The sequence below is a fragment of the Hyla sarda genome, unplaced genomic scaffold, assembly GCF_029499605.1.
Source record: "Hyla sarda isolate aHylSar1 unplaced genomic scaffold, aHylSar1.hap1 scaffold_1786, whole genome shotgun sequence".
NCBI classification, from domain to species: domain Eukaryota; kingdom Metazoa; phylum Chordata; class Amphibia; order Anura; family Hylidae; genus Hyla; species Hyla sarda.
In genome coordinates, this window is record NW_026608431.1 from 6,491 (window position 1) to 69,437 (window position 62,947).

The window sequence follows — 62,947 nt, forward strand, 5'->3', positions numbered from 1 at the left end:
GCCGACCCCTCCCTCATCTGCCGACCCCTCCCTCATCTGCCGACCCCTCCCTCATCTGCCGACCCCTCCCTCATCTGCCGACCCCTCCCTCATCTGCCGACTCCTCCCTCATCTGCCGACCCCTCCCTCATCTGCCGACCCCTCCCTCATCTGCCGACCCCTCCCTCATCTGCCGACCCCTCCCTCATCTGCTGACTCCTCCCTCTGTAGATGAACACCTGGGAGCCGGACTATGAGGAGCTGAAGTTCCTGAAGAGGACCCTCTCTCTGAGTGATGAACACGGCCGCTCCGTCTCTCCCACTAAACCAGATCACTCATCTGGTGTCTCCGGGTCTGTGGAATCGGCGCTGGTTTATCGGAAGTCAATCCGACGAGCAATGCATGAGATCCAGCAGGTGAGGTCTGAGGTCAAGTGGGGGCGCCACTGAGAAAGCTGCTTATTAAACTGGGGGATTGGGGTCTTGGCCGTATTTACACCTGTCTCATGTAGTTATCTCCTGGTAGGGGGGTCAGGACCAGGCGGGCAGGGTGGGGGCGATGAGGACCTGGTGTGTGGGAGAAGGGGGGTGTCGTTGAGGACCTGTTGGGGGGGGGGGGGGGGTTTGTTGTCGTTGAGGACCTGGTGTGGGGGGGGGGGGTGTTGTCGTTGAGGACCTGGTGTGGGGGGGGGGGTGTGTTGTCGTTGAGGACCTGGTGTGGGGGGGGGGGGGGTGTTGTCGTTGAGGACCTCTGGTGTGGGGGGGGGGGGTGTTGTCGTTGAGGACCTCTGGTGTGGGGGGGGGGGGGTGTTGTCGTTGAGGACCTCTGGTGTGGGGGGGGGGGGGGTGTTGTCGTTGAGGACCTCTGGTGTGGGGGGGGGGGGGGTGTTGTCGTTGAGGACCTCTGGTGTGGGGGGGGGGGGGTGTTGTCGTTGAGGACCTCTGGTGTGGGGGGGGGGGGGTGTTGTCGTTGAGGACCTGGTGTGGGGGGGGGGGGGGTGTTGTCGTTGAGGACCTGGTGTGGGGGGGGGGGGGTGTTGTCGTTGAGGACCTGGTGTGGGGGGGGGGGTGTTGTCGTTGAGGACCTGGTGTGGGGGGGGGGGGGGTGTTGTCGTTGAGGACCTGGTGTGGGGGGGGGGGGGGTGTTGTCGTTGAGGACCTGGTGTGGGGGGGGGGGGGGTGTCGTTGAGGACCTGGTGGGGGGGGGGGTGTTGTCGTTGAGGACCTGGTGGGGGGGGGGGGTGTTGTCGTTGAGGACCTGGTGTGGGGGGGGGGGTGTTGTCGTTGAGGACCTGGTGTGGGGGGGGGGGGGGGTGTTGTCGTTGAGGACCTGGTGGGGGGGGGGGAGAGCGGGAGGGGACCTGGTGTGGGGTGGCAGTGAGGACCTGGTGGTGCAGTGGGAGGATTCGATTTCTCGGATGTCATTGTCCGGTGTCCTCCTTCAGGCCTCACCTGTCCATATGGCCGATGGTTGTAAAGCTGAAGAGCGCCGAGCGTCATCCGTGAGGTAACATCCGGACCTTCCCAGCGAGCGGAGGAACAAACAGAACAGTCTACTGCCTGAGGTCGGGTGGTGACCGCGTGTGCCATACCTCCCCCATCTATGAAGAGTCCTGCCATACCTCCCCCATCTATGAAGAGTCCTGCCATACCTCCCCCATCTATGAAGAGTCCTGCCATACCTCCCCCATCTATGAAGAGTCCTGCCATACCTCCCCCATCTATGAAGAGTCCTGCCATACCTCCCCCATCTATGAAGAGTCCTGCCATACCTCCCCCATCTATGAAGAGTCCTGCCATACCTCCCCCATCTATGAAGAGTCCTGCCATACCTCCCCCATCTATGAAGAGTCCTGCCATACCTCCCCCATCTATGAAGAGTCCTGCCATACCTCCCCCATCTATGAAGAGTCCTGCCATACCTCCCCCATCTATGAAGAGTCCTGCCATACCTCCCCCATCTATGAAGAGTCCTGCCATACCTCCCCCATCTTTGAAGAGTCCTGCCATACCTCCCCCATCTATGAAGAGCCCTGCCATACCTCCCCCATCTATGAAGAGTCCTGCCATACCTCCCCCATCTATGAAGAGTCCTGCCATACCTCCCCCATCTATGAAGAGTCCTGCCATACCTCCCCCATCTATGAAGAGTCCTGCCATACCTCCCCCATCTATGAAGAGTCCTGCCATACCTCCCCCATCTATGAAGAGTCCTGCCATACCTCCCCCATCTATGAAGAGTCCTGCCATACCTCCCCCATCTATGAGGAGCCCTGCCATACCTCCCCCATCTATGAAGATTCCTGCCATACCTCCCCCATCTATGAAGGGTCCTGCCATACCTCCCCCATCTATGAAGAGTCCTGCCATACCTCCCCCATCTATGAAGAGTCCTGCCATACCTCCCCCATCTATGAAGGGTCCTGCCATACCTCCCCCATCTATGAAGAGTCCTGCCATACCTCCCCCATCTATGAAGAGCCCTGCCATACCTCCCCCATCTATGAAGAGTCCTGCCATACCTCCCCCATCTATGAAGAGTTCTGCCATACCTCCCCCATCTATGAAGAGTCCTGCCATACCTCCCCCATCTATGAGGAGCCCTGCCATACCTCCCCCATCTATGAGGAGTCCTGCCATACCTCCCCCATCTATGAAGGGTCCTGCCATACCTCCCCCATCTATGAAGATTCCTGCCATACCTCCCCCATCTATGAAGATTCCTGCCATACCTCCCCCATCTATGAAGAGTCCTGCCATACCTCCCCCATCTATGAAGAGTCCTGCCATACCTCCCCCATCTATGAAGAGTCCTGCCATACCTCCCCCATCTATGAAGATTCCTGCCATACCTCCCCCATCTATGAAGGGTCCTGCCATACCTCCCCCATCTATGAAGAGCCCTGCCATACCTCCCCCATCTATGAAGAGTCCTGCCATAACCCCAGACCCCATGACTGACTGACTGGCTCCCCCTATGTGACTTCTTCTGATCTTTTTGGGTCCCATCTTTTCTATTTTTGTTGAAGCTGTGATAAAGGTGTTAATGTCAAAATAAAACGAAATTCTCATTGGTGGTCAGCGACTACTGAGGAGATCACTAAGAACGAGCTCAGATGTTCCCCTCGTGACCAACCTCTGTGTGAGTGGTCAGAGGTTCATGGTGGGGTCATGTATGGAACAACGCTGGTGGCCAGTGTCCACAGTGTTGTGTGTCCATGGGGGAAGGTACAGGGGTCCGGAGAGGACAGGAGGAAGCTGGGCATGGCTCTTTTCCCCTGTGGCCACCCTTGGTGGTGATGGTCCTCTGGGGATCCCTTGGTGGTGATGGTCCTCTGGGGATCCCTTGGTGGTGATGGTCCTCTGGGGATCCCTTGGTGGTGATGGTCCTCTGGGGATCCCTTGGTGGTGATGGTCCTCTGGGGATCCCTTGGTGGTGATGGTCCTCTGGGGATCCCTTGGCAGGCACCCGTGGATCTTTTAGGTCAGGATTCTTTACTGTCCCTACCATATACCTGTGTGCTGTGTCCGTGGACCTTCTAGGTTAGGATTCTTTACTGTCCTCACTATATACCTGTGTGCTGTGTCCGTGGACCTTCTAGATGAGGATTCTTTACTGTCCACACCATATACCTATGTGCTGTGTACTTGGACCTTCTAGGTCAGGATTCTTTACTGTCCCTACCATTTACCTATGTGCTCTGTACGTGGACCTTCTAGGTAAGGATTCTTTACTGTCCTCACTATATACCTGTGTGCTGTGTCCGTGGACCTTCTAGGTTAGGATTCTTTACTGTCCTTACTATATACCTGTGTGCTGTGTCCGTGGTCCTTCTAGGTTAGGATTCTTTACTGTCCCTACCATATACCTGTGTGCTGTGTCAGTGGTCCTTCTAGGTGAGGATTCTTTACTGTCCTCACTATATACCTGTGTGCTGTGTCCGTGGACCTTTTAGGTAAGGATTCTTTACTGTCCCTACCATATACCTATGTGCTGTGTCCGTGGTCCTTCTAGGTGAGGATTCTTTACTGTCATCACTATATACCTGTGTGCTGTGTCCGTGGACCTTCTAGGTAAGCATTTTTTACTGTCCCTACCATATACCTATGTGCTGTGTACGTGGACCTTCTAGGTAAGGATTCTTTACTGTCCCTACCATATACCTATGTGCTCTGTACGTGGACCTTCTAGGTAAGGATTCTTTACTGTCCTCACTATATACCTGTGTGCTGTGTCCGTGGTCCTTCTAGGTGAGGATTCTTTACTGTCCTCACTATATACCTATGTGCTGTGTACGTGGACCTTCTAGGTAAGCATTCTTTACTGTCCCTACCATATACCTATGTGCTGTGTCCGTGGACCTTCTAGGTGAGGATTCTTTACTGTCCCTACCATATACCTATGTGCTTTGTCCGTGGACCTTCTAGGTGAGGATTCTTTACTGTCCTCACTATATACCTATGTGCTGTGTACGTGGACCTTCTAGGTAAGGATTCTTTACTGTCCCTACCATATACCTATGTGCTCTGTACGTGGACCTTCTAGGTAAGGATTCTTTACTGTCCTCACTATATACCTGTGTGCTGTGTCCGTGGACCTTCTAGGTGAGGATTCTTTACTGTCCTCACTATATACCTGTGTGCTGTGTCCGTGGACCTTCTAGTGAGGATTCTTTAATGTCCACACCATATACCTGTGTTCTGTGTCCGTGGACCTTCTAGGTGAGGATTCTTTACTGTCCTCACCATATACCTGTGTGCTGTGTCCGTGGACCTTCTAGGTGAGGATTCTTTACTGTCCTCACTATATACCTATGTGCTGTGTACGTGGACCTTCTAGGTAAGGATTCTTTACTGTCCTCACTATATACCTATGTGCTGTGTCTGTGGACCTTCTAGGTGAGGATTCTTTACTGTCCCCACCATATACCTATGTGCTGTGTCCATGGACCTTCTAGGTGAGGATTCTTTACTGTCCCCACCATATACCTATGTGCTGTGTCCGTGGACCTTCTAGGTAAGGATTCTTTACTGTCCCCACCATATACCTATGTGCTGTGTCCGTGGTCCTTCTAGGTGAGGATTCTTTACTGTCCTCACTATATACCTATGTGCTGTGTCCGTGGTCCTTCTAGGTGAGGATTCTTTACTGTCCCCACCATATACCTATGTGCTGTGTCCGTGGACCTTCTAGGTGAGGATTCTTTACTGTCCCCACCATATACCTATGTGCTGTGTCCGTGGACCTTCTAGGTAAGGATTCTTTACTGTCCCTACCATATACCTATGTGCTGTGTCCGTGGACCTTCTAGGTAAGGATTCTTTACTGTCCCTACCATATACCTATGTTCTGTGTCCGTGGACCTTCTAGGTCAGGATTCTTTACTGTCCTCACCATATACCTGTGTGCTGTGTCCGTGGTCCTTCTAGGTGAGGATTCTTTACTGTCCTCACCATATACCTGTGTGCTGTGTCCGTGGACCTTCTAGGTTAGGATTCTTTACTGTCCTCACTATATACCTGTGTGCTGTGTCCGTGGACCTTCTAGGTGAGGATTCTTTACTGTCCTCACTATATACCTGTGTGCTGTGTACGTGGACCTTCTAGGTGAGGATTCTTTACTGTCCCTACCATATACCTATGTGCTCTGTACGTGGAACTTCTAGGTGAGGATTCTTTACTGTCCCTACCATATACCTATGTGCTGTGTACGTGGACCTTCTAGGTGAGGATTCTTTACTGTCCCCACCATATACCTATGTGCTGTGTCCGTGGACCTTCTAGGCTAGGATTCTTTACTGTCCTTACTATATACCTGTGTGCTGTGTACGTGGACCTTTTAGGTCAGGATTCTTTACTGTCCCTACCATATACCTGTGTGCTGTGTCCGTGGACCTTCTAGTGAGGATTCTTTACTGTCCACACCATATACCTATGTGCTGTGTCCATGGACCTTCTAGGTGAGGATTCTTTACTGTCCCTACCATATACCTGTGTTCTGTGTCCGTGGACCTTCTAGATGAGGATTCTTTACTGTCCTCACTATATACCTGTGTGCTGTGTCCGTGGACCTTCTAGGTTAGGATTCTTTACTGTCCTCACTATATACCTGTGTGCTGTGTTCGTGGACCTTCTAGGTTAGGATTCTTTACTGTCCTCACTATATACCTATGTGCTGTGTCCGTGGACCTTCTAGGTGAGGATTCTTTACTGTCCTCACCATATACCTATGTGCTGTCTACGTGGACCTTCTAGGTCAGGATTCTTTACTGTCCTCACCATATACCTGTGTGCTGTGTACGTGGACCTTTTAGGTCAGGATTCTTTACTGTCCCCACCATATACTTATATGCTGTGTCCGTGGACCTTCTAGGTGAGGATTCTTTACTGTCCCCACCATATACCTATGTGCTCTGTACGTGGACCTTCTAGGTAAGGATTCTTTACTGTCCCCACCATATACCTGTGTGCTGTGTCCGTGGTCCTTCTAGGTGAGGATTCTTTACTGTCCTCACTATATACCTATGTGCTGTGTCCGTGGTCCTTCTAGGTGAGGATTCTTTACTGTCCTCACTATATACCTGTGTGCTGTGTCTGTGGACCTTCTAGGTTAGGATTCTTTACTGTCCTCACTATATACCTGTGTGCTGTGTCCGTGGTCCTTCTAGGTTAGGATTCTTTACTGTCCCTACCATATACCTGTGTGCTGTGTCAGTGGTCCTTCTAGGTGAGGATTCTTTACTGTCCTCACTATATACCTGTGTGCTGTGTCCGTGGACCTTTTAGGTAAGGATTCTTTACTGTCCCTACCATATACCTATGTGCTGTGTCCGTGGACCTTCTAGGTGAGGATTCTTTACTGTCCCCACCATATACCTATGTGCTGTGTCCGTGGACCTTCTAGGCTAGGATTCTTTACTGTCCTTACTATATACCTGTGTGCTGTGTACGTGGACCTTTTAGGTCAGGATTCTTTACTGTCCCTACCATATACCTGTGTGCTGTGTCCGTGGACCTTCTAGTGAGGATTCTTTACTGTCCACACCATATACCTGTGTTCTGTGTCCGTGGACCTTCTAGATGAGGATTCTTTACTGTCCTCACTATATAACTGTGTGCTGTGTCCGTGGACCTTCTAGGTTAGGATTCTTTACTGTCCTCACTATATACCTGTGTGCTGTGTTCGTGGACCTTCTAGGTTAGGATTCTTTACTGTCCTCACTATATACCTATGTGCTGTGTCCGTGGACCTTCTAGGTGAGGATTCTTTACTGTCCCTACCATATACCTGTGTTCTGTGTCCGTGGACCTTCTAGATGAGGATTCTTTACTGTCCTCACTATATACCTGTGTGCTGTGTCCGTGGACCTTCTAGGTTAGGATTCTTTACTGTCCTCACTATATACCTGTGTGCTGTGTTCGTGGACCTTCTAGGTTAGGATTCTTTACTGTCCTCACTATATACCTATGTGCTGTGTCCGTGGACCTTCTAGGTGAGGATTCTTTACTGTCCTCACCATATAACTATGTGCTGTCTACGTGGACCTTCTAGGTCAGGATTCTTTACTGTCCTCACCATATACCTGTGTGCTGTGTACGTGGACCTTTTAGGTCAGGATTCTTTACTGTCCCCACCATATACTTATATGCTGTGTCCGTGGACCTTCTAGGTGAGGATTCTTTACTGTCCCCACCATATACCTATGTGCTCTGTACGTGGACCTTCTAGGTAAGGATTCTTTACTGTCCCCACCATATACCTGTGTGCTGTGTCCGTGGTCCTTCTAGGTGAGGATTCTTTACTGTCCTCACTATATACCTATGTGCTGTGTCCGTGGTCCTTCTAGGTGAGGATTCTTTACTGTCCCTACCATATGCCTATGTGCTGTGTCCGTAGACCTTCTAGGTCAGGATTCTTTACTGTCCCTACCATATACCTATGTGCTTTGTCCGTGGACCTTCTAGGTGAGGATTCTTTACTGTCCTCACTATATACCTATGTGCTGTGTACGTGGACCTTCTTGGTAAGGATTCTTTACTGTCCCTACCGTATACCTATGTGCTCTGTACGTGGACCTTCTAGGTAAGGATTCTTTACTGTCCTCACTATATACCTATGTGCTGTGTCCGTGGACCTTCTAGGTGAGGATTCTTTACTGTCCCTACCATATACCTATGTGCTGTGTCCGTGGACCTTCTAGGTGAGGATTCTTTACTGTCCCTACCATATACCTATGTTCTGTGTCCGTGGTCCTTCTAGGTGAGGATTCTTTACTGTCCTCACCATATACCTGTGTGCTGTGTACGTGGACCTTCTAGGTGAGGATTCTTTACTGTCCTCACTATATACCTGTGTGCTGTGTCCGTGGACCTTGTAGGTGAGGATTATTTACTGTCCTCACTATATACCTATGTGCTGTGTACGTGGACCTTCTAGGTCAGGATTCTTTACTGTCCCTACCATATGCCTATGTGCTGTGTCCGTGGACCTTCTAGGTGAGGATTCTTTACTGTCCCTACCATATGCATATGTGCTGTGTACGTGGTCCTTCTAGGTGAGGATTCTTTACTGTCCCTACCATATACCTGTGTGCTGTGTCCGTGGACCTTCTAGGTCAGGATTCTTTACTGTCCCTACCATATGCCTATGTGCTGTGTCCGTGGACCTTCTAGGTGAGGATTCTTTACTGTCCCTACCATATGCATATGTGCTGTGTACGTGGTCCTTCTAGGTGAGGATTCTTTATTGTCCCTACCATATACCTGTGAGCTGTGTCCGTGGACCTTCTGGGTGAGGATTCTTTACTGTCCTCACCATATACCTGTGTGCTGTGTTCGTGGACCTTCTAGGTTAGGATTCTTTACTGTCCTCACTATATACCTGTGTGCTGTGTCCGTGGACCTTCTAGGTGAGGATTCTTTACTGTCCTCACTATATACCTGTGTGCTGTGTCCGTGGACCTTCTAGGTTAGGATTCTTTACTGTCCTCACTATATACCTGTGTGCTGTGTTCGTGGACCTTCTAGGTTAGGATTCTTTACTGTCCTCACTATATACCTGTGTGCTGTGTCCGTGGACCTTCTAGGTGAGGATTCTTTACTGTCCTTACTATATACCTATGTCTGTGTACGTAGACCTTCTAGGTCAGGATTCTTTACTGTCCCTACCATATGCCTATGTGCTGTGTACGTGGTCCTTCTAGGTGAGGATTCTTTACTGTCCCTACCATATACCTGTGTGCTGTGTACGTGGACCTTCTAGGTGAGGATTCTTTACTGTCCCTACCATATGTCTATGTGCTGTGTCCGTGGACCTTCTAGGTGAGGATTCTTTACTGTCCCCACCATATACCTATGTGCTGTGTCCGTGGACCTTCTAGGCTAGGATTCTTTACTGTCCTCACTATATACCTGTGTGCTGTGTCCGTGGACCTTCTAGGTGAGGATTCTTTACTGTCCACACCATATACCTGTGTGCTGTGTCCGTGGACCTTCTAGGTGAGGATTCTTTACTGTCCTCACTATATACCTGTGTGCTGTGTCCGTGGACCTTCTAGGTTAGGATTCTTTACTGTCCTCACTATATACCTGTGTGCTGTGTTCGTGGACCTTCTAGGTTAGGATTCTTTACTGTCCTCACTATATACCTGTGTGCTGTGTCCGTGGACCTTCTAGGTCAGGACTCTTTACTGTCCCTACCATATACCTGTGTGCTGTGTCCGTGGACCTTCTAGGTGAGGATTCTTTACTGTCCTCACTATATACCTGTGTGCTGTGTCCGTGGACCTTCTAGGTGAGGATTCTTTACTGTCCACACCATATACCTGTGTGCTGTGTCCGTGGACCTTCTAGGTGAGGATTCTTTACTGTCCTCACCATATACCTGTGTGCTGTGTCCGTGGTCCTTCTAGGTGAGGATTCTTTAATGTCCTCACTATATACCTGTGTGCTGTGTCCGTGGACCTTCTAGGTTAGGATTCTTTACTGTCCTCACTATATACCTGAGTGCTGTGTTCGTGGACCTTCTAGGTTAGGATTCTTTACTGTCCTCACTATATACCTGTGTGCTGTGTTCGTGGACCTTCTAGGTGAGGATTCTTTAATGTCCTCACTATATACCTGTGTGCTGTGTCCGTGGACCTTCTAGGTTAGGATTCTTTACTGTCCTCACTATATACCTATGTGCTGTTTACGTGGACCTTCTAGGTGAGGATTCTTTATTGTCCCCACCATATACCTATGTTCTGTGTCCGTGGACCTTCTAGGTTAGGATTCTTTACTGTCCCCACCATATACCTGTGTTCTCTGTACGTGGACCTTCTAGGTTAGGATTCTTTACTGTCCTCACTATATACCTATGTGCTGTGTCTGTGGCCTTCTAGGTGAGGATTCTTTACTGTCCTCACCATATACCTATGTGCTGTCTACGTGGACCTTCTAGGTCAGGATTCTTTACTGTCCTCACCATATACCTATGTGCTGTGTACGTGGACCTTTTAGGTCAGGATTCTTTACTGTCCCCACCATATACCTATGTGCTGTGTCCGTGGACCTTCTAGGTGAGGATTCTTTACTGTCCCCACAATATACCTATGTGCTGTGTACGTGGACCTTCTAGGTCAGGATTCTTTACTGTCCCTACCATATACCTATGTGCTGTTTCCGTGGTCCTTCTAGGTGAGGATTATTTACTGTCCTCACTATATACCTGTGTGCTGTGTCCGTGGACATTTTAGGTAAGGATTCTTTACTGTCCTCACTATATACCTGTGTGCTGTGTACGTGGACCTTCTAGGTAAGGATTCTTTTTTGTCCCTACCATATACCTATGTGCTCTGTACGTGGACCTTCTAGGTAAGGATTCTTTACTGTCCTCACTATATACCTATGTGCTGTGTCCGTGGACCTTCTAGGTGAGGATTCTTTACTGTCCTCACTATATACCTATGTGCTGTGTACGTAGACCTTCTAGGTCAGGATTCTTTACTGTCCCTACCATATGCCTATGTGCTGTGTACGTGGTCCTTCTAGGTGAGGATTATTTACTGTCCTCACTATATACCTGTGTGCTGTGTCCGTGGACATTTTAGGTAAGGATTCTTTACTGTACCCACCATATACCTATGTGCTGTTTCCGTGGTCCTTCTAGGTGGGGATTCTTTACTGTCCTCACTATATACCTGTGTGCTGTGTCCGTGGACCTTCTAGGTAAGCATTCTTTACTGTCCCTACCATATACCTATGTGCTGTGTAAGTGGACCTTCTAGGTAAGGATTCTTTACTGTCCCTACCATATACCTATTTGCTCTGTACGTGGACCTTCTAGGTAAGGATTCTTTACTGTCCTCACTATATACCTATGTGCTGTGTCCGTGGACCTTCTAGGTGAGGATTCTTTACTGTCCTCACTATATACCTATGTGCTGTGTACGTGGACCTTCTAGGTGAGGATTCTTTACTGTCCTCACTATATACCTGTGTGCTGTGTACATGGACCTTCTAGGTAAGGATTCTTTACTGTCCCTTCCATATACCTATGTGCTCTGTACGTGGACCTTCTAGGTAAGGATTCTTTACTGTCCTCACTATATACCTATGTGCTGTGTCCGTGGACCTTCTAGGTGAGGATTCTTTACTGTCCTCACTATATACCTATGTGCTGTGTACGTGGACCTTCTAGGTCAGGATTCTTTACTGTCCCTACCATATGCCTATGTGCTGTGTCCGTGGACCTTCTAGGTGAGAATTCTTTACTGTCCCTACCATATGCCTATGTGCTGTGTACGTGGTCCTTCTAGGTGAGGATTCTTTACTGTCCCTACCATATACCTGTGTGCTGTGTACGTGGACCTTCTAGGTGAAGATTCTTTACTGTCCCTACCATATACCTGTGTGCTGTGTACGTGGACCTTCTAGGTGAAGATTCTTTACTGTCCCCACCATATACCTATGTGCTGTGTCCGTGGACCTTCTAGGTTAGGATTCTTTACTGTCCTCACTATATACCTGTGTGCTGTGTACGTGGACCTTTTAGGTCAGGACTCTTTACTGTCCCTACCATATACCTGTGTGCTGTGTCCGTGGACCTTCTAGGTGAGGATTCTTTACTGTCCTCACTATATACCTGTGTGCTGTGTCCGTGGACCTTCTAGGTGAGGATTCTTTACTGTCCTCACTATATACCTGTGTGCTGTGTTCGTGGACCTTCTAGGTTAGGATTCTTTACTGTCCTCACTATATACCTGTGTGCTGTGTCCGTGGACCTTCTAGGTTAGGATTCTTTACTGTCCTCACTATATACCTGTGTGCTGTGTACGTGGACCTTCTAGGTGAGGATTCATTACTGTCCCCACCATATACCTGTGTGCTGTGTACGTGGACCTTCTAGGTCAGGATTCTTTACTGTCCCTACCATATACCTATGTGCTGTGTACGTGGACCTTCTAGGTAAGGATTCTTTACTATCCTCACTATATACCTATGTGCTGTGTCTGTGGCCTTCTAGGTGAGGATTCTTTACTGTCCTCACCATATACCTATGTGCTGTCTACGTGGACCTTCTAGGTCAGGATTCTTTACTGTCCTCACCATATACCTATGTGCTGTGTACGTGGACCTTTTAGGTCAGGATTCTTTACTGTCCCCACCATATACCTATGTGCTGTGTCCGTGGACCTTCTAGGTGAGGATTGTTTACTGTCCCCACCATATACCTATGTGCTGTGTACGTGGACCTTCTAGGTTAGGATTCTTTACTGTCCTCACTATATACCTGTGTGCTGTGTTCGTGGACCTTCTAGGTGAGGATTCTTTAATGTCTGCACTATATACCTGTGTGCTGTGTCCGTGGACCTTCTAGGTTAGGATTCTTTACTGTCCTCACTATATACCTATGTGCTGTGTACGTGGACCTTCTAGGTGAGGATTCTTTACTGTCCCCACCATATACCTATGTTCTGTGTCCGTGGACCTTCTAGGTTAGGATTCTTTACTGTCCCCACCATATACCTGTGTTCTCTGTACGTGGACCTTCTAGGTAAGGATTCTTTACTGTCCTCACTATATACCTATGTGCTGTGTCTGTGGCCTTCTAGGTGAGGATTCTTTACTGTCCTCACCATATACCTATGTGCTGTCTATGTGGACCTTCTAGGTCAGGATTCTTTACTGTCCTCACCATATACCTATGTGCTGTGTACGTGGACCTTCTAGGTCAGGATTCTTTACTGTCCCTACCATATACCTATGTGCTGTTTCCGTGGTCCTTCTAGGTGAGGATTATTTACTGTCCTCACTATATACCTGTGTGCTGTGTCCGTGGACATTTTAGGTAAGGATTCTTTACTGTACCCACCATATACCTATGTGCTGTTTCCGTGGTCCTTCTAGGTGAGGATTCTTTACTGTCCTCACTATATACCTGTGTGCTGTGTCCGTGGACCTTCTAGGTAAGCATTCTTTACTGTCCCTACCATATACCTATGTGCTGTGTAAGTGGACCTTCTAGGTAAGGATTCTTTACTGTCCCTACCATATACCTATTTGCTCTGTACGTGGACCTTCTAGGTAAGGATTCTTTACTGTCCTCACTATATACCTATGTGCTGTGTCCGTGGACCTTCTAGGTGAGGATTCTTTACTGTCCTCACTATATACCTATGTGCTGTGTACGTGGACCTTCTAGGTGAGGATTCTTTACTGTCCTCACTATATACCTGTGTGCTGTGTACGTGGACCTTCTAGGTAAGGATTCTTTACTGTCCCTTCCATATACCTATGTGCTCTGTACGTGGACCTTCTAGGTAAGGATTCTTTACTGTCCTCACTATATACCTATGTGCTGTGTCCGTGGACCTTCTAGGTGAGGATTCTTTACTGTCCTCACTATATACCTATGTGCTGTGTACGTGGACCTTCTAGGTCATTATTCTTTACTGTCCCTACCATATGCCTATGTGCTGTGTCCGTGGACCTTCTAGGTGAGAATTCTTTACTGTCCCTACCATATGCCTATGTGCTGTGTACGTGGTCCTTCTAGGTGAGGATTCTTTACTGTCCCTACCATATACCTGTGTGCTGTGTACGTGGACCTTCTAGGTAAGGATTCTTTACTATCCTCACTATATACCTATGTGCTGTGTCTGTGGCCTTCTAGGTGAGGATTCTTTACTGTCCTCACCATATACCTATGTGCTGTCTACGTGGACCTTCTAGGTCAGGATTCTTTACTGTCCTCACCATATACCTATGTGCTGTGTACGTGGACCTTTTAGGTCAGGATTCTTTACTGTCCCCACCATATACCTATGTGCTGTGTCCGTGGACCTTCTAGGTGAGGATTGTTTACTGTCCCCACCATATACCTATGTGCTGTGTACGTGGACCTTCTAGGTTAGGATTCTTTACTGTCCTCACTATATACCTGTGTGCTGTGTTCGTGGACCTTCTAGGTGAGGATTCTTTAATGTCTGCACTATATACCTGTGTGCTGTGTCCGTGGACCTTCTAGGTTAGGATTCTTTACTGTCCTCACTATATACCTATGTGCTGTGTACGTGGACCTTCTAGGTGAGGATTCTTTACTGTCCCCACCATATACCTATGTTCTGTGTCCGTGGACCTTCTAGGTTAGGATTCTTTACTGTCCCCACCATATACCTGTGTTCTCTGTACGTGGACCTTCTAGGTAAGGATTCTTTACTGTCCTCACTATATACCTATGTGCTGTGTCTGTGGCCTTCTAGGTGAGGATTCTTTACTGTCCTCACCATATACCTATGTGCTGTCTATGTGGACCTTCTAGGTCAGGATTCTTTACTGTCCTCACCATATACCTATGTGCTGTGTACGTGGACCTTCTAGGTCAGGATTCTTTACTGTCCCTACCATATACCTATGTGCTGTTTCCGTGGTCCTTCTAGGTGAGGATTATTTACTGTCCTCACTATATACCTGTGTGCTGTGTCCGTGGACATTTTAGGTAAGGATTCTTTACTGTACCCACCATATACCTATGTGCTGTTTCCGTGGTCCTTCTAGGTGAGGATTCTTTACTGTCCTCACTATATACCTGTGTGCTGTGTCCGTGGACCTTCTAGGTAAGCATTCTTTACTGTCCCTACCATATACCTATGTGCTGTGTAAGTGGACCTTCTAGGTAAGGATTCTTTACTGTCCCTACCATATACCTATGTGCTGTGTAAGTGGACCTTCTAGGTAAGGATTCTTTACTGTCCCTACCATATACCTATTTGCTCTGTACGTGGACCTTCTAGGTAAGGATTCTTTACTGTCCTCACTATATACCTATGTGCTGTGTCCGTGGACCTTCTAGGTGAGGATTCTTTACTGTCCTCACTATATACCTATGTGCTGTGTACGTGGACCTTCTAGGTGAGGATTCTTTACTGTCCTCACTATATACCTGTGTGCTGTGTACGTGGACCTTCTAGGTAAGGATTCTTTACTGTCCCTTCCATATACCTATGTGCTCTGTACGTGGACCTTCTAGGTAAGGATTCTTTACTGTCCTCACTATATACCTATGTGCTGTGTCCGTGGACCTTCTAGGTGAGGATTCTTTACTGTCCTCACTATATACCTATGTGCTGTGTACGTGGACCTTCTAGGTCATTATTCTTTACTGTCCCTACCATATGCCTATGTGCTGTGTCCGTGGACCTTCTAGGTGAGAATTCTTTACTGTCCCTACCATATGCCTATGTGCTGTGTACGTGGTCCTTCTAGGTGAGGATTCTTTACTGTCCCTACCATATACCTGTGTGCTGTGTACGTGGACCTTCTAGGTGAAGATTCTTTACTGTCCCCACCATATACCTATGTACTGTGTCCGTGGACCTTCTAGGTTAGGATTCTTTACTGTCCTCACTATATACCTGTGTGCTGTGTACGTGGACCTTTTAGGTCAGGACTCTTTACCGTCCCTACCATATACCTGTGTGCTGTGTCCGTGGACCTTCTAGGTTAGGATTCTTTACTGTCCTCACTATATATCTGTGTGCTGTGTCCGTGGACCTTCTAGATGAGGATTCTTTACTGTCCTCACTATATACCTGTGTGCTGTGTCCGTGGACCTTCTAGGTGAGGATTCTTTACTGTCCTCACTATATACCTGTGTGCTGTGTTTGTGGACCTTCTAGGTTAGGATTCTTTACTGTCCTCACTATATACCTGTGTGCTGTGTCCGTGGACCTTCTAGGTTAGGATTCTTTACTGTCCTCACTATATACCTATGTGCTGTGTACGTGGACCTTCTAGGTGAGGATTCTTTACTGTCCCCACCATATACCTGTGTGCTGTGTACGTGGACCTTCTAGGTCAGGATTCTTTACTGTCCCTACCATATACCTATGTGCTCTGTACGTGGACCTTCTAGGTAAGGATTCTTTACTGTCCTCACTATATACCTGTGTGCTGTGTCCGTGGTCCTTCTAGGTGAGGATTCTTTACTGTCCCTACCATTTACCTGTGTGCTGTGTACGTGGACCTTCTAGGTAAGGATTCTTTACTGTCCTCACCATATACCTGTGTGCTGTGTACGTGGACCTTCTATGTAAGGATTCTTTACTGTCCTCACTATATACCTGTGTGCTGTGTCCGTGGACCTTCTAGGTTAGGATTCTTTACTGTCCTCACTATATACCTGTGTGCTGTGTCCGTGGTCCTTCTAGGTTAGGATTCTTTACTGTCCCTACCATATACCTGTGTGCTGTGTCAGTGGTCCTTCTAGGTGAGGATTCTTTACTGTCCCTACCATATACCTGTGTGCTGTGTACGTGGACCTTCTAGGTGAGGATTCTTTACTGTCCTCACTATATACCTGTGTGCTGTGTACGTGGACCTTCTAGGTAAGGATTCTTTACTGTCCCTACCATATACCTATGTGCTCTGTACGTGGACCTTCTAGGTAAGGATTCTTTACTGTCCTCACTATATACCTATGTGCTGTGTCCGTGGACCTTCTAGGTGAGGATTCTTTACTGTCCTCACTATATACCTATGTGCTGTGTACGTGGACCTTCTAGGTCAGGATTCTTTACTGTCCTCACTATATACCTATGTGCTGTGTACGTGGTCCTTCTAGGTGAGGATTCTTTACTGTCCCTACCATATACCTGTGTGCTGTGTACGTGGACCTTCTAGGTGAGGATTCTTTACTGTCCCCACCATATACCTATGTTCTGTGTCCGTGGACCTTCTAGGTTAGAATTCTTTACTGTCCCCACCATATACCTGTGTGCTATGTACGTGGACCTTCTAGGTCAGGATTCTTTACTGTCCCTACCATATACCTATGTGCTCTGTACGTGGACCTTCTAGGTAAGGATTCTTTACTGTCCTCACTATATACCTATGTGCTGTGTACGTGGTCCTTCTAGGTGAGGATTCTTTACTGTCCCTACCATATACCTGTGTGCTGTGTCCGTGGACCTTCTAGGTGAGGATTCTTTACTGTCCCCACCATATACCTATGTGCTGTCTACGTGGACCTTCTAGGTCAGGATTCTTTACTGTCCACACCATATACCTATGTGCTGTGTCCGTGGTCCTTCTAGGTGAGGATTCTTTACTGTCCTCACTATATACCTGTGTGCTGTGTCCGTGGACCTTCTAAGTGAGGATTCTTTACTGTCCCTACCATATACCTGTGTGCTGTGTCAGTGGTCCTTCTATGTGAGGATTCTTTACTGTCCCTACCATATACCTGTGTGCTGTGTACGTGGACCTTCTAGGTGAGGATTCTTTACTGTCCTCACTATATACCTGTGTGCTGTGTCCGTGCACCTTTTAGGTAAGGATTCTTTACTGTACCCTCCATATACCTGTGTGCTGTGTCCGTGAACCTTCTAGGTGAGGATTCTTTACTGTCCTCACTATATACCTGTGTGCTGTGTACGTGGACCTTCTAGGTAAGGATTCTTTACTGTCCCTACCATATACCTATGTGCTCTGTACGTGGACCTTCTAGGTAAGGATTCTTTACTGTCCTCACTATATACCTATGTGCTGTGTCCGTGGACCTTCTAGGTGAGGATTCTTTACTGTCCTCACTATATACCTATGTGCTGTGTACATGGACCTTCTAGGTCAGGATTCTTTACTGTCCCTACCATATGCCTATGTGCTGTGTCCGTGGACCTTCTAGGTGAGGATTCTTTACTGTCCCTACCATATGCCTATGTGCTGTGTACGTGGTCCTTCTAGGTGAGGATTCTTTACTGTCCCCACCATATACCTATGTGCTGTGTCCGTGGACCTTCTAGGCTAGGATTCTTTACTGTCCTCACTATATACCTGTGTGCTGTGTACGTGGACCTTCTAGGCTAGGATTCTTTACTGTCCTCACTATATACCTGTGTGCTGTGTACGTGGACCTTTTAGGTCAGGACTCTTTACTGTCCCTACCATATACCTGTGTGCTGTGTCCTTGGACCTTCTAGGTGAGGATTCTTTACTGTCCTCACTATATACCTATGTGCTGTGTCCGTGGACCTTCTAGGTGAGGATTCTTTACTGTCCACACCATATACCTGTGTGCTGTGTCCTTGGACCTTCTAGGTGAGGATTCTTTACTGTCCTCACTATATACCTGTTAGCTGTGTCCGTGGACCTTCTAGGTGAGGATTCTTTACTGTCCACACCATATACCTGTGTGCTGTGTCCATGGACCTTCTAGGTGAGGATTCTTTACTGTCCTCACTATATACCTGTGTGCTGTGTCCGTGGACCTTCTAGGTGAGGATTCTTTACTGTCCTCACTATATACCTGTGTGCTGTGTCCGTGGACCTTCTAGGTTAGGATTCTTTACTGTCCTCACTATATACCTATGTGCTGTGTACGTGGACCTTCTAGGTGAGGATTCTTTACTGTCCCCACCATATACCTGTGTGCTGTGTCCGTGGACCTTCTAGGTGAGGATTCTTTACTGTCCCCACCATATACCTGTGTGCTGTGTACGTGGACCTTCTAGGTCAGGATTCTTTACTGTCCCTACCATATACTTATGTGCTCTGTCCGTGGACCTTCTAGGTAAGGATTCTTTACTGTCCCCACTATATACCTATGTGCTGTGTCTGTGGCCTTCTAGGTAAGGATTCTTTACTGTCCCTACCATATACCTATGTGCTGTTTCCGTGGTCCTTCTAGGTGAGGATTCTTTACTGTCCTCACTATATACCTGTGTGCTGTGTCCGTGGACCTTTTAGGTGAGGATTCTTTACTGTACCCACCATATACCTATGTGCTGTTTCCGTGGTCCTTCTAGGTGAGGATTCTTTACTGTCCTCACTATATACCTGTTTGCTGTGTCCGTGGACCTTCTAGGTAAGCATTCTTTACTGTCCCTACCATATACCTATGTGCTGTGTAAGTGGACCTTCTAGGTAAGGATTCTTTACTGTCCCTACCATATACCTATGTGCTCTGTACGTGGACCTTCTAGGTAAGGATTCTTTACTGTCTTCACTATATACCTGTGTGCTGTGTCCGTGGACCTTCTAGGTTAGGATTCTTTACTGTCCTCACTATATACCTGTGTGCTGTGTCAGTGGTCCTTCTAGGTGAGGATTCTTTACTGTCCCTACCATATACCTGTGTGCTGTGTACGTGGACCTTCTAGGTGAGGATTCTTTACTGTCCTCACTATATACCTGTGTGCTGTGTCCGTGGACCTTCTAGGTAAGCATTCTTTACTGTCCCTACCATATACCTATGTGCTTTGTACGTGGACCTTCTAGGTAAGGATTCTTTACTGTCCCTACCATATACCTATGTGCTCTGTACGTGGACCTTCTAGGTAAGGATTCTTTACTGTCCCTACCATATACCTGTGTGCTGTGTCAGTGGTCCTTCTAGGTGAGGATTCTTTACTGTCCTCACTATATACCTGTGTGCTGTGTACGTGGACCTTCTAGGTAAGGATTCTTTACTGTCCCTACCATATACCTATGTGCTCTGTACGTGGACCTTCTAGGTAAGGATTCTTTAATGTCCTCACTATATACCTATGTGCTGTGTCCGTGGACCTTCTAGGTAAGGATTCTTTACTATCCTCACTATATACCTATGTGCTGTGTACGTGGACCTTCTAGGTCAGGATTCTTTACTGTCCCTACCATATGCATATGTGCTGTGTCCGTGGACCTTCTAGGTGAGGATTCTTTACTGTCCCTACCATATATCTGTGTGCTGTGTACGTGGACCTTCTAGGTGAGGATTCTTTACTGTCCCTACCATATACCTGTGTGCTGTGTCCGTGGACCTTCTAGGTGAGGATTCTTTACTGTCCTCACTATATACCTGTGTGCTGTGTCCGTGGACCTTCTAGGTGAGGATTCTTTACTGTCCACACCATATACCTGTGTGCTGTGTCCGTGGACCTTCTAGGTGAGGATTCTTTACTGTCCTCACTATATACCTGTGTGCTTTGTCCGTGGTCCTTCTAGGTGAGGATTCTTTACTGTCCTCACTATATACCTGTGTGCTGTGTCCGTGGACCTTCTAGGTGAGGATTCTTTACTGTCCCCACCATATACCTATGTTCTGTGTCCGTGGACCTTCTAGGTTAGGATTCTTTACTGTCCCCACCATATACCTGTGTTCTCTGTACGTGGACCTTCTAGGTAAGGATTCTTTACTGTCCTCACTATATACCTATGTGCTGTGTCTGTGGCCTTCTAGGTGAGGATTCTTTACTGTCCTCACCATATACCTATGTGCTGTCTATGTGGACCTTCTAGGTCAGGATTCTTTACTGTCCTCACCATATACCTATGTGCTGTGTACGTGGACCTTCTAGGTCAGGATTCTTTACTGTCCCTACCATATACCTATGTGCTGTTTCCGTGGTCCTTCTAGGTAAGGATTCTTTACTGTCCCTACCATATACCTATTTGCTCTGTACGTGGACCTTCTAGGTAAGGATTCTTTACTGTCCTCACTATATACCTATGTGCTTTGTCCGTGGACCTTCTAGGTGAGGATTCTTTACTGTCCTCACTATATACCTATGTGCTGTGTACGTGGACCTTCTAGGTGAGGATTCTTTACTGTCCTCACTATATACCTGTGTGCTGTGTACGTGGACCTTCTAGGTAAGGATTCTTTACTGTCCCTTCCATATACCTATGTGCTCTGTACGTGGACCTTCTAGGTAAAGATTCTTTACTGTCCTCACTATATACCTATGTGCTGTGTCCGTGGACCTTCTAGGTGAGAATTCTTTACTGTCCCTACCATATGCCTATGTGCTGTGTACGTGGTCCTTCTAGGTGAGGATTCTTTACTGTCCCTACCATATACCTGTGTGCTGTGTACGTGGACCTTCTAGGTGAAGATTCTTTACTGTCCCCACCATATACCTATGTACTGTGTCCGTGGACCTTCTAGGTTAGGATTCTTTACTGTCCTCACTATATACCTGTGTGCTGTGTATGTGGACCTTTTAGGTCAGGGCTCTTTACTGTCCCTACCATATACCTGTGTGCTGTGTCCGTGGACCTTCTAGGTTAGGATTCTTTACTGTCCTCACTATATATCTGTGTGCTGTGTCCGTGGACCTTCTAGGTGAGGATTCTTTACTGTCCTCACTATATACCTGTGTGCTGTGTCCGTGGACCTTCTAGGTGAGTATTCTTTACTGTCCTCACTATATACCTGTGTGCTGTGTTCGTGGACCTTCTAGGTTAGGATTCTTTACTGTCCTCACTATATACCTGTGTGCTGTGTCCGTGGACCTTCTAGGTTAGGATTCTTTACTGTCCTCACTATATACCTATGTGCTGTGTCCGTGGACCTTCTAGGTGAGGATTCTTTACTGTCCCCACCATATACCTGTGTTCTGTGTACGTGGACCTTCTAGGTCAGGATTCTTTACTGTCCCTACCATATACCTATGTGCTCTGTACTTGGACCTTCTAGGTAAGGATTCTTTACTGTCCCCACCATATACCTGTGTGCTGTGTCCGTGGACCTTCTAGGTTAGGATTCTTTACTGTCCTCACTATATACCTGTGTGCTGTGTCCGTGGTCCTTCTAGGTTAGGATTCTTTACTGTCCCTACCATATACCTGTGTGCTGTGTCAGTGGTCCTTCTAGGTGAGGATTCTTTACTGTCCCTACCATATACCTGTGTGCTGTGTACGTGGACCTTCTAGGTGAGGATTCTTTACTGTCCTCACTATATACCTGTGTGCTGTGTACGTGGACCTTCTAGGTAAGGATTCTTTACTGTCCCTACCATATACCTATGTGCTCTGTACGTGGACCTTCTAGGTAAGGATTCTTTACTGTCCTCACTATATACCTATGTGCTGTGTCCGTGGACCTTCTAGGTGAGGATTCTTTACTGTCCTCACTATATACCTATGTGCTGTGTACGTGGACCTTCTAGGTCAGGATTCTTTACTGTCCTCACTATATACCTATGTGCTGTGTACGCGGTCCTTCTAGGTGAGGATTCTTTACTGTCCCTACCATATACCTGTGTGCTGTGTACGTGGACCTTCTAGGTGAGGATTCTTTACTGTCCCCACCATATACCTATGTTCTGTGTCCGTGGACCTTCTAGGTTAGAATTCTTTACTGTCCCCACCATATACCTGTGTGCTATGTACATGGACCTTCTAGGTCAGGATTCTTTACTGTCCCTACCATATACCTATGTGCTCTGTACGTGGACCTTCTAGGTAAGGATTCTTTACTGTCCTCACTATATACCTATGTGCTGTGTACGTGGTCCTTCTAGGTGAGGATTCTTTACTGTCCCTACCATATACCTGTGTGCTGTGTCCGTGGACCTTCTAGGTGAGGATTCTTTTCTGTCCTCACTATATACCTATGTGCTGTCTACGTGGACCTTCTAGGTCAGGATTCTTTACTGTCCACATCATATACCTATGTGCTGTGTCCGTGGTCCTTCTAGGTGAGGATTCTTTACTGTCCTCACTATATACCTGTGTGCTGTGTCCGTGGACCTTCTAGGTGAGGATTCTTTACTGTCCCTACCATATACCTGTGTGCTGTGTCAGTGGTCCTTCTAGGTGAGGATTCTTTACTGTCCCTACCATATACCTGTGTGCTGTGTACGTGGACCTTCTAGGTGAGGATTCTTTACTGTCCTCACTATATACCTGTGTGCTGTGTCCGTGCACCTTTTAGGTAAGGATTCTTTACTGTACCCTCCATATACCTGTGTGCTGTGTCCGTGAACCTTCTAGGTGAGGATTCTTTACTGTCCTCACTATATACCTATGTGCTGTGTACGTGGACCTTCTAGGTGAGGATTCTTTACTTTCCTCACTATATACCTGTGTGCTGTGTACGTGGACCTTCTAGGTAAGGATTCTTTACTGTCCCTACCATATACCTATGTGCTCTGTACGTGGACCTTCTAGGTAAGGATTCTTTACTGTCCTCACTATATACCTATGTGCTGTGTCCGTGGACCTTCTAGGTGAGGATTCTTTACTGTCCTCACTATATACCTGTGTGCTGTGTACATGGACCTTCTAGGTCAGGATTCTTTACTGTCCCTACCATATGCCTATGTGCTGTGTCCGTGGACCTTCTAGGTGAGGATTCTTTACTGTCCCTACCATATGCCTATGTGCTGTGTACGTGGTCCTTCTAGGTGAGGATTCTTTACTGTCCCTACCATATACCTCTGTGCTGTGTCCGTGGACCTTCTAGGTGAGGATTCTTTACTGTCCCCACCATATACCTATGTGCTGTGTCCGTGGACCTTCTAGGCTAGGATTCTTTACTGTCCTCACTATATACCTGTGTGCTGTGTACGTGGACCTTCTAGGCTAGGATTCTTTACTGTCCTCACTATATACCTGTGTGCTGTGTACGTGGACCTTTTAGGTCAGGACTCTTTACTGTCCCTACCATATACCTGTGTGCTGTGTCCGTGGACCTTCTAGGTGAGGATTCTTTACTGTCCTCACTATATACCTATGTGCTGTGTCCGTGGACCTTCTAGGTGAGGATTCTTTACTGTCCACACCATATACCTGTGTGCTGTGTCCTTGGACCTTCTAGGTGAGGATTCTTTACTGTCCTCACTATATACCTGTTAGCTGTGTCCGTGGACCTTCTAGGTGAGGATTCTTTACTGTCCACACCATATACCTGTGTGCTGTGTCCATGGACCTTCTAGGTGAGGATTCTTTACTGTCCTCACTATATACCTGTGTGCTGTGTCCGTGGACCTTCTAGGTGAGGATTCTTTACTGTCCTCACTATATACCTGTGTGCTGTGTCCGTGGACCTTCTAGGTTAGGATTCTTTACTGTCCTCACTATATACCTATGTGCTGTGTACGTGGACCTTCTAGGTGAGGATTCTTTACTGTCCCCACCATATACCTGTGTGCTGTGTCCGTGGACCTTCTAGGTAAGGATTCTTTACTGTCCCCACCATATACCTGTGTGCTCTGTACGTGGACCTTCTAGGTCAGGATTCTTTACTGTCCCTACCATATACTTATGTGCTCTGTCCGTGGACCTTCTAGGTTAGGATTCTTTACTGTCCTCACTATATACCTATGTGCTGTGTCTGTGGCCTTCTAGGTGAGGATTCTTTACTGTCCTCACCATATACCTATGTGCTGTCTACGTGGACCTTCTAGGTCAGGATTCTTTACTGTCCTCACCATATACCTATGTGCTGTGTACGTGGACCTTTTAGGTCAGGATTCTTTACTGTCCCCACCATATACCTATGTGCTGTGTACGTGGACCTTCTAGGTCAGGATTCTTTACTGTCCCTACCATATACCTATGTGCTGTTTCCGTGGTCCTTCTAGGTGAGGATTCTTTACTGTCCTCACTATATACCTGTGTGCTGTGTCCGTGGACCTTTTAGGTGAGGATTCTTTACTGTACCCACCATATACCTATGTGCTGTTTCCGTGGTCCTTCTAGGTGAGGATTCTTTACTGTCCTCACTATATACCTGTTTGCTGTGTCCGTGGACCTTCTAGGTAAGCATTCTTTACTGTCCCTACCATATACCTATGTGCTGTGTAAGTGGACCTTCTAGGTAAGGATTCTTTACTGTCCCTACCATATACCTATGTGCTCTGTACGTGGACCTTCTAGGTAAGGATTCTTTACTGTCCTCACTATATACCTATGTGCTGTGTCCGTGGTCCTTCTAGGTTAGGATTCTTTACTGTCCCTACCATATACCTGTGTGCTGTGTCAGTGGTCCTTCTAGGTGAGGATTCTTTACTGTCCCTACCATATACCTGTGTGCTGTGTACGTGGACCTTCTAGGTAAGGATTCTTTACTGTCCTCACTATATACCTGTGTGCTGTGTCCGTGGACCTTCTAGGTTAGGATTCTTTACTGTCCTCACTATATACCTGTGTGCTGTGTCCGTGGTCCTTCTAGGTTAGGATTCTTTACTGTCCCTACCATATACCTGTGTGCTGTGTCAGTGGTCCTTCTAGGTGAGGATTCTTTACTGTCCCTACCATATACCTGTGTGCTGTGTACGTGGACCTTCTAGGTGAGGATTCTTTACTGTCCTCACTATATACCTGTGTGCTGTGTCCGTGGACCTTCTAGTTAAGCATTCTTTACTGTCCCTACCATATACCTATGTGCTTTGTACGTGGACCTTCTAGGTAAGGATTCTTTACTGTCCCTACCATATACCTATGTGCTCTGTACGTGGACCTTCTAGGTAAGGATTCTTTACTGTCCCTACCATATACCTGTGTGCTGTGTCAGTGGTCCTTCTAGGTGAGGATTCTTTACTGTCCTCACTATATACCTGTGTGCTGTGTACGTGGACCTTCTAGGTAAGGATTCTTTACTGTCCCTACCATATACCTATGTGCTCTGTACGTGGACCTTCTAGGTAAGGATTCTTTAATGTCCTCACTATATACCTATGTGCTGTGTCCGTGGACCTTCTAGGTAAGGATTCTTTACTATCCTCACTATATACCTATGTGCTGTGTACGTGGACCTTCTAGGTCAGGATTCTTTACTGTCCCTACCATATGCCTATGTGCTGTGTCCGCGGACCTTCTAGGTGAGGATTCTTTACTGTCCCTACCATATATCTGTGTGCTGTGTACGTGGACCTTCTAGGTGAGGATTCTTTACTGTCCCTACCATATACCTGTGTGCTGTGTCCGTGGACCTTCTAGGTGAGGATTCTTTACTGTCCTCACTATATACCTGTGTGCTGTGTCCGTGGACCTTCTAGGTGAGGATTCTTTACTGTCCACACCATATACCTGTGTGCTGTGTCCGTGGACCTTCTAGGTGAGGATTCTTTACTGTCCTCACTATATACCTGTGTGCTGTGTCCGTGGACCTTCTAGGTTAGGATTCTTTACTGTCCTCACTGTATACCTGTGTGCTGTCTACATGGACCTTCTAGGTCAGGATTCTTTACTGTCCTCACCATATACCTATGTGCTGTGTCCGTGGACCTTCTAGGTGAGGATTCTTTACTGTCCCTACCATATACCTATGTGCTGTGTCCGTGGACCTTCTAGGTGAGGATTCTTTACTGTCCCCACCATATACCTATGTGCTGTGTACGTGGACCTTCTAGGTCAGGATTCTTTACTGTCCCTACCATATACCTATGTGCTCTGTACGTGGACCTTCTAGGTAAGGATTCTTTACTGTCCTCACTATATACCTGTGTGCTGTGTCCGTGGACCTTCTAGGTTAGGATTCTTTACTGTCCTCACTATATACCTGTGTGCTGTGTCCGTGGTCCTTCTAGGTTAGGATTCTTTACTGTCCCTACCATATACCTGTGTGCTGTGTCAATGGTCCTTCTAGGTGAGGATTCTTTACTGTCCCTACCATATACCTGTGTGCTGTGTACGTGGACCTTCTAGGTGAGGATTCTTTACTGTCCTCACTATATACCTGTGTGCTGTGTCCGTGGACCTTCTAGGTAAGCATTCTTTACTGTCCCTACCATATACCTATGTGCTGTGTACGTGGACCTTCTACGTCAGGATTCTTTACTGTCCCTACCATATACCTATGTGCTCTGTACGTGGACCTTCTAGGTAAGGATTCTTTACTGTCCTCACTATATACCTATGTGCTGTTTCCGTGGACCTTCTAGGTGAGGATTCTTTACTGTCCTCACCATATACCTATATGCTGTCTACGTGGACCTTTTAGGTCAGGATTCTTTACTGTCCACACCATATACCTATGTGCTGTGTCCGTGGACCTTCTAGGTGAGGATTCTTTACTGTCCCCACCATATTCCTATGTGCTGTGTACGTGGACCTTCTAGGTAAGGATTCTTTACTGTCCCTACCATATACCTGTGTGCTGTGTCCGTGGTCCTTCTAGGTGAGGATTCTTTACTGTCCTCACTATATACCTGTGTGCTGTGTCCGTGGACCTTCTAGGTAAGGATTCTTTACTGTCTCCCACCATATACCTATGTGCTGTGTCCGTGGACCTTCTAGGTCAGGATTCTTTACTGTCCTCACTATATATCTATGTGCTGTGTCCGTGGACCTTCTAGGTGAAGATTCTTTGTTCTTGTATGGTCCAGGGCTTGTCACGTGGCTCATCTTACACCATATCCTCCGGTGACTCCTCCTTTTGGCTCACTCACACGTGGTTAAGGTTCCATCTCGCTGGGATTTTATGACTGTGAGGGAGGGTGTTTCGGTTGATTACGAAGAAGTAGTATGAACAGTGGAATGTGTAGGTGACCCATTGTTTACAGAACCTCCTCCTTGTTATAAAGAACCACGGAAGTCACTGCTCATGTTGGTGCCATTCATCCTCCCGATTCACCTCTGTTTTCACTTTATTGTACAATTCACCTCTGTTTTCACTTTATTGTAGAAATTTCTTATATAAAACATTTACATGTTATTTCATTTCTGTGTCCGGCACGCGCTTGTGCTTCTGCTTCTTTAGTTTCTTCCTAAAAAATTATAGAAAAGGTCAGAGTTGTGTGAGCGCCCTCTAGTGATGGATCTGTGAGTCTGAGGTGAGCGCCCTCTAGTGATGGATCTGTGAGTCTGAGGTGAGCGCCCTCTAGTGATGAATGTATGAGTCTGAGGTGAGCGCCCTCTAGTGATGGATCTATGAGTCTGAGGTGAGCGCCCTCTAGTGATGGATCTGTGAGTCTGAGGTGAGCGCCCTCTAGTGATGGATCTGTGTGTCTATGGTTAGCGCCCTCTAATGATGGATCTGTGAGTCTGAGGTGAGCGCCCCCTAGTGATGGACCTGTGAGTCTGAGGTGAGCGCCCTCTAGTGATGGATCTGTGAGTCTGAGGTGAGCGCCCTCTAGTGATGGATCTGTGAGTCTGAGGTGAGCGCCCTCTAGTGATGGATGTGTGAGTCTGCGGTGAGCGCCCTCTAGTGATGAATGTATGAGTCTGAGGTGAGCATCCTCTAATGACGGATCTAGGATTCTGAGGTGAGCGTCCTTTAGTGATGGATCTTAGGGTCTATGGTGAGCATCAACTAGTGATGGATCTAGGAGACTGACGTGAGCGCCCACTAGTGATGGATGTATAGTCTGAAGTGAGCAGCCTCTAGTGATGGATCTATATGTCTGAGGTGAGCCCACTCTAGTGATTGATCCGCCGTCGCTGCTGAGGTCCCCAGCAGACAGCACAACATTCTCCTGTATGCGTGATACACACACATACAGGAGAAGGCGTCCCCTCTGTGTGAGCCGAATCTGCAGCTACACAGAGGAGACGGGACCTCCGCCCCCACGCAGCACACAGTACAGGCGCCGTCGACGTCACTCATCGGCGCCTGTTATGTGGGGGGGGGGGGAGAAGACGCGGGCCCTGTAGCTGAGGAGATCGCTGTGTGGGATATCAGGCGTGCATCCTTTTATTTTATTTTTTAAACCCGGCCTATATCTATAGGGAAGAGGGGGGGGGGTGCTCTGCATATACTTATAGGGAAGGGGGGATGCTCTGCATATACTTATAGGGAAGGGGGGATGCTCTGCATATACCTATAGGGAAGGGGGGTGCTCTGCATATACCTATAGGGAGGGGGGAGTGGGGGTGCTCTGCATATACCTATAGGGAGTGGGGGTGCTCTGCATATACCTATAGGGAGTGGGGGTGCTCTGCATATACCTATAGGGAAGGGAGGGAGAGGGTGCTCTGCATATACCTATAGGGAAGAGGGGGGGTGCTCTGCATATACCTATAGGGAAGAGGGGGAGTGGGGGTGCTCTGCATATACCTATAGGGAGGGAGAGGGGGTGCTCTGCATATACCTATAGGGAAGGGAGGGAGAGGGGGGGTGCTCTGCATATACCTATAGGGAAGGGAGGGGTGCTCTGCATATACCTATAGGGAAGGGAGGGGTGCTCTGCATATACCTATAGGGAAGGGAGGGGTGCTCTGCATATACCTTTAGGGAAGAGGGGGGGTGATCTGCATATACCTATAGGGAAGGGAGGGAAGAGGGGGGGTGCTCTGCATATAGCTTTAGGGAAGAGGGGGGGGTGCTCTGCATATACCTATAGGGAAGGGAGGGAGAGGGGGGGTGCTCTGCATATACCTATAGGGAAGGGAGGGAGAGGGGGGGTGCTCTGCATATACCTATAGGGAAGGGAGGGAGAGGGGGGTGCTCTGCATATACCTATAGGGAAGGGAGGGAGAGGGGGGGTGCTCTGCATATACCTATAGGGAAGGGGGGGAGATGGGGGGTGCTCTGCATATACCTATAGGGAAGAGGGGGGGTGCTCTGCATATACCTATAGGGAATGGGAGGGAGAGGGGGGGTGTAGCTCTGCATATACCTATAGGGAAAGGGAGGGAGAGGGGGTTGTAGCTCTGCATATACCTATGGGGAAGGGTGGAGTGTAGCTCTGCATATACCTATGGGAAAGAGGGGGGTGGGGTGTAGCTCTGCATATACCTATGGGGAAGGGGGGTGTAGCTCCACATATACATGGGGGAAAGAGGGGTGGTAGCTCTGCATATACCTATTGGAAAGGGGGGGGGTGTGCGTGTAACTCTGCATATACCTATGGGAAACATGGGGTTACCTGGCTACCTACCTACCTACCTACCTACCTGCCCTTTTACTGTGCAGGACACCAAGGAGGGCATTATTACAGTTTGTGGGCCTATAGATGGAAAGATTGTGTAGAGGAGGGCACTGAATATATGCAGAGTCTGACATGTTTTTCCTGCAGATGTTAAGAGATCCACATGGCGGTCTTGTCCGGACGGAGAAAAAAGGAAAGAGGACGCCGCTGATCAGAAAAGACGTAATTGTCCCAAAATCCCAAAATGTAACTGTAATCCCTTATATGGTATACACATCCTGTGTACAGCTGATATCTACCGCCATATGGTCCTGTATATAATCACTTATATGGTATACACATCCTGTGTACAGCTGATATCTACCGCCATATGGTCCTGTATATAATCACTTATATGGTATACACATCCTGTGTACAGCTAATATCTACCACCATATGGTTCTGTATATAATCACTTATATTCTATACAGATCCTTTATAGTATACTGGTCTGTATATAGTGGTTTTAGTCAGTACAGTATGGGGGTATTATCCAGTTATTGTGTGGTGGTATATATTTACTCCTTGTATACTGATATTATTGGTCATGGAAATTTACCTACGTTAAAGTGTTTCTTACATATATAAATTTTAATTTATTGTGTGTGGGATTTGGGTGGAATAGGAGCATGGCAGAAGATTGACGAGCTGCAGAGCCTATCAGGGGCCCTTGCCTTTTTTTTGGTGTGTGTGTGTGTGCGCGTGCGTGCGTCTCCGTCAGCCAAACAAACAAAGGGTCCGCCCCTTGTGCCGAATGTTCTAGGTACGCCCTCTAGTGATGGATCTATGAGTCTGAGGTGAGCCTCCTCTAGTGATGGACCTGTGAGTCTGAGGTGAGCCTCCTCTAGTGATGGATCTATGAGTCTGAGGTGAGCCTCCTCTAGTGATGGATCTATGAATCTGAGGTGAGCCTCCTCTAGTGATGGATCTGTGAGTCTGAGGTGAGCCTCCTCTAGTGATGGATCTATGAGTCTGAGGTGAGCGCCCCCTAGTGATGGATCTGTGAGTCTGAGGTGAGCCTCCTCTAGTGATGGACCTATGAGTCTGAGGTGAGCCTCCTCTAGTGATTGATCTATGAGTCTGAGGTGAGCCTCCTCTAGTGATTGATCTATGAGTCTGAGGTGAGCCTCCTCTAGTGATGGATCTGGGAGTCTGAGGTGAGCGCCCTCTAGTGATGGATCTATGAGTCTGAGGTGAGCCTCTTCTAGTGATGGATCTATGAGTCTGAGGTGAGCGCCCTCTAGTGATGGATCTATGAGTCTGAGGTGAGCGCCCACTAGTGAAGGATCGATGAGTCTGAGGTGAGCCTCCTCTAGTGATGGATCTATGAGTCTGAGGTGAGCGCCCCCTAGTGATGGATCTATGAGTCTGAGGTGAGCGCCCTCTAGTGATGGATCTATGAGTCTGAGGTGAGCCTCCTCTAGTGATGGATCTATGAGTCTGAGGTGAGCGCCCCCTAGTGATGGATCTATGAGTCTGAGGTGAGCGCCCCCTAGTGATGGATCTGTGAGTCTGAGGTGAGCGCCCCCTAGTGATGGACCTATGAGTCTGAGGTGAGCCTCCTCTAGTGATGGATCCGTGAGTCTGAGGTGAGCGCCCTCTAGTGATGGATCTGTGAGTCTGAGGTGAGCCTCCTCTAGTGATGGATCTGTGAGTCTGAGGTGAGCGCCCCCTAGTGATGGAGCTATGAGTCTGAGGTGAGCGCCCCCTAGTGATGGATCTGTGAGTCTGAGGTGAGCCTCCTCTAGTGATGGATCTGTGAGTCTGAGGTGAGCCTCCTCTAGTGATGGATCTGTGAGTCTGAGGTGAGCGCCCCCTAGTGATGGATCTGTGAGTCTGAGGTGAGCCTCCTCTAGTGATGGATCTGTGAGTCTGAGGTGAGCGCCCCCTAGTGATGGATCTGTGAGTCTGAGGTGAGCCTCCTCTAGTGATGGATCTGTGAGTCTGAGGTGAGCCTCCTCTAGTGATGGATCTGTGAGTCTGAGGTGAGCGCCCCCTAGTGATGGATCTGTGAGTCTGAGGTGAGCCTCCTCTAGTGATGGATCTGTGAGTCTGAGGTGAGCGCCCCCTAGTGATGGATCTGTGAGTCTGAGGTGAGCGCCCCCTAGTGATGGATCTGTGAGTCTGAGGTGAGCGCCCCCTAGTGATGGATCTGTGAGTCTGAGGTGAGCGCCCCCCTAGTGATGGATCTGTGAGTCTGAGGTGAGCCTTCTCTAGTGATGGACCTGTGAGTCTGAGGTGAGCCTCCTCTAGTGATGGATCTATGAGTCTGAGGTGAGCGCCCCCTAGTGATGGATCTATGAGTCTGAGGTGAGCTTCCTCTAGTGATGGATCTATGAGTCTGAGGTGAGCCTCCTCTAGTGATGGATCTATGAGTCTGAGGTGAGCGCCTTCTAGTGATGGACCTATGAGTCTGAGGTGAGCCTCCTCTAGTGATGGACCTATGAGTCTGAGGTGAGCCTCCTCTAGTGATGGATCTATGAGTCTGAGGTGAGCCTCCTCTAGTGATGGATCCGTGAGTCTGAGGTGAGCGCCCCCTAGTGATGGATCCGTGAGTCTGAGGTGAGCGCCCCCCTAGTGATGGATCTGTGAGTCTGAGGTGAGCGCCCCCTAGTGATGGATCTGTGAGTCTGAGGTGAGCGCCCCCTAGTGATGGATCTGTGAGTCTGAGGTGAGCGCCCTCTAGTGATGGATCTGTGAGTCTGAGGTGAGCCTCCTCTAGTGATGGATCTGTGAGTCTGAGGTGAGCCTCCTCTAGTGATGGATCTGTGAGTCTGAGGTGAGCCTCCTCTAGTGATGGATCTGTGAGTCTGAGGTGAGCGCCCCCTAGTGATGGATCTGTGAGTCTGAGGTGAGCGCCCTCTAGTGATGGATCTGTGAGTCTGAGGTGAGCCTCCTCTAGTGATGGATCTGTGAGTCTGGGGTGAGCCTCCTCTAGTGATGGATCTATGAGTCTGAGGTGAGCGCCCCCTAGTGATGGATCTGTGAGTCTGAGGTGAGCGCCCTCTAGTGATGGATCTGTGAGTCTGAGGTGAGCCTCCTCTAGTGATGGATCTGTGAGTCTGAGGTGAGCGCCCCCTAGTGATGGATCTGTGAGTCTGAGGTGAGCCTCCTCTAGTGATGGATCTATGAGTCTGAGGTGAGCGCCCCCTAGTGATGGATCTATGAGTCTGAGGTGAGCCTCCTCTAGTGATGGATCTGTGAGTCTGAGGTGAGCGCCCCCTAGTGATGGATCTGTGAGTCTGAGGTGAGCGCCCCCTAGTGATGGATCTATGAGTCTGAGGTGAGCGCCCCCTAGTGATGGATCTATGAGTCTGAGGTGAGCGCCCCCTAGTGATGGATCTATGAGTCTGAGGTGAGCGCCCCCTAGTGATGGATCTATGAGTCTGAGGTGAGCGCCCCCTAGTGATGGATCTATGAGTCTGAGGTGAGCCTCCTCTAGTGATGGATCTATGAGTCTGAGGTGAGCGCCCTCTAGTGATGGACCTATGAGTCTGAGGTGAGCATCCTCTAGTGATGGACCTATGAGTCTGAGGTGAGCGCCCTCTAGTGATGGACCTATGAGTCTGAGGTGAGCATCCTCTAGTGATGGATCTGTGAGTCTGAGGTGAGCGCCCCCTAGTGATGGATCCGTGAGTCTGAGGTGAGCGCCCCCTAGTGATGGATCCGTGAGTCTGAGGTGTGCGCCCCCTAGTGATGGATCCGTGAGTCTGAGGTGAGCGCCCCCCTAGTGATGGATCCGTGAGTCTGAGGTGAGCGCCCCCTAGTGATGGATCTGTGAGTCTGAGGTGAGCGCCCTCTAGTGATGGATCTGTGAGTCTGAGGTGAGCCTCCTCTAGTGATGGATCTGTGAGTCTGAGGTGAGCCTCCTCTAGTGATGGATCTGTGAGTCTGAGGTGAGCCTCCTCTAGTGATGGATCTGTGAGTCTGAGGTGAGCCTCCTCTAGTGATGGATCTATGAGTCTGAGGTGAGCCTCCTCTAGTGATGGATCTATGAGTCTGAGGTGAGCGCCCCCTAGTGATGGATCTATGAGTCTGAGGTGAGCGCCCCCTAGTGATGGATCTATGAGTCTGAGGTGAGCCTCCTCTAGTGATGGACCTATGAGTCTGAGGTGAGCATCCTCTAGTGATGGATCTGTGAGTCTGAGGTGAGCGCCCCCTAGTGATGGATCCGTGAGTCTGAGGTGAGCGCCCCCTAGTGATGGATCCGTGAGTCTGAGGTGAGCCTCCTCTAGTGATGGATCTGTGAGTCTGAGGTGAGCCTCCTCTAGTGATGGATCTGTGAGTCTGAGGTGAGCCTCCTCTAGTGATGGATCTGTGAGTCTGAGGTGAGCCTCCTCTAGTGATGGATCTGTGAGTCTGAGGTGAGCCTCCTCTAGTGATGGATCTGTGAGTCTGAGGTGAGCCTCCTCTAGTGATGGATCTGTGAGTCTGAGGTGAGCCTCCTCTAGTGATGGATCTGTGAGTCTGAGGTGAGCGCCCCCTAGTGATGGATCTGTGAGTCTGAGGTGAGCCTCCTCTAGTGATGGATCTGTGAGTCTGAGGTGAGCCTCCTCTAGTGATGGATCTATGAGTCTGAGGTGAGCCTCCTCTAGTGATGGATCTATGAGTCTGAGGTGAGCCTCCTCTAGTGATGGATCTATGAGTCTGAGGTGAGCCTCCTCTAGTGATGGATCTATGAGTCTGAGGTGAGCCTCCTCTAGTGATGGATCTATGAGTCTGAGGTGAGCCTCCTCTAGTGATTGATCTATGAGTCTGAGGTGAGCCTCCTCTAGTGATGGATCTGAGTCTGAGGTGAGCCTCCTCTAGTGATGGATCTATGAGTCTGAGGTGAGCCTCCTCTAGTGATGGATCTATGAGTCTGAGGTGAGCCTCCTCTAGTGATCGTTCTATGAGTCTGAGGTGAGCGCCCCCTAGTGATGGATCTGTGAGTCTGAGGTGAGCCTCCTCTAGTGATCGATCTATGAGTCTGAGGTGAGCCTCCTCTAGTGATCGATCTATGAGTCTGAGGTGAGCGCCCCCTAGTGATGGATCTGTGAGTCTGAGGTGAGCCTCCTCTAGTGATCGATCTATGAGTCTGAGGTGAGCCTCCTCTAGTGATGGATCTATGAGTCTGAGGTGAGCCTCCTCTAGTGATGGATCTATGAGTCTGAGGTGAGCGCCCTCTAGTGATGGATCTGTGAGTCTGAGGTGAGCGCTCCCTAGTGATGGATTTATGAGTCTGAGGTGAGCCTCCTCTAGTGATGGATCTATGAGTCTGAGGTGAGCCTCCTCTAGTGATGGATCTATGAGTCTGAGGTGAGCCTCCTCTAGTGATGGATCTATGAGTCTGAGGTGAGCCTCCTCTAGTGATGGATCTATGAGTCTGAGGTGAGCCTCCTCTAGTGATGGACCTATGAGTCTGAGGTGAGCCTCCTCTAGTGATTGATCTATGAGTCTGAGGTGAGCCTCCTCTAGTGATGGATCTGTGAGTCTGAGGTGAGCCTCCTCTAGTGATGGATCTGTGAGTCTGAGGTGAGCGCCCTCTAGTGATGGATCTGTGAGTCTGAGGTGAGCGCCCTCTAGTGACGGTGGTGGCCCCCTAGGCTCTCTGTTAAGCTCCTGTACCCTATGTGGTGGACCCCTAGACTATATGGTGGACCCCTGGCTTCTTTGATTTGGAGGCAGAAGATCATGACTTACCTCTGGACCAAGTACATCCCAAGTGTCACCAGGAAAGCAACGCCAAAGATAACGCCAAATATAACTCCAACGACAAGCCCTGCGGAGACACAAGCACACTCACTGGAGAGCTGCACTCACCCTCACATCCACCAGGAGATGATGGAGTCTTTCTTTACCTGCATCTGTTCCTGAACCCGAGGGCTCCGAGTCCTGGGACACGTCCGAGTAACCTGATCTCCCTGAAACCAGAGAAGACAAACATGTTACCCTGGGGCGTAACACCTCACACTCACCTCACCATACTCACCTCACACTCGCTTCACCCCTCCATACTCCACTCACCTCACTCCTCCATACTAACCTCACACCTTAATATTTACCTCACTCCTTCTTACTCTCCTCACCCCTCCACACTCTCCTCACCCCTCCACACTCTCCTCACCCCTTTAATATTTACCTCACCCCTCCATACTCACCTCACCTCTCCACACTCTCCTCAACCCTCCACTCTCACCTCACCCCTCCATACTCACCTTACACTCGCTTCACCCCTCCATACTAACCTTACACCTTAATATTTACTTCACTCCTTCTTACTCTCCTCACCCCTCCACACTCTCCTCAACCCTCCACACTCTCCTCAACCCTCCACACTCTCCTCACCCCTCCACACTCTCCTCACCCCTTTAATATTTACCTCACCCCTCCATACTCACCTCACCTCTCCACACTCTCCTCAACCCTCCACTCTCACCTCACCCCTCCATACTCACCTTACACTCGCTTCACCCCTCCATACTAACCTTACACCTTAATATTTACCTCACCCCTTCTTACTCTCCTCACCCCTCCACACTCTCCTCACCCCTCCACACTCACTCTCCTCAACCCTCCGCACTCTCCTCACCCCTCCGCACTCTCCTCACCCCTCCGCACTCTCCTCACCACACTCCCCTTCCACACTCTCCTCCACACTTGCTTCACCCCTCCATACTAACCTCACACCTTAATATTTACCTCACCCCTTCTTACTCACCTCACCCTTGTATACTTAACTCACACTCACCTCACCCCTTCACACTCTCCTCAACCCTCACCCCTCCACACTCTCCTTAACCCTCACCCCTCCACACTCTCCTCAACCCTCCACACTCCTTCTCCCCTCCTTACTCTCCTCCTTACTCCCCTTAACCCTCACCCCTCCATACTCCCCTCGCCCCAACCCTCACCCCTCCACACTCACCTCAACCCTCTCACCCTGTGCTCACCATCCACTCCTTGGAGGTGGGGTAATGTGTGTTATTTTCTCTGATTGCTGAGTTCTATAGACTGTAATGGATCTTGTGGCGGGGAATGAAGTGCCATACCGCCTGCTCCCCTGTGTATAACGCACAATCATAGCTGCTCTCAGGGCTGACACAGCATGATATAGATAGATAGATATAGAGATAGATAAAGATAGATATAGAGCTGTCTGTCAGTGTGTGTCCTGGAGCTTATATGAGATCTGACTCTATAGAACTGGAATTGCACTGATTGCCCTGAAAGTTCGCGTATGACACTCTGAGGTCCCCTAGGACTGTATCCGGCCGACAACTGAGCAAACACTCAAAAAAAATCACAGGGACATCGGGAGACTGAGACATCAGGAGACAGGGACACAGGGACCCTCAGTACACGGACACATGGATATGGACACAGAGACCCTCAGGACATGGACACATCGGGACACAGGGACATGGGCACAGAGACATCTGGGCACTCACCTTTCTTTGGGACCACACAGGTGTTGATACATTCCATCCTGTTCTCAAACCTGTTCCCATTGCCCTGACACCCGCCATAGAAGAAGGTGTCACAGAGGCCGCGCTCCTGGTCATAGTACCACATCATGAATAAAGCCATGCATGGTCCCCGGTCCTGGGGCAGATCACAGGCCGCCTCTACAGAGAAGAAGGGGCAGGATTATGTACTGCCTCATAACCAGAGAATGATGGGAAACCAGGGACCCCAACCTCGAGGCCAGAAGGAACAGGCTGGCTCCAAGAGGGCGGGGTCTGTCATCACATGTCATTATATCACTATTATATCAGTGATGTCATACAGGGGGCGGGGCTGTGATCACATCATTATATTACTATTATATTATAACAGTGATGTCCTACAGGGGGTGGGGCTGTGATCACATGTCATTATATTACTATTATATCAGTGATGTCATACAGGGGGCGGGGCTGTGATCACATCCTTATATTACTATTCTATTATATCAGTGATGTCATACAGGGGGTGGGGCTATGACCAAATTTTATTTTATTATATTATATTTTATCAGTGATATCATACAGGGGGTGGGGCTGTGATCACATGTCATTATATTATATCAGTCATGTCATACAGGGGCGGGGCTGTGATCACATGTCATTATATTACTATTATATCAGTGATGTCATACAGGGGGCGGGGCTGTGATCACATGTCAATATATTACTATTATATCAGTGTTATCATACAGAGGGCGGGGCTGTGATCACATCATTATATTATTATATTATATCAGTGTTATCATACAGGGGGCGGGGCTGTGATCACATGTCATTATATTATATCAGTGAAGTCATACAGGGGCGGGGCTGTGATCACATATCATTATATCATTATATTATTATATTATATCAGTGTTATCATACAGGGGGCGGGGCTGTGATCACATGTCATTATATTATATCAGTGATGTCATACAGGGGCGGGGCTGTGATCTCATGTCATTATATTACTATTATATTATATCAGTGATGTCATACAGGGGCGGGGCTGTGATCACATGTCATTATATTATAATTATATTATATCAGTGATGTCATACAGGGGGCGGGGCTTTGATCACATGTCATTATATCACTATTATATCAGTGATGTCATACAGGGGGCGGGGCTGTGATCACATGTCATTATATTACTATTATATTATATCAGTGATGTCATACAGGGGGCGGGGCTGTGATCACATGTCATATTACTATTATACTATATCAGTGATGTCATACAGGGGGCGGGGCCGTGATCACATGTCATTATATTACTATTATATTATATCAGTGATGTCATACAGGGGGCGGGGCTGTGATCACATGTCATATTACTATTATATTATCATGGTGATGTCATACTGGGGGTGGGGCTGTGATCACATGTCATTATATTACTATTAGATCAGTGATGTCATACAGGGGGCGGGGCCGTGATCACATGTCATTATATTACTATTATATTATATCAGTGATGTCATACAGGGGGCGGGGCTGGGATTACATGTCATTATATTACTATTATATTATCACAGTGATGTCATACAGGGGGTGGGACTGTGACCACATGTCATTATATTACTATTAGATCAGTGATGTCATACAGGGGGCGGGGCTGTGATCACATGTCATTATATTACTATTATATTATATCAGTGATGTCATACAGGGGGCGGGGCTGTGATCACATGTCATTATATTACTATTACTATTAGATCAGTGATGTCATACAGGGGCGGGGCTGTGATCACATGTCATTATATTACTATTATATCAGTGATGTCATACAGAGGGCAGGGCAATGACAACCTCTTACTACTTGTGGGTGTGGCTTGTGCAGATCTGGTGGTGCTCTATCTTTAAGGTGGGGGGATATGCATGAATAGTGGGCAATCTGGGGGTGACATTTATGGACTCTCAGTGGCAGTGTCCCCTATAGTCTCACCTCTGGTGTAGGCCTCGGAGCAGATGCTCAGGCATTCCTTCTCCGTCCTGAAGATGTTGCTACCATCTCTAGAGTCTTTCAGGAGGATCTTTCTACAGGAGTCCTGAGACTGGTCATATGTCCACCTATCTTCTGTCCCTGCAGAGTCCTCCAACACTGCAACCCCGCATCGACTCTCTGAGGACAAGAATGGATGAAGGGTTAACCCAGAGCCAAAAAATAACATGGATGAGGACATGTAGAGGAGGACATGTAGAGGAGAACACGAAGAGAAGGTCACATAAAGGAGGACACATATAGGAGGTCACGTAGAGTGGTGGGGGCAGCTTCATGTCTTGGGGAAACCAGGTACTGCCTGTCACCTGCCCAATACCATCCCTACAGTGATCAGGGTGGGGGCAGCATCATGTCTGGGGGAAACCAGGCACTGCCCATCACCTGCCCAATACCATCCCTACAGTGATCATGGTGAGGACCAGGTACTGCCCATCACCTGCCCAATACCATCCCTACAGTGATCATGGTGGGGGCAGCATCATGTCTGGGGGAAACCAGGCACTGCCCATCACTTGCCCAATACCATCCCTACAGTGATCATGGTGGGGGCAGCATCATGTCTGGAGGAAACCAGGTACTGCCCATCACCTGCCCAATACCATCCCTACAGTGATCATGGTGGGGGGCAGCATCATGTCTGGGGGAAACCAGGTACTGCCCATCACCTGCCCAATATCATCCCTACAGTGATCATGGTGGGGGCAGCATCATGTCTGTGGGAAACCAGGTACTGCCCATCACCTGCTCAATACCATCCCTACAGTGATCATGGTGGGGGCAGCATCATGTCTGGAGGAAACCAGGTACTGCCCATCACCTGCCCAATACCATCCCTACAGTGATCATGGTGGGGGCAGCATCATGTCTGGGGGAAACCAGGTACTGCCCATCACCTGCCCAATACCATCCCTACAGTGATCATGGTGGGGGCAGCCTCATGTCTGGAGGAAACCAGGTACTGCCCATCACCTGCCCAATACCATCCCTACAGTGATCGTAGGGGCAGCATCATGTCTGGGGAAAACCAGGCACTGCCCATCACCTGCCCAATACCATCCCTACAGTGATCATGGTGGGGACAAGGTACTGCCCATCACCTACCCAATACCATCCCTACAGTGATCATGGTGGGGGCAGCATCATGTCTGGGGGAAACCAGGCACTGCCCATCACCTGTCCAATACCATCCCTACAGTGGTCATGGTGGGGGCAGCATCATGTCTGGAGGAAACCAGGCACTGCCCATCACCTGCCCAATACCTTCCCTACAGTGATCATGGTGGGGGCAGCATCATGTCTGGGGGAAACCAGGCACTGCCCATCACCTGTCCAATACCATCCCTACAGTGATCATGGTGGGGGCAGCATCATGTCTGGGGGAAACCAGGCACTGCCCATCACCTGCCCAATACCTTCCCTACAGTGATCATGGTGGGGGCAGCATCATGTCTGGGGGAAACCAGGCACTGCCCATCACCTGGCCAATACCATCCCTACAGTGATCATGGTGGGGACCAGGTACTGCCCATCACCTGCCCAATACCATCCCTACAGTGATCATGGTGGAGGCAGCATCATGTCTGGAGGAAACCAGGTACTGCCCATCACCTGACCAATACCATCCCTACAGAGATCATGGTGGGGGCAGCATCATGTCTGGGGGGAACCAGGTAATGCCCATCACCTGCCCAATACCATCCCTGCAGTGATCATGGTGGGGGCAGCATCATGTCTGGGAGAAACCAGGCACTGCCCATCACCTGCCCAATACCATCCCTACAGTGATCATGGTGGGGGCAGCATCATGTATAGCGGAAACCAGGCACTGCCCATCACCTGCCCAATACCATCTCTACAGTGATCATGATGGGGGCAGCATCATGACTGGGGGAAACAAGGCACTGCCCATCACCTGCCCAATACCATCCCTACAGTGATCATGGTGGGGGCAGCATCATGTCTGGGGGAAACCAGGTATTGCCCATCACCTGCCCAATACCATCCCTACAGAGATCATGGTGGAGGCAGCATCATGTCTGGAGGAAACCAGGCACTGCCCATCACCTGCCCAATACCATCCCTACAGTGATCATGGTGGGGGCAGCATCATGTCTGGAGGAAACCAGGCACTGCCCATCACCTGCCCAATACCATCCCTACAGTGATCATGGTGGGGGCAGCATCATGTCTGGAGGAAACCAGGTACTGCCCATCACGTGCCCAATACCATCCCTACAGTGATCATGGTGGGGGCAACATCATGTCTGGAGGAAACCAGGTACTGCCCATCACCTGCCCAATACCATCCCTACAGTGATCAGGGTGGGGGCAGCATCATGTCTGGAGGAAACCAGGTACTGCCCATCACCTGCCCAATACCATCCCTACAGTGATCATGGTGGGGGCAGCATCATGTCTGGGGGAACCAGGCACTGCCCATCACCTGCCCAATACCATCCCTACAGTGATCATGGTGGGGGCAGCATTATGTCTGGAGGAAACCAGGTACTGCCTATCACCTGCCCAATACCATCCCTACAGTGATCATGGTGGGGGCAGCATCATGTCTGGAGGAAACCAGGTACTGCCCATCACCTGCCCAATACCATCCCTACAGTGATCATGGTGGGGGCAGCATCATGTCTGGAGGAAACCAGGTACTGCCCATCACGTGGCCAATACCATCCCTACAGTGATCATGGTGGGGGCAGCATCATGTCTGGAGGAAACCAGGTACTGCCCATCACCTGCCCAATACCATCCCTACAGTGATCATGGTGGGGGCAGCATCATGTCTGGAGGAAACCAGGTACTGCCCATCACCTGCCCAATACCATCCCTACAGTGATCATGGTGGGGACAAGGTACTGCCCATCACCTACCCAATACCATCCCTACAGTGATCATGGTGGGGACCAGGTACTACCCATCACCTACCCAATACCATCCCTACAGTGATCATGGTGGGGCAGCATCATGTCTGGGGGAAACCAGGCACTGCCCATCACCTGTCCAATACCATCCCTACAGTGGTCATGGTGGGGGCAGCATCATGTCTGGAGGAAACCAGGCACTGCCCATCACCTGCCCAATACCTTCCCTACAGTGATCATGGTGGGGGCAGCATCATGTCTGGGGGAAACCAGGCACTGCCCATCACCTGCCCAATACTATCCCTACAGTGATCATGGTGGGGACCAGGTACTGCCCATCACCTGCCCATCACCTGCCCAATACCATCCCTACAGTGATCATGGTGGAGGCAGCATCATGTCTGGAGGAAACCAGGTACTGCCCATCACCTGCCCAATACCATCCCTACAGAGATCATGGTGGGGGCAGCATCATGTCTGGGGGGAACCAGGTAATGCCCATCACCTGCCCAATACCATCCCTGCAGTGATCATGGTGGGGGCAGCATGATGTCTGGGAGAAACCAGGCACTGCCCATCACCTGCCCAATACCATCCCTACAGTGATCATGGTGGGGGCAGCATCATGTATAGCGGAAACCAGGCACTGCCCATCACCTGCCCAATACCATCCCTACAGTGATCATGATGGGGGCAGCATCATGACTGGGGGAAACAAGGCACTGCCCATCACCTGCCCAATACCATCCCTACAGTGATCATGGTGGGGGCAGCATCATGTCTGGGGGAAACCAGGTACTGCCCATCACCTGCCCAATACCATCCCTACAGTGATCATGGTGGGGGCAGCATCATGTCTGGAGGAAACCAGGCACTGCCCATCACCTGCCCAATACCATCCCTACAGTGATCATGGTGGGGGCAGCATCATGTATAGAGGAAACCAGGTACTGCCCATCACCTGCCCAATACTATACCTACAGTGATCATGGTGGGGGCAGCATCATGTCTGGGGGAAACCAGGTATTGTCCATCACCTGCCCAATACCATCCCTACAGAGATCATGGTGGAGGCAGCATCATGTCTGGAGGAAACCAGGCACTGCCCATCACCTGCCCAATACCATCCCTACAGTGATCATGGTGGGGGCAGCATCATGTCTGGAGGAAACCAGGCACTGCCCATCACCTGCCCAATACCATCCCTACAGTGATCATGGTGGGGGCAGCATCATGTCTGGAGGAAACCAGGTACTGCCAATCACCTGCCCAATACCATCCCTACAGTGATCATGGTGGGGGCAGCATCATGTCTGGGGGAAACCAGGTACTGCCCATCACCTGCTCAATACCATCCCTACAGTGATCATGGTGGGGGCAGCATCATGTCTGGGGGAAACCAGGCACTGCCCATCACCTGCCCAATACCATCCCTACAGTGATCATGGTGGGGGCAGCATCATGTCTGGGGGAACCAGGCACTGCCCATCACCTGCCCAATACCATCCCTACAGTGATCATGGTGGGGGCAGCATCATGTCTGGATGAAACCAGGTACTGCCTATCACCTGCCCAATACCATCCCTACAGTGATCATGGTGGGGGCAGCATCATGTCTGGGGGAAACCAGGTACTGCCCATCACGTGCCCAATACCATCCCTACAGTGATCATGGTGGGGGCAGCATCATGTCTGGAGGAAACCAGGCACTGCCCATCACCTGCCCAATACCATCCCTACAGTGATCATGGTGGGGGCAGCATCATGTCTGGATGAAACCAGGTACTGCCCATCACCTGCCCAATACCATCCCTACAGTGATCATGGTGGGGGCAGCATCATGTCTGGAGGAAACCAGGTACTGCCCATCACCTGCCCAATACCATCCCTACAGTGATCATGGTGGGGGCAGCATCATGTCTGGAGGAAACCAGGTACTGCCCATCACGTGCCCAATACCATCCCTACAGTGATCATGGTGGGGGCAGCATCATGTCTGGAGGAAACCAGGTACTGCCCATCACCTGCCCAATACCATCCCTACAGTGATCATGGTGGGGGCAGCATCATGTCTGGGGGAAACCAGGTACTGCCCATCACCTGCCCAATACCATCCCTACAGTGATCATGGTGGGGGCAGCATCATGTCTGGGGGAAACCAGGTACTGCCCATCACCTGCCCAATACTATACCTACAGTGATCATGGTGGGGGCAGTATCATGTATAGAGGAAACCAGGTACTGCCCATCACCTGCCCAATACCATCCCTACAGTGATCATGGTGGGGGCAGCATCATGTCTGGAGGAAACCAGGCACTGCCCCTCACCTGCCCAATACCATCCCTACAGTGATCATGGTGGGGGCAGCATCATGTCTGGGGGAAACCAGGTACTGCCCATCACCTGCCCAATACCATCCCTACAGTGATCATGGTGGGGGCAGCATCATGTCTGGAGGAAACCAGGTACTGCCCATCACCTGCCCAATACCATCTCTACAGTGATCATGGTGGGGGCAGCATCATGTATAGAGGAAACCAGGCACTGCCCATCACCTGCCCAATACCATCCCTACAGTGATCATGGTGGGGGCAGCATCATGTCTGGGGGAAACCAGGTACTGCCCATCACCTGCCCAATACCATCCCTACAGTGATCATGGTGGGGGCAGCATCATGTCTGGGGGAAACCAGGTACTGCCCATCACCTGCCCAATACCATCCCTACAGTGATCATGGTGGGGGCAGCATCATGTCTGGGGGAAACCAGGTACTGCCCATCACCTGCCCAATACCATCCCTACAGTGATCATGGTGGGGGCAGCATCATGTCTGGGGGAACCAGGCACTGCCCATCACCTGCCCAATACCATCCCTACAGTGATCATGGTGGGGGCAGCATCATGTATAGAGGAAACCAGGTACTGCCCATCACCTGCCCAATACCATCCCAACAGTGATCATGGTGGGGGCAGCATCATGTCTGGGGGAACCAGGCACTGCCCATCACCTGCCCAATACCATCCCTACAGTGATCATGGTGGGGGCAGCATCATGTATAGAGGAAACCAGGTACTGCCCATCACCTGCCCAATACCATCCCTACAGTGATCATGGTGGGGGCAGCATCATGTCTGGGGGAAACCAGGTACTGCCCATCACCTGTCCAATACCATCCCTACAGTGATCATGGTGGGGGCAGCATCATGTATAGAGGAAACCAGGTACTGCCCATCACCTGCCCAATACCATCCCTACAGTGATCATGGTGGGGACAGCATCATGTATAGAGGAAACCAGGTACTGCCCATCACCTGCCCAATACCATCCCTACAGTGATCATGGTGGGGGCAGCATCATGTCTGGAGGAAACCAGGCACTGCCCATCACCTGCCCAATACCATCCCTACAGTGATCATGGTGGGGGCAGCATCATGTCTGGGGGAAACCAGGTACTGCCCATCACCTGTCCAATACCATCCCTACAGTGATCATGGTGGGGGCAGCATCATGTATAGAGGAAACCAGGTACTGCCCATCACCTGCCCAATACCATCCCTACAGTGATCATGGTGGGGACAGCATCATGTATAGAGGAAACCAGGTACTGCCCATCACCTGCCCAATACCATCCCAACAGTGATCATGGTGGGGGCAGCATCATGTCTGGGGGAAACCAGGTACTGCCCATCACCTGCCCAATACCATCCCTACAGTGATCATGGGGGGGACATATTGTTGATGTCGTTGTCCTACATTCACAGGCTTCATTAATCAGATGTACCCAGTCATGTGACCACTAAGCTCCACCCAGGGTGTGTTCTAATGGAAACAATGCATTGTGGGAGACTCCTTTTGGCGGCTGTAAGGTCTTCGTCATGTGACGTTCCCTGATATCCGATGATTTTCTTTGATGATTGGAATATATTGACCAGGTCTAAGTCCACAGTAACAATGAGTCTCCTCCTGAGTCCCTGATCCGAACCCTGATATGGTCCCTGAACCGAACCCTGATATGATCCCTGATCCGCTCCCTGATATGGACCCGGATATGTTCCCTTATATGGTCCCTGATCCGCTCCCTGATATGGACCCGGATATGTTCCCTTATATGGTCCCTGATTCGGTCCCTGATCCTGTCCCTGATATGGTCCCACACTGACGGGTCCTGAGTCATCGATACTGGAGTCACGGCCGATACCAGTCAGATAAGGTTCAGCCGGATATGATACAAAACAAGGAGAAAACAGGGAAGAGGCTCCAGAGGTGATGAGGGGCCCAGAGCCGTTCCGATGAGTGAACCCCAATATATATATATATCATATGGCAGCTGTCACCCACATATAGGTAGATACAGGCGTCACCAGTGCGGTAATCCCCAGACCACAGGGGGGGGAGACCGGTACACAAACACCCACCATCTAAGAAACAAGACGAGGAGAAGCTGAGCGGGCGGGGGCCCCAGGGGCCCCAGGAAGAGACATAGAAGAAAGAGGAGAAGCTGAGCAGGCGGGGGCCCCAGGGGCTCCAGGAAGAGACATAGAAGAGAGAGGAGAAGCTGAGCGGGCGGGGGCCCCAGGAAGAGACATAGAAGAGAGAGGAGAAGCTGAGTGGGCGGGGGCCCCAGGGGCCCCAGGAAGAGACATAGAAGAGAGAGGAGAAGCTGAGCAGGCGGGGGCCCCAGGGGCCCCAGGAAGAGACATAGAAGAGAGAGGAGAAGCTGAGTGGGCGGGGGCCCCAGGGGCCCCAGGAAGAGACATAGAAGAGAGAGGAGAAGCTGAGCGGGCGGAGGCCCCAGGGGCTCCAGGAAGAGACATAGAAGAGAGAGGAGAAGCTGAGCGGGCGGGGGCCCCAGGGGCCCCAGGAAGAGACATAGAAGAGAGAGGAGAAGCTGAGCGGGCGGGGGCCCCAGGAAGAGAGATAGAAGAGAGAGGAGAAGCTGAGCGGGCGGGGGCCCCAGGGGCCCCAGGAAGAGACATAGAAGAGAGAGGAGAAGCTGAGTGGGTGGGGGCCCCAGGGGCCCCAGGAAGAGACATAGAAGAGAGAGGAGAGGCTGGAGGACAGGTGAGTCTTCTTACCTTGGGCCCCTGTGACACTGATAAGGAGGAGCCCCAGGAATATCCACCCGGAGATCATACTCTGCAGAGGGTCCGGTAAAGGGTCCGCAACGTCTACAAATGAGGGGGAAGAGACCGCCTAGAAGGGTCCAACTATAGATGAGGAGGAAGAGACCGCCTGGAAGGGTCCGTCTATAGATGAGGAGGAAGAGACCGCCTGGAAGGGTCCGTCTATAGATGAGGAGGAAGAGACCGCCTGGAGGGGTCTGTCTATAGATGAGGAGGAAGAGACCGCCTGGAAGGGTCCGTCTATAGATGAGGAGGAAGAGACCGCCTGGAAGGGTCCGTCTATAGATGAGGAGGAAGAGACCGCCTGGAGGGGTCTGTCTATAGATGAGGAGGAAGAGACCGCCTGGAGGGGACTGTCTATAGATGAGGAGGAAGAGACCGCCTGGAAGGGTCCGTCTATAGATGAGGAGGAAGAGACCGCCTGGAAGGGTCCGTCTATAGATGAGGAGGAAGAGACCGCCTGGAGGGGTTCCGGGAGAGGAATGATCTTTGTATTGTGTGCGGAGAAGATAAAGTCCGTCCTGATAACAGCCGAAGATTTATGAGACCAATTCACAGAGATAACAAAGAGGAGGAGGAGGAGGACTGATCCAGAGGAGGACAACAGATCCTGACATCATCAGAGAAGAACTGATCCTCACAGCAGCACAGAGGACAACAGATCCTGACATCATCAGAGAAGAGCTGATCCTCACAGCAGCACAGAGGACAACAGATCCTGACATCATCAGAGAAGAACTGATCCTCACAGCAGCACAGAGGACAACAGATCCTGACATCAGAGAAGAACTGATCCTCACAGCAGCACAGAGGACAACAGATCCTGACATCAGAGAAGAACTGATCCTCACAGCAGCACAGAGGACAACAGATCCTGACATCAGAGAAGAGCTGATCCTCACAGCAGCACAGAGGACAACAGATCCTGACATCATCAGAGAAGAACTGATCCTCACAGCAGCACAGAGGACAACAGATCCTGACATCATCAGAGAAGAACTGATCCCCACAGCAGCACAGAGGACAACAGATCCTGACATCATCAGAGAAGAACTGATCCTCACAGCAGCACAGAGGACAACAGATCCTGACATCATCAGAGAAGAACTGATCCTCACAGCAGCACAGAGGACAACAGATCCTGACATCATCAGAGAAGAACTGATCCTCACAGCAGCACAGAGGACAACAGATCCTGACATCAGAGAAGAACTGATCCTCACAGCAGCACAGAGGACAACAGATCCTGACATCAGAGAAGAACTGATCCTCACAGCAGCACAGAGGACAACAGATCCTGACATCATCAGAGAAGAACTGATCCTCACAGCAGCACAGAGGACAACAGATCCTGACATCATCAGAGAAGAACTGATCCTCACAGCAGCACAGAGGACAACAGATCCTGACATCAGAGAAGAACTGATCCTCACAGCAGCACAGAGGACAACAGATCCTGACATCATCAGAGAAGAGCTGATCCTCACAGCAGCACAGAGGACAACAGATCCTGATATCAGAGAAGAGCTGATCCTCACAGCAGCACAGAGGACAACAGATCCTGACATCATCAGAGAAGAACTGATCCTCACAGCAGCACAGAGGACAACAGATCCTGACATCAGAGAAGAACTGATCCCCACAGCAGCACAGAGGACAACAGATCCTGACATCATCAGAGAAGAACTGATCCTCACAGCAGCACAGAGGACAACAGATCCTGACATCAGAGAAGAACTGATCCTCACAGCAGCACAGAGGACAACAGATCCTGACATCATCAGAGAAGAACTGATCCTCACAGCAGCACAGAGGACAACAGATCCTGACATCATCAGAGAAGAACTGATCCTCACAGCAGCACAGAGGACAACAGATCCTGACATCAGAGAAGAACTGATCCTCACAGCAGCACAGAGGACAACAGATCCTGACATCAGAGAAGAACTGATCCTCACAGCAGCACAGAGGACAACAGATCCTGACATCAGAGAAGAACTGATCCTCACAGCAGCACAGAGGACAACAGATCCTGACATCATCAGAGAAGAACTGATCCTCACAGCAGCACAGAGGACAACAGATCCTGACATCATCAGAGAAGAACTGATCCTCACAGCAGCACAGAGGACAACAGATCCTGACATCAGAGAAGAACTGATCCTCACAGCAGCACAGAGGACAACAGATCCTGACATCATCAGAGAAGAACTGATCCCCACAGCAGCACAGAGGACAACAGATCCTGACATCATCAGAGAAGAACTGATCCTCACAGCAGCACAGAGGACAACAGATCCTGACATCATCAGAGAAGAACTGATCCTCACAGCAGCACAGAGGACAACAGATCCTGACATCATCAGAGAAGAACTGATCCTCACAGCAGCACAGAGGACAACAGATCCTGACATCAGAGAAGAACTGATCCTCACAGCAGCACAGAGGACAACAGATCCTGACATCATCAGAGAAGAACTGATCCTCACAGCAGCACAGAGGACAACAGATCCTGACATAATCAGAGAAGAACTGATCCTCACAGCAGCACAGAGGACAACAGATCCTGACATCAGAGAAGAACTGATCCTCACAGCAGCACAGAGGACAACAGATCCTGACATCATCAGAGAAGAACTGATCCTCACAGCAGCACAGAGGACAACCGATCCTGACATCATCAGAGAAGAGCTGATCCTCACAGCAGCACAGAGGACAACAGATCCTGACATCATCAGAGAAGAACTGATCCTCACAGCAGCACAGAGGACAACAGATCCTGACATCATCAGAGAAGAACTGATCCTCACAGCAGCACAGAGGACAACAGATCCTGACATCATCAGAGAAGAACTGATCCTCACAGCAGCACAGAGGACAACAGATCCTGACATCATCAGAGAAGAACTGATCCTCACAGCAGCACAGAGGACAACAGATCCTGACATCAGAGAAGAACTGATCCTCACAGCAGCACAGAGGACAACAGATCCTGACATCATCAGAGAAGAACTGATCCTCACAGCAGCACAGAGGACAACAGATCCTGACATCATCAGAGAAGAACTGATCCTCACAGCAGCACAGAGGACAACAGATCCTGACATCATCAGAGAAGAACTGATCCTCACAGCAGCACAGAGGACAACAGATCCTGACATCATCAGAGAAGAACTGATCCTCACAGCAGCACAGAGGACAACAGATCCTGACATCAGAGAAGAACTGATCCCCACAGCAGCACAGAGGACAACAGATCCTGACATCAGAGAAGAACTGATCCTCACAGCAGCACAGAGGACAACAGATCCTGACATCATCAGAGAAGAGCTGATCCTCACAGCAGCACAGAGGACAACAGATCCTGACATCAGAGAAGAACTGATCCTCACAGCAGCACAGAGGACAACAGATCCTGACATCATCAGAGAAGAGCTGATCCTCACAGCAGCACAGAGGACAACAGATCCTGACATCATCAGAGAAGAACTGATCCTCACAGCAGCACAGAGGACAACAGATCCTGACATCATCAGAGAAGAACTGATCCTCACAGCAGCACAGAGGACAACAGATCCTGACATCAGAGAAGAACTGATCCCCACAGCAGCACAGAGGACAACAGATCCTGACATCAGAGAAGAGCTGATCCTCACAGCAGCACAGAGGACAACAGATCCTGACATCATCAGAGAAGAACTGATCCTCACAGCAGCACAGAGGACAACAGATCCTGACATCAGAGAAGAACTGATCCTCACAGCAGCACAGAGGACAACAGATCCTGACATCATCAGAGAAGAACTGATCCTCACAGCAGCACAGAGGACAACAGATCCTGACATCAGAGAAGAACTGATCCTCACAGCAGCACAGAGGACAACAGATCCTGACATCATCAGAGAAGAACTGATCCTCACAGCAGCACAGAGGACAACAGATCCTGATATCAGAGAAGAGCTGATCCTCACAGCAGCACAGAGGACAACAGATCCTGACATCAGAGAAGAACTGATTCCCACAGCAGCACAGAGGACAACAGATCCTGACATCATCAGAGAAGAACTGATCCTCACAGCAGCACAGAGGACAACAGATCCTGACATCAGAGAAGAACTGATCCTCACAGCAGCACAGAGGACAACAGATCCTGACATCATCAGAGAAGAACTGATCCTCACAGCAGCACAGAGGACAACAGATCCTGACATCATCAGAGAAGAAACTGATCCTCACAGCAGCACAGAGGACAACAGATCCTGAAATCAGAGAAGAACTGATCCCCACAGCAGCACAGAGGACAACAGATCCTGAAATCAGAGAAGAACTGATCCCCACAGCAGCACAGAGGACAACAGATCCTGACATCAGAGAAGAACTGATCCTCACAGCAGCACAGAGGACAACAGATCCTGACATCAGAGAAGAACTGATCCTCACAGCAGCACAGAGGACAACAGATCCTGACATCAGAGAAGAACTGATCCTCACAGCAGCACAGAGGACAACAGATCCTGACATCATCAGAGAAGAACTGATCCTCACAGCAGCACAGAGGACAACAGATCCTGACATCATCAGAGAAGAACTGATCCTCACAGCAGCACAGAGGACAACAGATCCTGACATCAGAGAAGAACTGATCCTCACAGCAGCACAGAGGACAACAGATCCTGACATCAGAGAAGAACTGATCCTCACAGCAGCACAGAGGACAACAGATCCTGACATCATCAGAGAAGAACTGATCCTCACAGCAGCACAGAGGACAACAGATCCTGAAATCAGAGAAGAACTGATCCCCACAGCAGCACAGAGGACAACAGATCCTGACATCAGAGAAGAACTGATCCTCACAGCAGCACAGAGGACAACAGATCCTGACATCAGAGAAGAACTGATCCTCACAGCAGCACAGAGGACAACAGATCCTGACATCATCAGAGAAGAACTGATCCTCACAGCAGCACAGAGGACAACAGATCCTGACATCAGAGAAGAGCTGATCCTCACAGCAGCACAGAGGACAACAGATCCTGACATCATCAAGAAGAACTGATCCTCACAGCAGCACAGAGGACAACAGATCCTGACATCATCAGAGAAGAACTGATCCTCACAGCAGCACAGAGGACAACAGATCCTGACATCATCAGAGAAGAACTGATCCTCACAGCAGCAAAGAGGACAACAGATCCTGACATCATCAGAGAAGAACTGATCCCCACAGCAGCACAGAGGACAACAGATCCTGACATCAGAGAAGAACTGATCCTCACAGCAGCACAGAGGACAACAGATCCTGACATCAGAGAAGAACTGATCCTCACAGCAGCACAGAGGACAACAGATCCTGACATCATCAGAGAAGAACTGATCCTCACAGCAGCACAGAGGACAACAGATCCTGACATCATCAGAGAAGAACTGATCCTCACAGCAGCACAGAGGACATCAGATCCTGACATTATCAGAGAAGAACTGATCCTCACAGCAGCAAAGAGGACAACAGATCCTGACATCATCAGAGAAGAACTGATCCTCACAGCAGCACAGAGGACAACAGATCCTGACATCATCAGAGAAGAACTGATCCTCACAGCAGCAAAGAGGACAACAGATCCTGACATCATCAGAGAAGAACTGATCCTCACAGCAGCACAGAGGACAACAGATCCTGACATCATCAGAGAAGAACTGATCCTCACAGCAGCACAGAGGACAACAGATCCTGACATCAGAGAAGAACTGATCCTCACAGCAGCACAGAGGACAACAGATCCTGACATCATCAGAGAAGAACTGATCCTCACAGCAGCACAGAGGACAACAGATCCTGACATCAGAGAAGAACTGATCCTCACAGCAGCACAGAGGACAACAGATCCTGACATCATCAGAGAAGAACTGATCCTCACAGCAGCACAGAGGACAACAGATCCTGACATCATCAGAGAAGAACTGATCCTCACAGCAGCACAGAGGACAACAGATCCTGACATCAGAGAAGAACTGATCCTCACAGCAGCACAGAGGACAACAGATCCTGACATCATCAGAGAAGAACTGATCCTCACAGCAGCACAGAGGACAACAGATCCTGACATCATCAGAGAAGAACTGATCCTCACAGCAGCACAGAGGACAACAGATCCTGACATCAGAGAAGAACTGATCCTCACAGCAGCACAGAGGACAACAGATCCTGACATCATCAGAGAAGAACTGATCCTCACAGCAGCACAGAGGACAACAGATCCTGACATCATCAGAGAAGAACTGATCCTCACAGCAGCACAGAGGACAACAGATCCTGACATCATCAGAGAAGAACTGATCCTCACAGCAGCACAGAGGACAACAGATCCTGACATCAGAGAAGAACTGATCCTCACAGCAGCACAGAGGACAACAGATCCTGACATCATCAGAGAAGAACTGATCCTCACAGCAGCACAGAGGACAACAGATCCTGACATCAGAGAAGAACTGATCCTCACAGCAGCACAGAGGACAACAGATCCTGACATCATCAGAGAAGAACTGATCCTCACAGCAGCACAGAGGACAACAGATCCTGACATCATCAGAGAAGAACTGATCCTCACAGCAGCACAGAGGACAACAGATCCTGACATCAGAGAAGAACTGATCCTCACAGCAGCACAGAGGACAACAGATCCTGACATCATCAGAGAAGAACTGATCCTCACAGCAGCACAGAGGACAACAGATCCTGACATCATCAGAGAAGAACTGATCCTCACAGCAGCACAGAGGACAACAGATCCTGACATCATCAGAGAAGAACTGATCCTCACAGCAGCACAGAGGACAACAGATCCTGACATCATCAGAGAAGAACTGATCCTCACAGCAGCACAGAGGACAACAGATCCTGACATCAGAGAAGAACTGATCCTCACAGCAGCACAGAGGACAACAGATCCTGACATCATCAGAGAAGAACTGATCCTCACAGCAGCACAGAGGACAACAGATCCTGACATCAGAGAAGAGCTGATCCTCACAGCAGCACAGAGGACAACAGATCCTGACATCATCAGAGAAGAACTGATCCTCACAGCAGCACAGAGGGACAACAGATCCTGACATCATCAGAGAAGAGCTGATCCTCACAGCAGCACAGAGGACAACAGATCCTGACATCATCAGAGAAGAACTGATCCTCACAGCAGCACAGAGGACAACAGATCCTGACATCATCAGAGAAGAACTGATCCTCACAGCAGCACAGAGGACAACAGATCCTGACATCAGAGAAGAACTGATCCTCACAGCAGCACAGAGGACAACAGATCCTGACATCATCAGAGAAGAACTGATCCTCACAGCAGCACAGAGGACAACAGATCCTGACATCAGAGAAGAACTGATCCTCACAGCAGCACAGAGGACAACAGATCCTGACATCAGAGAAGAACTGATCCTCACAGCAGCACAGAGGACAACAGATCCTGACATCAGAGAAGAGCTGATCCTCACAGCAGCACAGAGGACAACAGATCCTGACATCATCAGAGAAGAACTGATCCTCACAGCAGCACAGAGGACAACAGACCCTGACATCATCAGAGAAGAACTGATCCTCACAGCAGCACAGAGGACAACAGATCCTGACATCATCAGAGAAGAACTGATCCTCACAGCAGCACAGAGGACAACAGATCCTGACATCACCAGAGAAGAACTGATCCTCACAGCAGCACAGAGGACAACAGATCCTGACATCAGAGAAGAACTGATCCTCACAGCAGCACAGAGGACATCAGATCATGACATCATCAGAGAAGAACTGATCCTCACAGCAGCACAGAGGACAACAGATCCTGACATCATCAGAGAAGAACTGATCCTCACAGCAGCACAGAGGACAACAGATCCTGACATCAGAGAAGAACTGATCCTCACAGCAGCACAGAGGACAACAGATCCTGACATCATCAGAGAAGAACTGATCCTCACAGCAGCACAGAGGACAACAGATCCTGACATCATCAGAGAAGAACTGATCCTCACAGCAGCACAGAGGACAACAGATCCTGACATCAGAGAAGAACTGATCCTCACAGCAGCACAGAGGACAACAGATCCTGACATCATCAGAGAAGAACTGATCCTCACAGCAGCACAGAGGACAACAGATCCTGACATCATCAGAGAAGAACTGATCCTCACAGCAGCACAGAGGACAACAGATCCTGACATCATCAGAGAAGAACTGATCCTCACAGCAGCACAGAGGACAACAGATCCTGACATCAGAGAAGAACTGATCCTCACAGCAGCACAGAGGACAACAGATCCTGACATCATCAGAGAAGAACTGATCTTCACAGCAGCACAGAGGACAACAGATCCTGACATCATCAGAGAAGAACTGATCTTCACAGCAGCACAGAGGACAACAGATCCTGACATCATCAGAGAAGAACTGATCCTCACAGCAGCACAGAGGACAACAGATCCTGACATCATCAGAGAAGAGCTGATCCTCACAGCAGCACAGAGGACAACAGATCCTGACATCATCAGAGTAGAACTGATCCTCACAGCAGCACAGAGGACAACAGATCCTGACATCAGAGAAGAACTGATCCTCACAGCAGCACATAGGACAACAGATCCTGACATCAGAGAAGAACTGATCCTCACAGCAGCACAGAGGACAACAGATCCTGACATCATCACAGAAGAACTGATCCTCACAGCAGCACAGAGGACAACAGATCCTGACATCATCAGATAAGAACTGATCCTCACAGCAGCACAGAGGACAACAGATCCTGACATCAGAGAAGAACTGATCCTCACAGCAGCACAGAGGACAACAGATCCTGACATCATCACAGAAGAACTGATCCTCACAGCAGCACAGAGGACAACAGATCCTGACATCATCAGAGAAGAGCTGATCTTCACAGCAGCACAGAGGACAACAGATCCTGACATCATCAGAGAAGAACTGATCCTAACAGCAGCACAGAGGACAACAGATCCTGACATCATCAGAGAAGAGCTGATCTTCACAGCAGCACAGAGGACAACAGATCCTGACATCATCAGAGAAGAACTGATCCTCACAGCAGCACAGAGGACAACAGATCCTGACATCATCAGAGAAGAACTGATCCTCACAGCAGCACAGAGGACAACAGATCCTGACATCATCAGAGAAGAACTGATCCTCACAGCAGCACAGAGGACAACAGATCCTGACATCAGAGAAGAACTGATCCTCACAGCAGCACAGAGGACAACAGATCCTGACATCATCAGAGAAGAACTGATCCTCACAGCAGCACAGAGGACAACAGATCCTGACATCAGAGAAGAACTGATCCTCACAGCAGCACAGAGGACAACAGATCCTGATATCAGAGAAGAACTGATCCTCACAGCAGCACAGAGGACAACAGATCCTGACATCATCAGAGAAGAGCTGATCCTCACAGCAGCACAGAGGACAACAGATCCTGACATCATCAGAGAAGAGCTGATCCTCACAGCAGCACAGAGGACAACAGATCCTGACATCATCAGAGAAGAACTGATCCCCACAGCAGCACAGAGGACAACAGATCCTGACATCAGAGAAGAACTGATCCTCACAGCAGCACAGAGGACAACAGATCCTGACATCAGAGAAGAACTGATCCTCACAGCAGCACAGAGGACAACAGATCCTGACATCATCAGAGAAGAACTGATCCTCACAGCAGCACAGAGGACAACAGATCCTGACATCAGAGAAGAACTGATCCTCACAGCAGCACAGAGGACAACAGATCCTGACATCATCAGAGAAGAACTGATCCTCACAGCAGCACAGAGGACAACAGATCCTGACATCAGAGAAGAACTGATCCTCACAGCAGCACAGAGGACAACAGATCCTGACATCATCAGAGAAGAACTGATCCTCACAGCAGCACAGAGGACAACAGATCCTGACATCAGAGAAGAACTGATCCTCACAGCAGCACAGAGGACAACAGATCCTGACATCATCAGAGAAGAACTGATCCTCACAGCAGCACAGAGGACAACAGATCCTGACATCATCAGAGAAGAACTGATCCTCACAGCAGCACAGAGGACAACAGATCCTGACATCATCAGAGAAGAACTGATCCTCACAGCAGCACAGAGGACAACAGATCCTGACATCATCAGAGAAGAACTGATCCTCACAGCAGCACAGAGGACAACAGATCCTGACATCATCAGAGAAGAACTGATCCCCACAGCAGCACAGAGGACAACAGATCCTGATATCAGAGAAGAACTGATCCTCACAGCAGCACAGAGGACAACAGATCCTGACATCAGAGAAGAACTGATCCTCACAGCAGCACAGAGGACAACAGATCCTGACATCATCAGAGAAGAACTGATCCTCACAGCAGCACAGAGGACAACAGATCCTGACATCATCAGAGAAGAACTGATCCTCACAGCAGCACAGAGGACAACAGATCCTGACATCATCAGAGAAGAACTGATCCTCACAGCAGCACAGAGGACAACAGATCCTGACATCATCAGAGAAGAACTGATCCTCACAGCAGCACAGAGGACAACAGATCCTGACATCATCAGAGAAGAACTGATCCTCACAGCAGCACAGAGGACAACAGATCCTGACATCATCAGAGAAGAACTGATCCTCACAGCAGCACAGAGGACAACAGATCCTGACATCATCAGAGAAGAACTGATCCTCACAGCAGCACAGAGGACAACAGATCCTGACATCACCAGAGAAGAACTGATCCTCACAGCAGCACAGAGGACAACAGATCCTGACATCAGAGAAGAACTGATCCTCACAGCAGCACAGAGGACATCAGATCCTGACATCATCAGAGAAGAACTGATCCTCACAGCAGCACAGAGGACAACAGATCCTGACATCAGAGAAGAACTGATCCTCACAGCAGCACAGAGGACAACAGATCCTGACATCATCAGAGAAGAACTGATCCTCACAGCAGCACAGAGGACAACAGATCCTGACATCAGAGAAGAACTGATCCTCACAGCAGCACAGAGGACAACAGATCCTGACATCATCAGAGAAGAGCTGATCCTCACAGCAGCACAGAGGACAACAGATCCTGACATCATCAGAGAAGAGCTGATCCTCACAGCAGCACAGAGGACAACAGATCCTGACATCATCAGAGAAGAACTGATCCTCACAGCAGCACAGAGGACAACAGATCCTGACATCATCAGAGAAGAACTGATCCTCACAGCAGCACAGAGGACAACAGATCCTGACATCAGAGAAGAACTGATCCCCACAGCAGCACAGAGGACAACAGATCCTGACATCAGAGAAGAACTGATCCTCACAGCAGCACAGAGGACAACAGATCCTGACATCAGAGAAGAACTGATCCTCACAGCAGCACAGAGGACAACAGATCCTGACATCATCAGAGAAGAACTGATCCTCACAGCAGCACAGAGGACAACAGATCCTGACATCATCAGAGAAGAACTGATCCTCACAGCAGCACAGAGGACAACAGATCCTGACATCATCAGAGAAGAACTGATCCCCACAGCAGCACAGAGGACAACAGATCCTGATATCAGAGAAGAACTGATCCTCACAGCAGCACAGAGGACAACAGATCCTGACATCAGAGAAGAACTGATCCTCACAGCAGCACAGAGGACAACAGATCCTGACATCATCAGAGAAGAACTGATCCTCACAGCAGCACAGAGGACAACAGATCCTGACATCAGAGAAGAACTGATCCTCACAGCAGCACAGAGGACAACAGATCCTGACATCATCAGAGAAGAACTGATCCTCACAGCAGCACAGAGGACAACAGATCCTGACATCATCAGAGAAGAACTGATCCTCACAGCAGCACAGAGGACAACAGATCCTGACATCATCAGAGAAGAACTGATCCTCACAGCAGCACAGAGGACAACAGATCCTGACATCATCAGAGAAGAACTGATCCTCACAGCAGCACAGAGGACAACAGATCCTGACATCAGAGAAGAACTGATCCTCACAGCAGCACAGAGGACAACAGATCCTGACATCAGAGAAGAACTGATCCTCACAGCAGCACAGAGGACAACAGATCCTGACATCATCAGAGAAGAACTGATCCTCACAGCAGCACAGAGGACAACAGATCCTGACATCAGAGAAGAACTGATCCTCACAGCAGCACAGAGGACAACAGATCCTGACATCATCAGAGAAGAACTGATCCTCACAGCAGCACAGAGGACAACAGATCCTGACATCATCAGAGAAGAACTGATCCTCACAGCAGCACAGAGGACAACAGATCCTGACATCATCAGAGAAGAACTGATCCTCACAGCAGCACAGAGGACAACAGATCCTGACATCATCAGAGAAGAACTGATCCTCACAGCAGCACAGAGGACAACAGATCCTGACATCAGAGAAGAACTGATCCTCACAGCAGCACAGAGGACAACAGATCCTGACATCATCAGAGAAGAACTGATCCTCACAGCAGCACAGAGGACAACAGATCCTGACATCATCAGAGAAGAACTGATCCTCACAGCAGCACAGAGGACAACAGATCCTGACATCATCAGAGAAGAACTGATCCTCACAGCAGCACAGAGGACAACAGATCCTGACATCATCAGAGAAGAACTGATCCTCACAGCAGCACAGAGGACAACAGATCCTGACATCATCAGAGAAGAACTGATCCTCACAGCAGCACAGAGGACAACAGATCCTGACATCATCAGAGAAGAACTGATCCTCACAGCAGCACAGAGGACAACAGATCCTGACATCATCAGAGAAGAACTGATCCTCACAGCAGCACAGAGGACAACAGATCCTGACATCATCAGAGAAGAACTGATCCTCACAGCAGCACAGAGGACAACAGATCCTGACATCAGAGAAGAACTGATCCTCACAGCAGCACAGAGGATAACAGATCCTGACATCATCAGAGAAGAACTGATCCTCACAGCAGCACAGAGGACAACAGATCCTGACATCATCAGAGAAGAACTGATCCTCACAGCAGCACAGAGGACAACAGATCCTGACATCATCAGAGAAGAGCTGATCCTCACAGCAGCACAGAGGACAACAGATCCTGACATCATCAGAGAAGAACTGATCCTCACAGCAGCACAGAGGACAACAGATCCTGACATCATCAGAGAAGAACTGATCCTCACAGCAGCACAGAGGACAACAGATCCTGACATCAGAGAAGAACTGATCCTCACAGCAGCACAGAGGACAACAGATCCTGACATCATCAGAGAAGAACTGATCCTCACAGCAGCACATAGGACAACAGATCCTGACATCAGAGAAGAACTGATCCTCACAGCAGCACAGAGGACAACAGATCCTGACATCATCAGAGAAGTACTGATCCTCACTGCAGCACAGAGGACAACAGATCCTGACATCAGGGAAGAGCTGATCCTCACAGCAGCACAGAGGACAACAGATCCTGACATCATCAGAGAAGAACTGATCCTAACAGCAGCACAGAGGACAACAGATCCTGACATCATCAGAGAAGAACTGATCCTCACAGCAGCACAGAGGACAACAGATCCTGACATCATCAGAGAAGAACTGATCCTCACAGCAGCACAGAGGACAACAGATCCTGACATCATCAGAGAAGAACTGATCCTAACAGCAGCACAGAGGACAACAGATCCTGACATCATCAGAGAAGAACTGATCCTCACAGCAGCACAGAGGACAACAGATCCTGACATCATCAGAGAAGAACTGATCCTCACAGCAGCACAGAGGACAACAGATCCTGACATCATCAGAGAAGAACTGATCCTCACAGCAGCACAGAGGACAACAGATCCTGACATCAGAGAAGAACTGATCCTCACAGCAGCACAGAGGACAACAGATCCTGACATCATCAGAGAAGAACTGATCCTCACAGCAGCACAGAGGACAACAGATCCTGACATCATCAGAGAAGAACTGATCCTCACAGCAGCACAGAGGACAACAGATCCTGACATCAGAGAAGAACTGATCCTCACAGCAGCACAGAGGACATCAGATCCTGACATCATCAGAGAAGAACTGATCTTCACAGCAGCACAGAGGACAACAGATCCTGACATCATCAGAGAAGAACTGATCCTCACAGCAGCAAAGAGGACAACAGATCCTGACATCAGAGAAGAACTGATCCTCACAGCAGCACAGAGGGACAACAGATCCTGACATCATCAGAGAAGAACTGATCCTCACAGCAGCACAGAGGACAACAGATCCTGACATCATCAGAGAAGAACTGATCCTCATAGCAGCACAGAGGACAACAGATCCTGACATCATCAGAGAAGAACTGATCCTCACAGCAGCACAGAGGACAACAGATCCTGACATCAGAGAAGAACTGATCCTCACAGCAGCACAGAGGACAACAGATCCTGACATCAGAGAAGAACTGATCCTCACAGCAGCACAGAGGACAACAGATCCTGACATCATCAGAGAAGAACTGATCCTCACAGCAGCACAGAGGACAACAGATCCTGATATCATCAGAGAAGAACTGATCCTCACAGCAGCACAGAGGACAACAGATCCTGACATCATCAGAGAAGAACTGATCCTCACAGCAGCACAGAGGACAACAGATCCTGACATCATCAGAGAAGAACTGATCCTCACAGCAGCACAGAGGACAACAGATCCTGACATCATCAGAGAAGAACTGATCCTCACAGCAGCACAGAGGACAACAGATCCTGACATCAGAGAAGAACTGATCCTCACAGCAGCACAGAGGACAACAGATCCTGACATCAGAGAAGAACTGATCCTCACAGCAGCACAGAGGACAACAGATCCTGACATCAGAGAAGAACTGATCCTCACAGCAGCACAGAGGACAACAGATCCTGACATCATCAGAGAAGAACTGATCCTCACAGCAGCACAGAGGACAACAGATCCTGACATCATCAGAGAAGAACTGATCCTCACAGCAGCACAGAGGACAACAGATCCTGACATCATCAGAGAAGAACTGATCCTTCACAGCAGCACAGAGGACAACAGATCCTGACATCATCAGAGAAGAACTGATCCCCACAGCAGCACAGAGGACAACAGATCCTGACATCAGAGAAGAACTGATCCTCACAGCAGCACAGAGGACAACAGATCCTGACATCAGAGAAGAACTGATCCTCACAGCAGCACAGAGGACAACAGATCCTGACATCAGAGAAGAACTGATCCTCACAGCAGCAACAGAGGACAACAGATCCTGACATCAGAGAAGAACTGATCCCCACAGCCAGCACAGAGGACAACAGATCCTGACATCAG

At 49.3% G+C, this 62,947-nt stretch overlaps 2 protein-coding genes across 2 annotated transcripts; one reads left to right on the forward strand and one right to left on the reverse strand.

The window, feature by feature from the left end:
- The first annotated feature begins 1,582 nt into the window (after positions 1-1,582).
- On the forward strand, positions 1,583-2,944 carry LOC130313854 (basic proline-rich protein-like). Its single transcript, XM_056552669.1, has one exon. The coding sequence runs from the start codon at positions 1,583-1,585 to the stop codon at positions 2,942-2,944; it is 1,362 nt and encodes a 453-aa protein (XP_056408644.1).
- Positions 2,945-27,830: 24,886 nt separating this feature from the next.
- Positions 27,831-39,732, reverse strand: LOC130313855 (inter-alpha-trypsin inhibitor-like). Its single transcript, XM_056552670.1, has 5 exons — positions 39,495-39,732; positions 37,508-37,684; positions 35,918-35,980; positions 35,760-35,838; positions 27,831-27,935 (listed from the first exon to the last, which is right to left on the reverse strand). The coding sequence occupies exons 1-5, from the start codon at positions 39,730-39,732 to the stop codon at positions 27,881-27,883; spliced, it is 612 nt and encodes a 203-aa protein (XP_056408645.1). The 3' UTR covers positions 27,831-27,880.
- Between the last annotated feature and the right edge of the window lie 23,215 nt (positions 39,733-62,947).

Coding starts and splice junctions, on each gene's coding strand:
- LOC130313854 (XM_056552669.1), top strand. CDS start 1,583: ATGAAGAGTCCTGCCATACCTCCCCCATCTATGAAGAGTCCTGCCATA.
- LOC130313855 (XM_056552670.1), bottom strand. CDS start 39,732: ATGTCCTCATCCATGTTATTTTTTGGCTCTGGGTTAACCCTTCATCCA. Junction 35,839..35,917: donor GGGTTCAGGAACAGATGCAG/GTAAAGAAAGAC, acceptor GTGTCTCCGCAG/GGCTTGTCGTTGGAGTTATA. Junction 27,936..35,759: donor GGGATGTACTTGGTCCAGAG/GTAAGTCATGAT, acceptor ATAATTTTTTAG/GAAGAAACTAAAGAAGCAGA.